This window comes from Eucalyptus grandis, chromosome 4 (genome assembly GCF_016545825.1).
Source record: "Eucalyptus grandis isolate ANBG69807.140 chromosome 4, ASM1654582v1, whole genome shotgun sequence".
In the NCBI taxonomy this organism is placed as follows: Eukaryota; Viridiplantae; Streptophyta; class Magnoliopsida; order Myrtales; family Myrtaceae; genus Eucalyptus; species Eucalyptus grandis.
Window position 1 is genome coordinate 35,699,646 of NC_052615.1, and position 60,948 is coordinate 35,760,593.

Sequence of the window (60,948 nt, forward strand, 5' to 3'; positions counted from 1 at the left end):
CGCCATGCCAGCCACCGGCCGAGGAAGAAAGAAAAAGAAAAAGAAAATAAAAAATTCAATTTTTTAAAATAACTATTTTCTAAGAACGAACATTTCATTAACTAAGGACCTAAGCCCGAATATCAAGGACCCGCATATTGCCTTTGTGGACCCGAATCTAAGTGCCAGGGACTAGAGCTCAGTGTCCGAAACTTGAACACGACCTTTATGGACTTAGGCTCAAGTGCCAGGGTATTGGGTACAAGCACTAGAACACCTGCGTGAAGCCTGATCTCATGGCCTAATCTTGAGAACCAAGGACTTGGTCTTGAACACTAGGGATTGGGGTTGGAATTCCCTTTTCTAAGCGGAGAGTTTCGAGTCCAAATGTAGATATCTAATCATATTTTGAGATATATTTTTTGGTTTTTTCAAAGAGAAAATCATTTTTCTAAATTTAAGCATAGATTTTCTATTAATTATTTTCCTAAACGAATCAAATGTCGAAAAATGAGGAAAATATTTTCCAAAAATATTTCTGCGAAACAAACGAAGCCCTAATCTAGAGTTGGGTTTCCTCTCATTAATTAGCCACCTTTTTTTAGCTCCATTAATTAGCCGCATTAATTACTTCCATTGATGCCTATGCTAATCAAGCCGATTGTTAATGAATTTAATTTTGAGGCATATGAATCTATCGTACTCGGGTTTATTCAATCTCATTAGATTAAGGGAAAATTCTAAATAAGAGCTTGAAATATCATCGTTATCTTAAATAAGAACCTAAAGTGAACCTTATTTTTTGAAATGCCATTATTTTCTGAAGTAAAGGCTAGAAATGAATTTTGTTTCAAATAAGAAATTAGAGCGTCATGCCAGTCTCAAAAGATTTATTTATCCTCTTCATAATCCACATAACCGGACGTACCTTGATGTATTCATAATCATGGTATGCGACTAAGCATATTTGTTTATGGCGAAGGGCCAAATTAGCCATAATTAGTATATTTCACAAAGCGTACAGATAAGGACATGTGGTAAGGTAATATCTTCTTATGCATACTGAGGCCTTTTGAAAATGTGGATTGATATGAAAATCGATGAAGGATGTGAGGGTTCCTTTTGTTGATTCTTGGACAGGAAATGCGAATTAACGAAAAAAATTAAAGATACGAAGATTGGAGACAATCATGGCCAACCATGTAAAATGTTATCAAAAAGTAAAGATTACAGCAAGATAAAATAAAACAACTGGTGTTCATTGATTTATTGGAGGTCCTTTACTTGAATCACAGTCCCAATGTTTTTATCTACGAGCGACAGTTAACGTTATTTATAAAGAAAGCAAATAATATCCCATGTGGTTCGTAGAATTCAACAATATATATTAATATACGCTTACCAAAAGACCCGCTACTCAATGGGTGTGGGGCTCTTCACTTCCCCCGCGTCAACGGTTTCTTCCACAGCCACTCGGATTCGCCCCAGTGGCCACCCTTCCAATGTTGGAAGGGGGAGGTGAGGTTCAAATCCCCACTTTCTCATGAGGGATGGGGTGAGGACACGTAAGTTTCAAGAAGTGGGTTTCGACTCCCACGCCCTGCAAGAGGCAGGATAAAAGTATGAGAGTGAGTGTAAAGTAAGAATAGAATAGGACTGACCAAAAAAAAAAAAAAAAAAAAAAAAACGATTTCTTCCACAGCTTGAAACCCCTCTTACTAATGGTTATAATAGACCATATCTCTCGGCCATTATCGTTAGTGGCTTTTGAGATTAAAGGTTCTATGAAGTGGTGATCGTGCAAGTCATGACTTGAACACTTATTCGCTCTTAATTCGTCGATCTTTGCTTCAACTTTAATACTGTGGTCAATTGAACCTAGTTTCACTTACCAATATTCTGTGGCTCAATACTTAATAATTTTATCTTAGATCTCCAATCAGGAACTCCTCATCACCATTGTCGATTTTCTATAGCTACCGACCAAGAGTACTGAGCAAATTTTACCTCAGCCATGTCTTGTTTGGTCTTATCCAGTCCAAATCAATTGTCAAGGAATTAGGCAATTTTTTGGTGTTTAACAATTTCCCTAGTGAAATTTAGTCCCTCAAGTTATTGGTTTTGAAAGTAGGAGAAAGAAGACCACCACATGATCTCCTGATTTGTTAGAATGTCCAGCACAAAAATTTGAAATGAACTTTGAAATGAACTTTGAAATGAACTTGAAGGACAAACGTGAGTCCAAACTTGCAAAATTTGGGATGGAATTGATTCTAATGTAAATATCGAACTCAAAAGCTTAAATTTATAGATATAGAAAGATCATATGTATATGAAGAGCACATAAAGCCCATTCATAAGCAATGTGTGTTTCTTTAACACAAGTATTATTTAACCACTAGGGTTTGCTCCAATGGCCACCCTTCCAACATGGAAGGGAGAAGTAGGGAGTTCGAATCTCCACCTTCTTAAGAGGGGTTGGGGTGTGGATGATTTAGTTTCAAGAATGGGTTTCAACTCCACTCCCTGTAAGAGGCAGAGCAAAAGTCTGAGAATGAGAGTTAGAGTAGGAATAGAATATGACTGATAAAACAAAAAAATATACAAGTATCATTTAATGAGAAACAAGGGTCCAAGCGAAGTCCTTGACCATGAAAAGCTTTCCATTGGAAGACAAAAGCATGGAGTTTCTCTTTGTGATGAGAACTCATAAAAAGAGATCACTTTTGGAGTGTTTAAGGTGCGAATGATAATCATTATGTTCCAGAAATCAATTCCTAGTTAGAAGTTAATTTTTTTTTTTTATTCCAAAATATGCATTTGATAACCTTATAAAATTTATGTTCTTGAAATAGAAATTCGTTTGATAACAATACAAAATTTATCCCTCTCCAATAGTGATGGGAGGCGTCCGGCAATCAACAGGCGATTGGTGGCAGGCGACTAACATCCAGCGTCTAGCATCTAACAATTGGCGAACAACAATCGGCAGTCAACCAACGACGAAGGGGCAGCTGACAACCAACAATCGACGGGAGGTAGCGGGAGGTGGGCGAGCGACGTCTCGCGACCGACAACCAGCGGCGGGTGGCGGTGGCCGCCAACGGCCAACAACCAACAATCGACAGCCAACAACCGGTGGTGAGCGTCCTGCATCTGGCAACCAACTGCATGCGACCAGCATCGAGTGGTCGATGACCAGTGGAGAGCGGTGGGCGACCAACAACTAACAGACAACACTAGGCAATCAGCAATGAGCATCCAATGTCCCACGAGCGATGGGTGGGCGGCAAGCAATAACGAGAATAAATAATTAAAAGAGTTTTCATTTCTCACTTTTGTTTCAAGAATAAAAAAGCGAAAAATTTTAACTTCTATTTTATGATCCAAATATATTTCTAAAATAGAAATCTATTCCAAATATAGAATAAGGAAATTGCGTTATTAAACAGATTTATGTTTCAAACCTATTTTGAGAAACAGAAAAATTTTAACTTCTATTTTATGATCATTCGCGTCCTTAAGATTTTAGCTTACTCTTAAGAAGGTGATGATATCAAATAAATGTAGTTCTTGATGCGGATATGAACAACGTGTGGGGCTCTCTCTAGCTCTCTAAGTTGTCATTTTTCGTTTAATTTAGGTATTTGTTTACCAAGTCAAAGGGGCATTTAACATGATGTTAGATGAGAGAGAGAGAGAGAGAGAGAGAGAGAGAGAGAGAGTATCTCGCAAAATTTTCAATTCCACTCGGTTCAAGCCAATCTGACAAATAAGAGGGCAAAGACGGGGTCCATTTCTTTCTCCATCCTTGAAAATTGAACTTGATTTCAGTTTAATTTTCAGTTTGATATAAATGGACACCGTGTGATTGACCCACCTACAATTCTTTAGTCTTACACATTATTGTCTTGTTTTAGTCACCAAATACATCATGAAGTTACACCTTTTATTTTGTAGTATATACATTATTCTAATCTTGGAGTCTGGCCGCATAAAAAAAGTAGCCATCCCTTGACATATATAATAAATACTTCGGTTACACCCATTTAAGCACGACAAACATGTTAATATGTAAAACAGAACGTGTGACTCAATTGAATTTTGACCAAAAGACATACCAAATCCATATCAATGTCCCCAAGACTTCGACCAACATAACATTCAAGAAATCCGATGCCATGAAACCACCTCGAACCATCGAGTGCAAATAGTCTTAGATTCGGACAATCCAAATATCATTGACAAGTCAACCTTTTGGTTAAACTTGAGAGCGTCTAGAGACGCGGTGGCAGCAAAAAATGAAAAGGAGTCGGTGGGCTTGGATCTTGATAAACTGCTTGTTCAGAGTTTGGGCCCGGCCGAATTACAAAAAGGAAAACGAAAAGTAGAAACTCAAATTTGGCCAAGTCCTACTCAACTCGAGTTTTTCACAATCGGCCCAACCCGATAATGGTCAAGCCTTGTCCATTAGGCCCTCGACCCGAACCGCCTTCCATTCAATTTACCGTATTAGATCCAAATCCAAACCCCAAAATGTTAAAAAAAAGAAAAAAAAAATTCTGAATACCAACGTTAATCGTCGTTGAGGCCAGCCACCAGCCAGGGAAGAAAAGGAAGGAAAAGGAAAAGAAAAGTTAAAAAAAAAAATTTCAAATTTGATTTTTTTAAATATTTTCATAAAAAACAAACATTTCATTAACTAAGGGCCCAACCTTAAGCATCGAGAACCATGCATTGCCTTTGTGGACCCAAACCTAAATATCGAGGACTACAGCTCAAGTGTCAAATCCCCAAGCATTGCCTTTATAAACCTTGACTTGGGTGTCAACGCATTGGGTACAGGCACAAGGACTTCGAGCCTAGCCTCATGGACCCGAGCCAAAAACCTTGTTTTGAATGTTGGAGCCCAATGTTGAGGTTTCCATATCCGAGAGTAAAGTTTCGGGTCCAAGTGCTAATATCTAGTCATATTTTGGGAAATTCTTTTCAGTTTTTTTCAAATTGAAAGTCATTCTCCTGAATTTAAGCATAGGTTTTCCATTAGTTATGAAAACATTTTCCGTTAACTCATTTTCTTAAACAAACCAAATGCCAGAAAATAGGAAAATGTTTTCTCAAAACAAACAAAACCCTAATCTAGAGTTGATTTTCCTCTCATTAATTAGCCATATTAATGACTTTCTTTGATGCCTATGCCAATCAAACCGATTGTTAATGAATTTAATTTTGAGGTATATGAATCTATCGTACTCAAGTTTATTTTATCTCATTAGATTAATAAAGAATGATGGTAATCACATGTTATAGAAGCAATGTTCAGGTAAATGACTACAATACCAATCAAGCCAAGAATTACTATTTAGTTGAATCACATTTGGTTAATACATAATAATGCTATTCAGATTTTCAATAAAAAGAGATTCGAGGGAATGCAAAATTAGGCGTGTTTGTCTAGTGGAAAAAGTTTTCCGCTAATTAGTTTCTGCACTTTTGCGCGTTAGGTATGCTGAAGATGATTAGTCAACAAAAAACTATTTATGATCAGAGACAATATGTATGTTTAAAGTTAGAAAAATAAATTCTCTAACTTAAAAAAGGGAAATTATTTTCCTTGAAAATAATTTTTCAAAAAACATTTTAATTTATCACAAAATTTTCCCGGAAACAAAAGCATTTTGTAAATTGTTACAATTTTACGTGTAGCATTCTCATCCAACTTTCCAACTATAGCTTTTGACTTAATCATAGTCGAGTTCTCTAAAATTAGTTTTGATTTGACTGATAGGTACTCAATATAAGATCCTAAACCACAACAGACACCACCATTAAGAACAAGACTATCTCTAAATATGGTAATTGTTTTTTAAAAGTAATGATATTTAGGTGGGCAATTATAAAGTTGTGACACTAAAGTGAATAACATATTAGAGTCATGATATTTATAATGTACTTCCTTATAAATCCGATGTTCCCTTGCAAAATCTTGCAACTCAAACTTGTTTGCACATGAATTTTGACTTATCTATATAAGGCAACAATACAATATCATCTTTCCAATTCATCCTTTAACCATTGATGCATATAGGGTCAATGGTAACTAGAATTGCCTTTGAGTCCTAATTACACATCAAGAAATAAGAGTCGACAATTGATTTTTTCATCCTCTGTTTCATCTTGCTTTCTTTCCTCTGAAAGGACAAATATATAAGCAAATTCTGGAAAGAACATTAAACTTGGAGACAAACTATTCTAAGCCCCAGGACATAAAACCGTGGGATTCTTATTTTAGACATGAACCGGATATAAGACAATTAGTGCACTATTATCAAGCGAATGTATTTCCCAAATATGAGACAATTTAGTACTTCTTCGGTAGATTTGTAGGTGCATGAGATGAGAATTTCTAGGAGGTTTTGTTCTTCATCAGCATGCTTTCCCACTCTCCAAGATAATTAAGTCGATACCTCCACGATTTTATTTAAACAAAATGGGCCACCATCTAAAAACAAGTTGCCGTACCAACGTCCGTTGGCAAGGAGTTTCGGTCGGGGCCAAAGGCTTTGGATACCAGGTGATCATGGACCCAAAAAAAAAAACAAACAAACAAACAAACTGCCGTGATAATTTTATCATTATAACCGGAAAACACCATTGAACATTTCAAAATTTTCGAAAGCCAAGAAAAATATCGTATGCTCTAGTTCTTGGGACCTGGGCTTAGGTGCAATGATGATGTTAGGTGTATCATACATAAACGTCGGTTGCATGCGCCTGCAATCGATGTTCGACTTGATGTCCATGTAAAACGCACGATCCGTCCGACCCGTAAATGATGACAAAGAGTACATTCGAGACGTCATTCCTAAAGCTCCTTCAATGAAAATTCCCTCTGGCCTCCATTGCTGTCCTTGTTTGGACTTTGACCCTCACTTTGCCGAAAAAGGACACAGAGAGTCGCATATAATAAGCCAAGCTCCTCACACACCGACGTACATCGTCACGTTCATCAGATGAAGATCACACAACTCAATCGAAAAAATCCATAAAAAGTTTCACAATGAAGACTAAGAAACGAGAGAGAGAGAGAGAGCAGCTAATTTTCAGGAGCAGTAATGTGGTTTTGGAGAGATGCGAAGATGACGTTCGGGTTTTCCGTCTCGTTCCTGGTGTTGGCGAAGAGTTCATGGTGTCTCATCATCCAAAACCTCTCGATCTCCTCGGGCTTCCTACCTGGAATCCGGCCGGCTATCAACCCCCACCTAAAATCATCATCAAAATACACGCGAAGTTGGCGCAAACGTTAGGTAAGGCTTAGAATGGATCTCTGTTAGAACATGTTTGTTTCGCGGTTTTCTGCTTTTCCCTTGTTCTCGTCTGCATGGAGACGGATGGACCGCCATCTCAGACATGTGAGAAAAGCTAATCTCTCTGCATAATTTGCAGTGAGCCACTGCCAGGTCCTACACAAAAGAAAAAGTGGATCCTTGCGTGGCATGCAGTCTCAGTCACTCTTGCACGCGTCGTGGAGCATTCGAGAAAAAGTTTCATCAAGTGGAGACCTATCTGACAATAGAACTGAGGTGCATGATGTATTGTTTTATGTTGTGCAGTGCACGAACTCGTTCCATCCAGTGTAGTGATGGTGTGGATCTATCATGTTTCGAAAATCACGTGGAATATGCGCCCGATTATGTGCGTATTTTGCTACGGTTTTTCCATCACCCCCTTTAACAAGAAAGAAAGGAGAGTCTTTTTGTGTTGTTGTTGTACCTGTCTCCGACGAGCTTGTACATTCTGTAAATGAGATCCTCTTCCTGTTCCGTCATGTTTATGAACTTCCACTCAACACTGCTCACCTCTGCTAAACAAATAATTTTAGTTAACTGAGATGAAGTTAGCTAGAAGGCGACAAGACAAGCTCAAAACGAGACGAATCATATAACCGACCAATCATGGGAGCCAAACAGAACTATAACAAAGGATAAAGAGACAGGGCAACAAAAGGAATGAAGGAAAAGAAAGATTGAGAGCGTTTGAGACATCCATGAAAGGTCGAGCAATAATGGACAAAAGCTACGCGGTCGAAAAGGTTGCAAAAAGAATATAGGATGAACATGAAAAGAACAATGAGTACTTTCAGCTTCAGCCATTATTGGCGTAAGGAAAAAAATGGCCCAGTAGGCAAAAGAACACCCACCTTCATGACTGCAACAGTTAGTCTTGGCTCGCTTCCGCCTCCGCTTATCCATACCTGATCATTCCAATGTGCAAGAGAACAAGGAATTTTTCCTGGGGGCGATTTGGTTGTGCCGCTGTGGCTGGAGCAAGAGAATTTCTGTACCACGTTTGTTTAATTAGTTCCTGGAAAAGGAACAAAAGAACAATGCGAATAAAGAATATGGTGGCGTCCGGGCAACGTCTCTTTCGATGACCTGGGTAGGAGGAACATGGGAACGGCTGGTCCAACCAAACATACAAAAGAACAAGAGTTTGACTTCTGGTTGACCCATCATGACCCATGAATCATCACTTCAGGTCGCCCTTTTGACTGACCGAGAAAATAAAAATAAAAAAGAGACCCCTTTTGGCTTGCTACAAGCTGGGGTCTGCGAGTGGATGGTACGGTTTTCTTCCTTCACGGATGAGAGCATACTAAGGAGTCAGAGTGCGACTCATCGGGTTGAAAATGCGATTATATATCGGCTTTGCAGCTCATAAATGTTGAATTAAACACACATAACCCCTCCAAAGGCAGGAGATTGAAATGAAGGCTGTGATGGTTCATTCTTGTGGGTTCAATCTTCCAATTCACTAATGCTACCTTCTTCTATATGATCTTATGTATGTATTTTCATGCCGACTTTGTAATCTTATTATCTATACATCAGGATAAGATAGTGGAAAAGAGGAAGTCCACGCTATGTATAAAACACCACGTATGAACATGTGCGCAAAGCAAGCGAACTTTATCTAATCAACTTTATTTGACACCAAACATGTCACGTCGGTAACAATTACAAATGAGATGGCTGACCATAGTAAATATGGTCGGTTGAAAATTAGTCCGGTGGTTCTTACATTTACCATATTAGAGTCTATCCTTGACGGTGGGGCTATAAAGCCCTGCTACAGCTTCGAGTGCTCTCTCTGAATAAGACAACATTGGACTTGACTGTTCGCACTAGAGAAGAGAGAGAGCTTGGATAGCTAGTCTGAACTGTCATTCCTAGGGTACTTGGGAAAAGTTAGGTTTGAGGGGCGATCTGAGCTTTGGACGAGGTCTCTCCACGCTCTAAAAACAGCCCCCCAAACGAACCCGTGAACCCTGTTGCTGCAATAAACGACATCTGATGTGGCCTCCGCGGGCCTCGCTTCCCATACCTGTACTTTAGAGAACCAAAAGGATGAGGCTTTCAGGCATTATTTGTAGACCCATATTAATCAAATCCTTGTTGAACGCATGGATTCAAGTGCCACTGCGTCTTCATCCTCTTTGTTTTTCTTTTCTTTTCCAAAAGGATGCAAAACAACAAAGGGAATTCCCCTGGTCAAACATGGCGATGGCGGAGAAAGCTAGTGGTTGTCGATAGTTCAAAAGGTAGGAACCATAGACTTCCTTTCCTCTTACCGCTTCGCCTGTTGCTACATTTGATGGAACCTAGGTTGACGGGCTAAACTTGACAGGACAAACCTACTCATTAGAGAGATTTTTTGCTCGACAGAGTTAAGGAAACCTCAACAGGGCGCGAAGCGTTTTCACTTTTAGGGCCATTGCCCCAAGTTTGAAAAAAAAAAAAATCCCCGTCGTCACATCCCACCGAGGAATCTTTTCCTCTATTGTTTCTACAGCACAAATTACTTTCCTGGATCCACAAGATCATTGAGGATTCACAGGACAGTAGGACAGTATAAACAGGATCGCTTCGTATACAATGCTGCTGATCTTCGCTATATGCAATCGCTCACCAAGGCTGCCTCTTACCCTCAAGTAGTCGAGCCAATTCAAGATCCTCCCTCACTGGGTGTGCTTCTATCAGAAATTACTTCATGCTTCACTGGTAATGACTGATTGTGCTTCTCAGTAGGATTCTCATTAAGGTCGATGATGATGTAACCAAGACTGAAATATGAAAGGAAAACGTCTCAGCACTTCGCAAACCTTATTCTAAGATGTATTCTAGTCACACATGATCTGAATGTAATTATAGATATGACATTACAAGTTGTTAGTCCATGGAAAGTGGCTAAGCACAATCAGACTGTCGAGGAAACAGTATTCTCTCTCCCATAGAGAATTTGATGTGGATTTAATCCTACTCCAAAGCTAGCCATGAATATGTCAAAGTTGAGTTACTAACTAATACATACTGAAAACAAAAGGACAAGGAACTTTACTTCTTGTCTACATTTTACCAGTTTAGCAATATCTCCTTCTCTGTTCATACTGGAAAAGTCATCCTTTTTCAACCCCTTAATTAAAGTCTAAGTAGTTTACAACCTGGAATAAGCTATGAGTATGAAACTCGTAGGGTAGCATACCTTCATTTTCTTAAGGTGTCATGCAGGAACTCTTCTATAACTTCTTATCTTTGTCATGTAACAAATTCTTCTAAAAAAATGCATCTCCTTTCTAAGTTCAATATCTTTACTACTTGCTTGATTCAAGGTTTCCTTCCTTTCCATTTTAAGATGTCCTTTCCTTTAAAACTTTCGACTTTAGGATATAGTCTGTGTTCAACATCTTTTTTCATATCCGCCTTTTTTGATGGACACTTGAGCATATGGAGCTGGTAAGGCATATGAAGCTGGTATTCCACACCTCCTTTGTCTTCAATCACATGGAGTAACAGAAGTCAATATATCACTCTCATTCAAATAAAAGACCTACTTGTCCAAGAGGAAAGTCAGCACAGAACATTATAGCAACATCAACATGTAAAATTAGACCAAAACCGATCTCAGCCAAAACAAATAACAGCTTAATCAAATTACAATGAAACTCTTCCAACAATTACAAAATCGAATCAATGGAAAACACCACCAATTATGCAATCATTAATCAAGTAAACCCACAAGTAACTTGGCTCAAGCTCGAGGACAACACAGGTGGAACTCAGAAATGGCAGATATCGGAGCTAAATCAATGAAGAAAAGCTAGAATTACCTTACCTTCAATAGTATACAAATAAAGTTCGCATCTTCACATATTGCTTTTGTCTTGCAAAACAAAGTACTGACTTCAATTTTCTAGTCACTTAGAGCAATAAATGAGTAATTCCACCTACCAGAGTGAACTATTCAAAATTAACCTAAAATCATACTTGACCAATTTTGTCAAACTCATCATTGCTAAGCAGGATAATAGGATACTAAATCTTCTAGGGCTCTTCAATAACTGTGCTTCAACATGGCAGGACATAATCAACAAATGCATATCTCCTCTTAATGAAAGGCATGACAAGAAAGATGACTCAAAAATCATTGCTCCCAAACCAAAGGTATTGTCCAAGTCAATGAGCAGGTTGGCAAGCACAAGTTTCTGCAAAAAAAGCTATAGTAGTTTCATGACAATGGAAGGAGGACTATGATGATGAAGAAGGCAGACACGTGGCATCATTGGCAGCTCACTTGATTCGATGACATATGCAAAAATTCTCAATGCTTATCCCTGTAAAGTCGCATCAAAAATCAATTAAAGATCGAAGAAGCATGAGAAATAAACACCATCAATGGAATTGAAGAACTCACCAGATAGCCTCAGAATGCTGATTGAAAGATCTTTTGATCCACAATGTAGAGTCTTTTGAACAGTAAGATCATTCTAGTTATCTTTATAGTATTAAGGATGGTTGCTAGCAATATCTATTGACATTTTTTCTTCTCCCTTGAAAATCAAGAGACAACAGAGAAGACTTGACACCATAGACCGTGGCTCTTTGGAAGACCGGGCATTTCTGCAAAACTTTGAAACTCCAACTGTTCCTTTCATTAGGCATCAGATTCTGCACCTTACCAAAAACTTGATAAAGTACAGAGGTTTGACGCTATAATGTGTCTAAGCTTCTATGCCCTTAATGTACTTTCTACTGTATCCAAGTTTTCCAGTAAGGTGTCAACCAGGGCGTCGACCAGAGGCCTAATAGAAGCTGGTAGGATAAGCTCCCAAGACTTTTGGGATTGCAGAATCTCCCGAAGAGCTACTGTCCCTGGTCTAGAGCGTCAAGACTTCTTCTGCGCTGCTGACGCTGGAACTCGAAGGGAGAACGAAACAATATCAACCGATTTTGAAAGTGATCATTCGCGAAAAGGATCAATCAAAAGATTTTACTTCAAAAGACTCCTGCCATGAAGCCGCCCTGCCGCTTATCACCCTAATGAACATAACAAGATTGGCGGATGAAAACACACATAAATTGAACATGCCAATAATACGAGAGACACATGTGCAAATTAAAACAAAAAACAAAACAAAATCAAAACATTACAGTATAGGCCTAATTGTTGGCCTTCTACTGTTGAAAGTCTTCTGGTCTCTGTGGCATTGTAATATAGGAGCAATTCCAAACAAGGCACACGCCCAAAACCAAAACAAAAGGTAACATAAGTCAGTTTCATCAGTCAGCTTAGAAAACTGTGCACAGCATAGAACCGTTCGCAAATTACATCCCCCACATCCTGAATCGAAACAGCCCACATGATATTTTCAGCTAAAAATCGAAGCTTTCGATGTCCGAGAAAGAAAAACCCATGGAAAAGAAAAGAACCGAGAACATATCTGCCTAAACGAACCAAAACCCGCTGGCAAGAACCCAAGATTGCCGCGATGTCAACATGAACATAAGATGGGTGCCGGCGGCCACGAGGCGGATCACGCATTGGCGACTTCGGCGCCAGATTTCGAAACGATGGACGCGCTTCGCATGCACGAGAGAGAGAGAGAGAGAGAGAGAGAGGCGAACCGCGGTGGACAGTCTGGTTTCGCGCGAGCTGCGTAGGCCTGCGTGGCCGGTTCTCGCCATGGAAGTTGCAGAGTCGAGCTCATGGAATCAAAGAGTCAAAGGGGCCGTGGCTGCGCATGGTGAGCCGGTCGGACCGGATTGTATGTACAGATGAATGTAGGTATAATCCTTCGTCTTTGAATTGAAAAGCAATAGACCTCGACCGTTAAAACCTATTAGGGATGAGCATATCGGACCGTCTAAACCAGGAATCGCCCAGACTAGGCCAGATGGAACAGTTTGGTCTGATCCCAAGAGAGATCGGTCCAATTCCTGGTTCCATAAAAATGAAACCAGTGATTGTTGGTCCGGCTGTCAATTTCGGGGGAATCGGACCAAATCGGGAGCCGGATCGAACTAGGACTAGATTAACTCTTTTTTTTTTTTAAATATATATATTTTTAAATTTCTTAAAAATAACAATAAAACTTTAAAATAGTAACAATTCTTGTGTTTTTCTTAATTTTTTTTTTTTAATTTTTGTTTAGAAATCAATTTCATAGGACTAGATCGGAGTGGACCAATTGGTCCCGTCTGCAGTTCTCAATCCTAGGTCATTTGGTCGATTCCTAGTTCTAAGTCAGTTCAGTTTGGTTCTCGATCCCAAAAAATGGGAAACTGGTTCTCCTAGTTCAATTCTCGATTTCTAGGTAGGATCGGATCAAATCGAGAACCAATCACCCTTAAAACATATTTCAACCTAAATTGTTGTGAGTTTTTGCTAATTCGACCTAACGGCAAAAGATAAAAAAGACACGGTAATTCCTGAGAAATCATAGACTCTCCCCCAAAATTACCATACCACTACTCAATAAGCATATATTAGACGGAAAATAGAGAAGGTAATGGAAGAAAAACCATAAAAAAAAAAAAAAAAAAAAAAGTTCAAAATGGTAAAAGGGATCAAAATTGGTTAATTATTTTTTTAGTCCTCTTTATTTTGATATTTATAATTTGATCTTATAATTTTTATTTTATTCAAACAAGTTCTCAAACTTTCTTGAAATTATATAATTTGGTCCTCTAAGTTTTATTTTGATTCAATTGAATCCATCGACTTTCATAATCTGTATAATTAGAAATCCTTTAATTAATCATTATTACCAAGTCAACAGATCAATAAATTGCCAGGTTATTATCATTGTAGCAAAAAATGTCGCATGATGCGAAGAAAAACAAATTGTTGGGAAAAGAAAAAGGAAACATTAATGCAACAATTCCAGTTAGAACGGGTAAAGGAAGCACATGATTGCACAAATAAATAAATAAATAAACTTCAGAGGACTTGAATGAACGAAATAAAATGGAAAGGGACTTGATTGCAGAAAATGAAACTTAGGAAGACAAACCACACATATACCAAAACTTAGAAGGCCCAAATCTATAAATAACCCAAAATATCTGGATGGAAGGGTTTTTCCATTTCCGTCCGGCTTGAGATAAACCTCTCTTCCTTCCTCCTCCCCCCAAAGCCCCAAGCCGAAGCGCCAGCCTCGCTCGCGCACGGCCGCCGTCCGCCGTCATCGGCTCGAGCAGCGCCGGGGGTGAGTCGTCTTCTTCGCTTCCCTCTGCGTTATTCGATTGCATACCCACTTCTGCTCTGTACTTTCCATGCGGTAGATGCTAGATTCGGTTGTTCATCAGCACCTTCCGCTCGTAGAACTCCCGTAACCATGGATCCCAAGCTGTTGTTTTGCTCGCCTAAATGCTCAGCAACTGCTTCTCCCTTCTTGTATTCTCACTTTCTTGATAAGCCCAGAATTCCTTTGAGACCCCATTTGCGGGTCTATCCTCTGGTTGCGCAGAAAACTCCATTCTTGGGGGGTGGTTTGATTTTTCCGGGAAAAGATGGAGCCTTTATGGATAATTCAAGAAAGGGTCGCGTGCCCTTCTTTCCCGTGAGAGCTGCGGTGAAGAGGAGGAAGGAGCCTCCCTTCGACAGTGTGATCCAGAGGGACAAGAAATTGAAGCTGGTGTTGAAGATCAGGAAGATCCTGGTGAGCCAGCCCAATCATACCATGTCGCTTAAGGAGTTGGGGAAGCACAGGCGGGACCTCGGGTTGACGAAGCAGAGGCGGTTCATCGCTTTGCTGAGGCAATTCCCGGCCGTGTTTGAGATTATCGAGGAAGGAGTTTACTCGCTGAAATTCAAGCTGACCGCAGAAGCCGAGAGGCTGTACTTGGAGGAGTTGAGGGTGAGGAATGAGATGGAGGATATGCTTGTCTTGAAGCTTAGGAAGCTGTTGATGATGTCTCTTGAGAAGCGTATACTGCTCGAGAAGATTGCTCATCTGAAGACTGATTTTGGGCTTCCTCTTGAATTTCGCGATACAATCTGTCACCGGTATCCACAATATTTCAGAGTTGTGGCAACAGGACGAGGCCCTGCCTTGGAACTAACTCACTGGGACCCCGAGCTTGCGGTGTCGGCAGCTGAGCTCTCAGAAGAGGAAACTAGGGCCAGAGAGTTAGAGGAGAAAGATCTGATTATTGACCGGCCTGTCAAGTTCAATAGAGTGAAGCTACCCAAGGGTCTCAATCTGGCCAAGGGTGAGATGAGGAGGATTTGCAAGTTCCGGGACATGCCTTATATATCTCCCTATTCTGATTTTTCAGCAATTAGGCCAGGTACGCCGGAGAAAGAGAAGCATGCTTGTGGGGTTGTGCACGAGATCCTGAGCCTCACTGTAGAGAAGAGAACTCTGGTCGATCATCTCACTCATTTTAGAGAGGAATTCAGATTCTCTCAGCAATTGAGAGGAATGCTGATCAGGCATCCTGATATGTTCTATGTGTCTCTGAAGGGGGATAGGGATTCGGTTTTCCTCCGGGAAGCATATCGCGATTCTCACTTGATAGAGAAAGATCGGCTGTTGCTCATCAAAGAAAAGCTCCGTTCACTTGTTGCTGTTCCTAGGTTCCGGAGGAGGAATGCTTCTAGAAGAGGTGATGAGGGAGCAGAGGGAACCACCGATCAAGAAGGTGGAAGTGGTCTAGAGGATGAGGAAGACTGGTCTGATGTTGAGAATGCAATTGATGAGGCTGATGGATCTTATGATGACGATGATGAGGACGATGACGGGGATTTTGATGATGATTGGACTGATGAAGATGATAATGCACCACCAGATTTTACTGATGATGCTGGAAGTGTGAAACCTATTAAGCAGGCTGATCCTTTGAGAAACAAGGATCAGAAAGAGCTTGTTCCTGTGTTTCCTGATGGTCGTCCAAGACAACGTTGGTGAAATTATTGTTGAACTACGTATTCTGCAAGCAAGCTGAGACATTTATCAAGATCTCTTACGACCAATTGTGAGGGCCTCGGATTGTAAATTGAAGGTCCACCATAGTAACTTGTTTTGATGTTACTTCTTCCTCTGGGTTGCTGTGAGTGAAGTGCTTCATAAAGAGTTGGGTATGAATGTACACAGTTTATGGTTTTGGAATGATCTTTGAATCAGATCTGAACGTACTTCTAGTCAGTAGTGTTGACTTAGATCATGGAAGAAGATGCTAATCTTTTTGTTTTCACAATGCAGGGGGGGCCTTCCATGTCACAGTTTGATGAGATACAGAATATTTCATTTCTTGTGCCTAAGGATAGTGTGGAATGTATATGTTTTGTAGAACATGTTTCTTTTCTGGTCTGCGTTGTTTAATGTCATTCTCCCATGTTTTCATGGATACAATTCAACCCAAGTTTTTGGGTGGGAAGTCGATGGAATTCGCTCTTTCCTCTTCCTCTTCCAAAGCAGATTTTTATCCTTAAGCACATAGAGAAAATAGTAGTAATATTTCGAATGCTAGATGAATCATCCTGAAGGAATTATCTTAAGTATTGGAAGAACGAGATGAAAAATCTCTCATGCAGTACAACGGATGCATATTCCCCAGTTCTCAACTCCTTAAGCTTCTCTGCGCGCGTTTGGGAGCGAGACAGAGAGAGTTTCTGCGATTGTGAACTCCCGTTTATTATGGTAAGGTTCTCGAGGACTGGAAACCTCCTACGTTGTGATCGGCCGACAAACAGGTCAATCTCAACTATTTCATGGGGACCAATACATCAATTTGATACCAGAAGTATTAAAAGCAGAAGTTCCAACTTTTACATCCAAATAGGAATTGGTAAAGATCAAGCAATTTCTTCATCTTAGCCAGCCAAGAAATCAAAGACATCCCACGACAGCCGCCCACCCGCCAACGGCTGCCATAAGCCAAACGCTTGTTGCCCACCGCCGGAAGCTGGACGCTGAACACCCGCCGCTAAACGGTTGCCATGGCAGTCATTCCCTAGAAATAAAATTTTTATTATATTATCAAACGAATTTCTATTCAGAAACAAAAATTTTGAATTATTATCAAATATATTTCTTTGTTAAAAAAACTTTTACAATTAATAGAAACTGAGAAATCAATTTTTAGCTAAAAATTGATTTTGTTCCAGAAATTTTGTCATGTATGCCCTAAAAAAACTTCACACTGAGTCCACCTTCATGTGTTACTAGGATAAGCAGTTTTAAGTTTCGTATAAGTTTCATATTCATTATAACAAGTTCCTCAATTTTTTAGAACTTAGTACCTATCTTATATACTCTAGAATCTCAAATCCATCCTAACACAGGTTCTAGGGTCATTGAATTATTACCTTTAATGATTATCACTTGTTACTCCAATTCACTAACCATAATTTATATTTGACATGTAAATAATATGAAACATTAACAAAGTAAAAGTTTCAATCATAAAATGAAAGTTTAGTCTAGCAAGTTCAGATTATGCACTAATCACTAGACATTATAGAATACCGTAGGCGCAAAGACATAGATCAAGAAAAACTCAAAAACGGGTTTCAAGCTCCACCTATCCAGAACTTGAAACCTACCCATTAAAATAGACTTTTTTGGAACTTGGAACCTAAATTAGAACCTAAAATCTGAAAGTTCCTATTATTAGTCCAATTCTCTAATTTCAAATTCTATACCGAAACCATGCTATCTCTATCTACTAGGACCATCACACTCATTTGGTATTGAATTCATTTCATCGGTCCATCAGGCCAAAATTGGCGGCGGTCGCCGACGGCGAGGCCGCCGTCGCCACATCTAGCGACGTGGAGGGCGGCTGGCGAACGATTTTAATAATTTTTTTAATTTTTCTTCTTCTTTTTCCTATCTTCTTCAAGGAAAGCACTCGCACTGGTGGCCAAACTTTCCATCTTTTAGCTTGACTTTTCATAAATTTTGTAGTTTTCCCATTTCGACTTTCCTTTGACAAAAAAAAAGAAAAAAATTCTAAAATTCTAAAAAAAAAAATAAAAAACGAAAAAAATGTTAACATTTTAAAATCTACCTGTGTCTAACTAGTAGGAAGTAAGCTTCTGACAAGAGCTTCCAATGATAGTCCATTTGGTATTGAATTCATTTCATCAACCAAGGGAAAGCAGCACTGGTGGCCAACCTAGTTAGACTTTTCGTGTTTTCCCATTTCGACTTTCCTAGACACTAGTAGTAACGACAAGAGCTTCCAATGATAGCGTGTCTAATCAAGAGGAGCAAGCTTCTGAGAGGGCTTCAAGCGGTAGTATGATAATCTGGCGGCCAGCCTAAATATATTCATTATATTAACATACTTATGCCATCATGCTTTATCCCCCAAATCAAAGAGAAAGTTTTTCTTTTCTCGCTACCCAAATTTTACGTCATAGAGTTCAAACGAAACAGTTTTAGAATATGTTTGGGTTCATATATTTGAAAATTTTCAAATTATTCAAACATTGACCTGCAGAATCGCATATAATTATTATTCTCATAATTTTCCGAAATTCGAAGCAGTATCTTAAAATTTTCCAAATTTTGGAGGGCATTTTTTACTTTTTCCGGTACTCTCAAGCAGGCTCATGGCACGAAACAAAGAAATATCCGCCTTCTGGGATTGCACCAACCTTATCTGCTTATCCACAAAAGGTGAAGAAGTACAGTTTGCATCCTTTGTCGGCTCCTGTCGCAGTTTCAACTCCAGATCAAGCCAGCCTCCTCGCTGGCGGTTGGCGCTGCTCTCTTAACTGCCATCATCTTCCGAGACCAACTGATAACAACCAACGTAACCGCCATGGACGGACTCCCTCCGCTTCACCAAACCAACGCACTCTTCCTTAAAAAACCTCGGACCCAGAACCCCAAGCTGAGAAGCCATTCTCTCTCGTGCCCTGCTCTTGGCGATCCCACCCCTTCTACGGCAACTCCAGCATATGCTCTGCGGCTTTCGCCTTCGAGTGTGCCGGCGGTGGCGGGCGGCTTTGATGGAGTCGACTCTTTGGCGTCTGTGAAGATGGTTCATGCCCAGATGATGAAACTGCCTGGCAAGTGGAGTGATGATGATTACTTGGTGAAGAGCCTGGTCAGGCATTACGTGAAGTTTGGTGATCCTAGATCAGCCGCGTCAGTTCTCTTGCTGGGCCTCGCCAGGAGCGACGTTGGATGGAGCTCTTTCTCGGAGGAGTTGAAGGAATTCAGGGAACTGCCTGTCCAAATTCTTGAGGTATTCGATGAATTGCACTGTAAAGGAATGGTCTTTGATGCTAGGATCTTCGCTGTCGCGTTGAGAGTTTGCACTTATGTATTGGACTTGTGGTTGGGTGTAGTGATCCATGCTTGTGTGATCAAGAGGGCCCTTGATTCCGATGCTCGTGTCCAGCGTGCCCTGATGAACTTCTATGAGAGATGTTGGGGCATAGAGTGTGCCAATCGAGTGTTCAACGAAATGCCGAAGCGAGAAGATGTCGTGTGGAATGAAGCAGTTAAGTTGAACATGAAGCATGAGCAGTGGATTATAGCTTTAGAGTTATTTCAAGATATGCAGTATTCCTGCGTGAAGGCGAAAGGCACAACGACTGTCAGAGTGCTGCAAGCGTGCGGCAAATTGAAAACCCTTGCACTAGGAAAGCAAATTCATGCCCATGTTTTGAGGTCTGGAATGGAATCAAGCGTGCCAATATGCAACATTCTCATCAGTATGTACGCCAAAAATGGAGAGCTTGAACTTGCTGGAGCAGTTTTTAATTTGATGGAAGATCGTAACTTAATTTCATGGAATTCTATTATCTCTGCTTATGCGTCATTTGGCTTTCTAGATGATGCGTGGAATCAGTTCCATAAGCTGGAATCTTCCACTACCGAGCCGGACATTATAACCTGGAACTGCCTTTTGTCAGGGCATACTCTTAATGGCTCATACGAGGACGTACTGGCCATCCTGCGCATGATGCAAACTTCTGGAATCCAACCCAATTCAAGCTCCATAAGCTGTGGTCTCCAGTCAGTCATCGAACTGGGATTATTGCCTCATGGGAAAGAAATACATGGTTATGTGATGAGGCATGATCTTGACTATGACGTATATGTGGGAACTTCAATAGTGGACATGTACGTGAAAAGTGACTGCCTGGACATTGCTCAAGCAGTTTTCAATAACTTGAAGAGCAAAAACATATGTACGTGGAATTCATTGATATCTGGGTACTCATTTAAGGGCCACCTTCAAGTTGCTGAAAATTTGGTTGGTCAAATGGAAGATGCAGGAATTAAGCCTGATATAGTGACATGGAATAGTATGGTCTCTGGCTATTCAAGGTGGGGCCACACTGAAAAGGCTTTGGACATGATTCATCAGATGAAGCTCTCTGGATTGACTCCTAATGTGATTTCCTGGACTGCCCTCATATCAGGATGTTCACAGAATGAGAAATACAGGGAATCCCTTCAATTTTTCATCCAAATGCAAGAAAAAGGTATTGAGCCTAATGCTGCCACCGTGTCCTCTGTACTTCAAAGCTGTGGAGGCCTCTCTCTACTGCAAAAGGGAAAAGAGATACACTGCCTCACTGTAAAAAATGGTATGACCCGAGATGTTCATGTAGCAACAGCAATCATCGACATGTACAATAAGTCGGGCGACTGGAGAACTGCCCACAAAGTTTTCAAGAGGATTCATAAAAATTCATTGGCATCCTATAATTGCATGATCATGGGGTTTGCCATGTATGGCCTTGGAAAAGAGGCTATTTCTCTCTTTCATGAGATGTGCAGCAATGGTACAACCCCAGATGCTATAACCTTCACAGCGATCCTCTCTGCTTGTAAGAACTCAGGCTTAGTTAATGAAGGTTGGGAGTTTTTTGATAAAATGAGCGGAGATTATAATGTAACCCCAAAAATAGAGCACTACTCCTGCATGGTCGATCTTCTTGGGAGAGCTGGCTACCTTGACGAGACTTGGGATTTCATTCAAAAGATGCCCCTAAAGCCAGATGCTACCATTTGGGGTGCTCTTCTTTGCTCCAGTCGAATTCATGAGAACATTGAGTACGCAGAGATTGCAGCAGAGAATCTTTTTGAACTGGAGCCTCATAATTCTGCTAACTATGTTTTAATGATGAACCTTTATGCCATGTCAAACCGATGGAAGGATCTTGATCATGTCAAAGAGTTGATGAATAGCAGGGGGGTGAAACATGGACAAGCTTGGAGCTGGACACAAATTGATCACACTGTACATCATTTTTCTGCAGAGCAGAGTACTCATCCTGATTGTGGAGAGATTTATTTTGAGTTGTATCAGTCAATTTCCCAAATTAAGAAAATGGGGTATGTGCCTGATGTCAGTTGTGTATATCAGAATATTGACGATGTTGAGAAAGAAAAGGTGCTGCTAAGTCACACAGAAAAGCTGGCAATCACTTACGGACTAATGAAAAGACAAGGCAGTGCTCCTATCAGGGTGATTAAGAACTCCAGGGTCTGTTCTGACTGTCACACTGTGGCAAAGTATATCTCCATGTTGCGAAACTGTGAGATCATTATCAAGGATGGTGTCCGCTTTCATCATTTGAGCAAAGGAAACTGCTCCTGTAAGGATTGCTGGTAACAGAGGGTTTCACTCACCTTGATGAACTCTCTTGAAGCTTTGCTGACATGATCGTGCGTCAACTTTCATCAGTATTGGCTATTAGCTAGAGCATTAGATTGAAAAAGGGGAGAGCTGAGTAGCTAAGCTGCAGTTGGTGGCCAATATGTGAGAACTCAAGCAATTTCCCACCTCTTCATAAATGAAAAGGCTTGCATATAGAGCTTCTGAGACTGAACTATGAAGAATGGACTTCATGCTGCCAGTTCATTTGTACAGGGGCATCAGTCAAGCTTTGAATATATGGCCTCAGTCATCATCAAAGAAGATCGTTAAATGGGAAGATGTGTTGAATGGTATCCAGAATCCCTGATGTTGATGAGTTTTACTAACTATAGTCTTGCAATGGGGAAAGAGATTTGAAACCCCACAAGATAAATAGTGGGTAAACGACAAGGTATGAGAGGGAAACTATGGTACTATTATGTTTGCTCTTCCTTCTGCAAGTCAATTGCTCCCTTCCCGAGATTTTCTCCACTAACGTGGTTAATCTACCAATAGCAGGCAAAACTTTGTTGAGACAGCTTCACACTTCCTCAAGGCCAACAACACTGGAGAAGGCGTGTACAAACCTTTGGAACATTTCCAACTCAAATTGGCAGATTATTGCAGATTATTTGGAACATAGTCTCCATTCAGATTTCCATTTGACGTCGACTGAGGTATAATCCTAGTTGATGCCGTTGTTTACTGTATGCACAATCATTCTTAGCCTATTAGTGTCCACTTCCAGACGCACAACCATATTTGTTATCATGATTATCATGTAGGCTTAAGAAATCCAAAATATCTACTAAGAGTCCCTATTGATGAACCGCAAGCTCCAATATGTACAAAAGGTTGTCAGATTGCAAACGGAAACAACTATTTACTTATAAGGAAGCAAATTTTCTCGAAAATTTACTCTTACAGCCTATCTACTAAATTAAAGCTGCGCGTATGCACACCAGCAAATGCACATAGAGCGCAACACTTCCATGTCAATATTTACAAACACCGAACCAGCATCGACACCATTTCCATGGACAAAAACCCTTATACCCAGCCATTCAAAAGAGTGCTCTTGATGTCTCCCTTAGAACATGACCAAGCGAGGAAACACATTTTCCAAGGGAGGAAAACAAGCAAGTGGAAGCAAATGCTTTCTAGAAGTGACAACAGAGCTCCTATGCATCCACAGTCGTAAAGACATCAAAGCACTGCTCATGACTCTATAAAGCTTTTAGAAGCTGTTTACAGCTTCAGTTCGGTCCTGAATAGCCATTCTCTCCGAAATTTCAGCCAAAGATTTGAGATTGTATCTGATATAGGCCTCGACAAAGTAGCACGTGTCATCCTTCGTGTTCCCATCAGGCACGTCTACTACAAATGACTCGATCACCAGTGTTCCTGGCCTTCCTTCAACCATGTCAGGATGGACCGTCATAATTGAAGAATAGTTCTGCATAATTGCAGAAATGACAAGCGTTAGATCACAATAGGGTAGAGACAGTAATATATATATAAACATATATTTATCAATAGACAAGGGCATGCTCTCTTACACTAAACGGCAGAAAGAAGCTAGAAGTCCCAAAAGTCTGTAAATCTCAACTGAGAAACAAGGAATTTGTCTATTTGCAGAAAATTTCCTTTTGTAGAAAATCAATAGGATCTAGATAAAAACCAAAAAGCGAATGCATCTAACGATGAGGCAATTAGAAGGGTTACCTTGAGTCTGTGATCACCGCCAACGATTCGAATACCAAGTATGTGTTCCTCGTCATCAAGAAGTTCCAATCTCTCAGTGCTGGTTGTAGCTGGAAGCCCGGACTTGACATTCACTTCTCTTACGCTCCCTATGCCCAAATCACCCTTCATGATACACCGGCTGACAAAGGGCTTGTACTTTTGAGGCTGATCAAATCTCCTCACCAGAGACCACACCTGTCAAAAGGGTAAAGTATTTGGTTCGTAAGCATGAAGAGGAAAAGCACAAGAACAGACTTCGTAAGGAAAACTATTCTTGAACAAAGTTAAAGACAAAATCCATGGGTTCTTGTCCTGCATTGTCCATCATTTTTAACTATAGTATATATCTACAACCATCAAATGGCCGAAAGAGAAGGAAGAAACGATTGAGAACATAGAGAAATTTATCTTTTTCACTGAATAAGCACAAGAACCAATACAACTGATTCAAAGAAACTCACATGATTACTCATCTTGAATTATTTGAACCCAGATAACCAATGCAGAGGAGGAGTTTCTTAAAGTATGATTAGTTTACACCTGTGACTTTGTATGATTTGACCCTGTAGTGGGTGGTAATTTTTCACTTTCATTTGAGCTTTTGAGTAAATAAAGATCAATTTAATTATCATAAAGAAAAAGGCGATGGCTCATCTTCGAGTTGAGTGAAATCAAAGCAGAGCCAAATCTCCAATTCGAACAGGGGAATTAGTCTGGCTGAAAAGCTTAAGCTGATATCTAAGCTAGCAGTAAGACTATGTATATAAATCATTGGGGAACTCTACACAAGCGATGCAGAATGCTCGGAAAAGGAAGATCCTTATAACCATGAACTATAAATTCTTACTCAATTCACAAAAAAAAAAAACTTAGCCTTTGAGAACAACCTATGACAAAACTTTTCCTTGTGACAATCGAAACTCAAAGAAGCCAATTCGATTAATCGAATTCTTTTGAGAAACCATCAAAGAGATTGAAAAGGCGGATAAAAACAGAGCAAAAGAGAGAGACGAAGCAGAAGCTGACGGTCCACACAAGGACCTTCCTAAAGAGGCAAGCAAGCTGACGATTAACAACAAGGGTCGATGCCGAGCATACCAGGTGAACAGGAGCTTTGATGCGCTTGATGACAGCCGAAGTGCACTGCCGCTCTCCGGCCTCATGCTTGTGATGCCTCCTGATGTACTCGGCCTCCATGATCCCCGACACCGCGTCGCCACCGTTCATATCCGAGGTTTATCGATCGAACCCAAAAGAGGAGAGGTGTCCACTTTCTTCTGTGCAGAGAAGGAAGAGGAAGCGAGCTGCAGAAGCTGAGAGGTGGATGACGCAGAAGGAGGAGAAGGAACATAAGAAGAAGGCATTAAAAAGTGACCTGGTTGGTTAGCTTAGCTTGGGAGGATATCAAGAACCGTCCAATGGGGAACCTCCTAACCACCCACTTTGTTTTCTTGTAGTGTTACCTTTAAAGCATCACAAAAAACCTGGTCTCCCCCACTCAGGCCCCACCACCTCATGCATTATCTAAAATTTGTGCCATTAGACCTTTGTACCATTTGAAATTAAAGTTTGCTTTTGGGCAATTAACATTAGGGCATCAGTATCACTGAGTGGACGCAGAATGAACATGCGACACTGATGTGGCGCATAAATGTCGATCAACAAAAAAAAAAAACAACAACAACAAAAAGCAAAGTATAAGGATCGTTGCCCTAGAGGAAATACAAGAGAGGATGGAGATGGGACAAGGAGCAAGAAAGGCGGTGGTTGGGAGGCCGCTGCAACCGGCCATCGACCCTCACTATGTACGAGTGCAAGTCAGGCAACTCTCAAGGTGCTCGAGCAAGGGTCATCAAACTCAGACACGTGTCGCGTGTTTGATAGATTGTTGATCACAGAATAGCCTGTGTGACAGCTCTTTAGCCGAGAATATCAAGCTAGCTTTCCTTCTAAATATTGTTCCTAAGAATGCTATATGAATCACATCCTCACAACTCGTATCATGCCAATTTTGGTTCGGGCATCTAGTCCCTCGAGAAAGACAAACATAACACTTTAGGACAACAACTAGTCTCGGCTTGCCACGACCTCATCAAGAGAGTTGCATCAGTTCACAACTAACTTGTGCATGGAGCCCAATCTCACCTTTAGAACATTTCAGTGTCATGACCATTCTATCCTAAACTCCCCAATGCCACTCCTACAAACCAATTATATCATACCTTTTGCATCACTCCCTCTTCTCCACTCACAAGGATGCTTGAATATGGGAGAATTCAGTCCCATGACATTCTCCCTACCCAATTCCATAATGCCTCTCTTGCCACTATTCAATCATTTCTTTGCATTTCTCAACCATTAACGGTACTACCTCAAGACTTCCATGAATGACGACATTCACCCACTAGAGCAGGCCACTCCAATAGCTTCCCTCGATCAAAGTTGGTCGCACATCTCTAGTCATTTATGCTTTACCTGAAAAGTGTGTCATCATGAGCCAACTACAGTCCCTTGGAAACACACGTTGTTTCACCTACTAGGCTTCTCTTGATCTCAACAAACCAATGTAGGTTACTCTCTTGTTGAAAACATGGTAACAGACATCCTCATGAGATTTGCCCATTGATCTAGGTAAGTTTTCCCTATTCAATGAATAATTTGGTTCATTCCCATCCCCTATTGTCATCTTAAAAGCTTGACGAGAGCCACATCTTATGATGATCATTTTTGCCTTCATAGAACTGGGTAGACCACTAGCTCTTCTCAAATCACCTACCTACTACTTTGATACCATTTGTCACGGGCCAATAGATTATTGATCACATAATAGCCCTGGTGTATGCAGTTGAGGCTCCAGCCTCACCTACTTAACAATAAAAATAACTGTAATGCTAAAAAATCGACGTATCGAATCAATCTACAAAGAATCATAAAAGTGAGTGAAATCCACGTAAGTTCTGTAATGAATCCGTAAACAAATTTGGTGCGCCCCCCAATGCATCGAGTGCCCGTCTTTTCTATTGACAGGGGCGCACTAGCCAATGAGGTTGCGAGGGAAGGCAAAAACAATTGAAAAGCGAAGAATGCACTTTTCTGGGGTGCCAATGTGCCATTCTAAAGTGGTATATTCTTGGGTAACCCGGGTTCTTTTCTCGGTTCGCGGGGGAAATGGCGGAACGCAATTGGCGATGAATAAATTCTTGGGAGGGACAACGTGATCATCATGATCCACAGAGCTTCTTCACTCACCCCCGACTCCCATCGACAAATTACCTCGCATGGGACGGTTGAGATGCTCCCAGCTCGATCTTCCTCCACTGTATGAGTGTCACGTGTTCATCCTATCTATGATCACTCGTTTTCCATTCGAGTCCTGTCGTGGAGCTCACATGATCGACAAGAGAGATGGGCTTGATCTGCATAATTGTTTTCCCTTCGAGTCTTGTCGTGGAGCTCACGTGATCAATGAGAGAGATGGGCTTGATCTGCATAACCTGTAGAATATTAGTTGTTATTGCCTTTTTTTTTTATCTTTGATGCATGTCTCTTGATAGAGGCGACAAGTGATTCTTCCAATTAGATTTTCCTCCAATAGCTGAGAGCCATGTGTATGCATTCTAATCAAACATGGGCACTTTTTTAAGTTCATTGGTTATGTTTAACTTGGGCATTTACGAAAAGGGTGTCTTTTTGACTCTCGAGCTGTTCTTTTCACCGGACTCAAAAACTAATATAATTGAAAAGGAGCCTTTGAGGTGCCCGACCGAAGCGCTTTATTGTTGGCTTGTGGAGATAAGATTGGGCCCCAAAAAAGAAAAAAAGCAACGCATATGCGTGCTAAAATGCCTATACTCTTAACTCTAAACATTCCGAATCCACCACACTGCGTCCCGTGCCATTAGGCTGAATGCCTAGGAATTAAGAACCCACCGGGATGTTACTAACATTATGTCGGTTGTTTGTCTTTAGCAGAATTACCCTTTTTTAATGTCAGCAATGTCATCTTCGCACGAGCCAAATAGAACGTTTTCACCTGAATTTCAGCTTTCAAGTCCGTTAATGTCTTGTCCTATGAAACTCTACAACTTGCAAAAAGAAAGTTATTTTAAGATCCAAAAGCTCCAGAGGTTGCAAAAATTGATAGTGGTTTGCATGCTAGCCATGATTATCTTACGACTTTGCAGATCTTGCTTGCCTTGCACTGCCTTGTCATCCCTGACTTGTCCCCCATTAGTTGCAGTTAGATAAAACATGTACGTCCGCACGTCTCGCCTTCACGCCTGCTCATTTGAGGAAAGACAGAGAACCACTCAACCACTTCTTCAGCACTAATCTCTCTAGGCCAATGAAACCCGTAGTCATGCTAAAATACACCAATTACTGTCCTTGCCTCTTGGCTAGACGACAATGGACAAAGAAAAGGACCACGCCCCACTAGCTCAGGACGTTAATGGAGTGGAGCCAACGAGGCAGGAACGAAAGCGGGTGAATAGGGCGGGCGAAAGCGAGGATGTTCATGCCAAGCATCAGTCGTTGGACCACCTCCGCTGCGCAACTAGCGGACGACCGATGATATTGGCTGAATTTTCAACAGTTGAAAGGTGCAAAGCATCAAAAGGGAGAGAGAGTAACGTGTCGTCCTCTCCCACACTCGGGTCGCAAAGATCCAGCAAGTCGACATCACGAGCGAACCTCAAAAGATCATTATTGTGCAGTTCGGAGAGAGGAATTTTTTTCAACTGATCTAGAGAAAAGTAGGGTTCGGTTGGAGGAGGCGACGAGAAGTCCTGTGCTTGTCCTTTTGTGTTCCTTTGTTGGACCTTTTGGCGGATTCCTTCTCGGCTTGTGGGTGCAAATTGGAGAGGACATCGTGCTTGTCGTTTTACCCGGATTAAGAAAAGGGGGAGAGACCCAATAATGGAGTGCAGTGTTTTGGAGATTTGATGTGGATGTGGATAAGGTTTAGGATCTTTTCCCGCGTGGCGATTGTCTTTGGAATTTTGGCTCATTTCATCTAGTGCTTTAGGAGACATTAGTAGAAACGTTGCCGCCAGTGTTTCGCAAAATTACAAGGTTATGTCATAGGATGGATGGTCAACTCCAAGAATGATGATAATGACTCATAAGTCGTTTCCGATGAGTTCATATTGGTAAGGGTCTAAAAGGCAGGCTTATAATAGTTAAACTCGACAAATGGGTGGATCGGAGAGTCAGGTTTTGATCAAGTTGAAATATTACGGCCTAAATTGACCCATTTAATTCATATTAATCCATTTTTATGTAATGCAATTTCAGCAATACAGAATCGGTTCGGATATATCTAGAGCTCAAATTTTTAGCAATTTTTCTCCTTAAATTTTTGCCTCTAAAGAAAGAGCAGCTCCATGGAATAGCTCGCTAAGTCGGTGAGGGAGCTCAAGTTTCTTTGCACACCACATGAGCAATGTGAAGATCTGGATGAGCATCCTACTAATGGACAAGAACAAAGAGGCTTTGGAATCGGGAGCTGATTGGTTCCATTCAACCAGAGAACAAGCTCACTTTATGATTTTGGGTGAAAAATCAAATTCTTATAATACAATAGACAGCTTACACCATTTCACTACAAGCAACATATATTGGTCAAGCGATCATCATGTTGTTTGTTTGTATTGAAGACCATGCTTCAATTCTTGATGATGCAAAAGTTTTTTATTTTTTCCTAAAAAAATGCTTTAGAACCTACGTCAAGGGACTTGAATATGGACAGAGGTCCCAGCTTAGCCTCAAGGGACCCAAGCAAAACCTCCCTAGACCTAGGATAGGCACTATCTCGAGCCCAATCTCAACGAACTCGAGACTGATGTCTGTGGAACTAGACACAAGCACTGCGGTCTCAAGCTCAACTTGGAGGGACTTGAGCCCAACCTTTTTGGAACTAGGCCTCACCTTGATTGATTTGGGCAAGGTACCAATGACTTAGGCAAGGAAGCCAAATACCGAGCATGGGCACTAGGGATGCAAATTCGACCTCCATGGAATCAAGTACATGCACTAGGTCTCAAGCCCAACCTTAATAGACCTAGGCACTCCCTCTGTGGACTCAAGCCCAGTCATTGAGGAAACAAGCCCAACCATGATGGAACCAAGCTAGTTGCCAATGACATTGGTGCAAAGCCAAGTACGTAGGCATGGTTGCTGATGACCTAGGCTTGACTTTTGTGAGCTTGATGTTGATGAACCAAGTCCATCCCTAATGGACCAAGGTCTACCTCAATGGACTTGGGCTAGGTGCTAGTGACTTGGGCGCAAGAGTCAAGTCACTAGGCATGGCCGTCAAGGACTCGAGCTTAGCCCCCATGGATCTAGGTGCAAGCCCTAAGGTCTTGACCTTGGCCTTAAGGGACCTGGCCTAGCCACTATGGATGTGGGCTCGATTCTACCCATGATGGACTCAAGTTGGACACCAATAACTTGGGTGCAGGAATCAAGTATCCAAGCATGTACACTAGGGGACCAAGGCACAATGTCCCAAGCCCAAGAACTAGGGCTAGCCTTTGTGGAGTTGGGTATAGGCATCAAGGTCTTGAACCCAGCCTGAGGGACTTTGGACTCACCTCTATGGACTTGAGCCCAATTGTCAAGGAACTTGACCCGACCTTGATGTACTCAAGCTAACACTGGTGAAATGGGGACAAAAGTGGGTACCTAGGCAGAGCCATCAGGGATCCAAGTAGGGCCTTTGAGATCTTAGCCAACATCTATGGATCCAGGCACAGGCCCTAAGGTCTCGAGCCCAACCTCAAGGGATCTATGACCCAAGCACAAGCACTTAGAGGTCATTGCTCTTGAATGAAATGCAATGAGGTTAGGTTCTTTGCAAACCCATTAGAACCCATCATTCATTGGGCTTTACCTTTTTAGACCAATTTTTACTCATAATTTAAATTCTACACAACTCATATTGCACCCTAATTAATAAATATGAGTTAAAATATGGGTCCATATTGCACCCTCATTTGCGAATAATTAATGATGATGACATGCAACAATGGATACTTACTGGAAATTTTATTTGGAGATCTTTCTCCTCTCGACTTCAATTATCTCACACTTATGCTATTTTCTAGGGCCTTAGCTTGTGCTATTTCATCCTTTGTGAACTATTCCTTTTACATTTATGGTGCCGTTTATTTCACGAAATATGAATAATTTTAAAAATATACATATTTTAAAAATCATTCAAATAACTTGAGATAGTTAATCAATGAAAAAATTTCATTTCAACAATAATTCATATCTAAAAATTTCTATGAACAATGAATGCATTTTTTGTTAATTCATTTTTGTAAATAATACAATTAATCATATTTAGGAAAATATTTTTAAAATTATTCATTTTTCTGGAAAAAAATGCATCTTAAGCCCATACTAAATTTTTGGAATAGGAGGTAGTTTTTAGTTAGACAAAACCATGGGTACTAGAAATAAGGGCTTTTTTCGTCTTTTTTTTTTTTTGGTGTCGCTGGTTTTTATTTTTTGGTCGAAGGGGTGTCCCTGGTTCACAACCCAATATGTGATCGGTCATATCAACTATCAAGGGTCCAATTCGGCCCATTCGGTACTATAAATAAGGGCTTTCTCCCTGAAAGTTCGAGGCCAGGACCGTTCGAGTCAAAATGGGAAAGCGAAGCCAACTTAGCAGTCTATGATTCCTAATTCGAACATAAATGAGCTCTCCTTCTATAGTTAGCTTTCGCCAGTGGCAACGGCGGCGGAGGAAAAGCCACCGCGGTGGCATGGTGGTCGAGAAATATGGCCGCCCGATGGATTACCCGTCACCATGGAAAAGTTATTCATGACAACATATACACGACTAAATCATGTTGTCGGGATTTTTCCTTGTTAATGAAGTATGTATTGTATATATAACTTTTCAGCATGTAATAGTTTTTCATCCGTGATAATAAAAAATAAATTATTTTAATTAAAAATCCCAAATCAATACATCTGAGATAAAATTTACCCAAATACTAATTTTTTAACCATGAAAAGCCCTAAATTAGGTATATTTACGACAAATTTACTCAAAACTCACTAAAAAGCCCAAAACTAATACTTTTATAACAAATTTATCCTCCGTTAATTTTCGTTGAATTAGATTAAATATTAAGAAAAACCATAAACCGGTACACTTGTAATAAACGGAAAACAAACTAAGGATAGATTCCACCTAAAGTATACTCATTGAAACAAGTTCCTTATTATTATTATTATTATTATTATTATTATTATTATTATTATTATTATTATTATTATTTAACTTAGAACATACCCTACCAAACCTAGTAATTGGAACTAGGAGTCAGTGGAGGTTCCACTTGGAACCTATTCCTAAAACTTGAGACTTACCCATTAGAACATATTCCTCATTTTCTAGAACTTAAAACCTTCCTTGTCAGTTTAAGGGTTTACTTAGGTTCCAACTTTATTATTAACCAAAAAATTATAATGAATTATCACAGTGAATAATCATCATTTGCTACTATAATTCATGACCATAATTTATATTTAAACGCACAAAATATATAAAACGTTAATAAAATAAAAGTCTTAGTCATAAAATGAAAGCTCGGACTAGTAGTTTTTGACTATACACTCGCCATTGAATGTTATGGAATATCGCAAAATCATCCAAACACATAAAACAAGAAAAACACAAAAACTAATTTCAAGTTATAGTTTCCAAATTCCAAGTTCCACCAACTTAGACTTAGACTATACCCGTTGAAACAAGTTCTCAAATTTTTGGAGCCTAAAACATACTCTGCATACCTTGAAACTTAGAAACGGAAGTTTCCCACCTATCCCTTTCTCGGGTTCTATATTCTATTTGGGAATCGTGCTTACCCCTACTTGGAACCTACTATGTCATAGATTTAAAGGTCGATTCCAAATTCTATCTAGATTCCATCTATATTATTAATTGAATGATGATGATGAATCACCACCTTTAATGATCACAACTTGCTACTACAAATCATTCACCACATTTTATATATAGACATGCAAAAATATGAAACATTAATAATGTAAAAATCTTAGTAATAAAATGAAAATTCAAACTAGTAATTCTAAATTATATATTCATCATTAAAATAATGCAAGATCAAATGAAGACATATAAACAAAGATAAAATACAAAAATTAGTTTCAAGTTTCAAGTTCCACCTACTTAAACCTTAGAATATACTCATCAAAATAGATTCCTCAATTTTAGAAACTTGGAACAATTTTCGGAACCATGCTTACCCCTAGGTAAAACCTTAAACCCATATACTCATCAACTGTTACGTATCTTTTAACTCAGTAATTTGACGGTCAAATTTAATAGAAATTAATTAAAAGTAAATTTATCATAAATGTATCAATTTGATGCTTTTAGCATTCAAAAATTAATTTGAAGTAAATTTTTCATAGGTATATTAGATTAGAGTTTTTCATAATATTAACCTTAAAGAAATACTAAAACATTTGAGCAATATGCTTCTGCCGCTTCATGTAAGTCCCCGGACACACGGATGATCCCGCAATCTAGGCTGTCGAGCACGTTCGATTCTCGGGACGAAACGGATGGCGGCTCGCGCCGCTGAAGCTCACTAAGGTTCATCAGTCAGAGGCTGACGGCAGAAATCTAGAGCGCCCACGACGGGCAGACGAAGACGCGGGAGCATCGAAAACCTAGAACGACAGGACCAGCCATTTTCTGCAGTAACTCAAGGCCGATAGCTTTTTCGCCGCTGGATTTACGCGAGGAAACAGGCGGCGGAGGAGCGAGCGAAATTGAAAGAGGCGGAGGCCGAGTGCGTCGCCACCGCGCCCACCAGCTGGGTGGCCAAACCTGGCCTCCACCCTGCCATGCAACCCCACATTTGGCCTGTTTCTCTCTCTCTCTCTCTCTCTCTCTCTCTCTCTGTGGGCTGCATATGGCTTCAGAACTTTTTCGTATTTTTCCTCTGAATCTCCCCTTCGACCGAGGAGAAGAGCAGTGGCCATCTTTCCTCGAACTTGCCCACGCTGCCCTCGCTCTTTCTGCCCGGTTTCAGCGAGCTTAGGAGGGCAAGCAGGTCAAGCGGGATTCGCTGCGCTCATTCGATGAATTTGTTCTTCCAGATGGCTGGCCAGGCTCGAAAAGTCCACGTGAATAGATTCTCCACGACAGGACCCTCCCCGCGATGCTTTTGATCGTCCCCCCCTCCATGTGTACGTGTTTACAACTTTCCACTGAACTCCATCGCTGGCTACAGAAATACAACCCAGACCGATCTCAGTATATAATATTTTATATATATAGATAAATACGTGAGGAGAGAGAGATTCAGGTGCATGATGAACAAAATAATGAGCTCCACTCCAGCTCCTACTCGTTAATGTAAATGCCATTGACGAATCTTGCGTCCCACCATCATTTTTTATCGTACTTCCCCATCGTTCTGATGCACCAGATGTGAAGAGAGAGATGTCTGGGTTGCACGTTCGAAGAAAATGACCTGCAGTGGAGCTTCTGTACAGGGGCTGCTTTTCTTTTTTCCCTTTTGTGCTTCAAGCAACACGCATATACGAGGAGGGTTTCTGCCATTTTTGCCTGTTAAGGTAATATTACAAATCAACCTTCTCGCTTAATGTTCGTGGATATTCTCGTGCTATGTTTTCTCTTCTTGTTTTTGCACTGCCCCTCCTAGATTGCCCAGAATATATGATCTCCCCATTGCTCTCTCGAAGAAACCGAGTCTCGCTCGAAGCCAGAAGACATTGGATTTCTAAAGAAATGGGTTCTTCTTTTCCAATGAGAAATGGCCGACTGATCGACTTAATACTTTCCAACAATGTTTTGTTCATCGTCATGTTTCGTTTTCTCGAATGTCGTTCTCATCGGCTATCACGAGAATGCTTAACGAGGTTCCGGAGCTGCAACACCATGTGCTTTTAATACGTAGTGGGTTGTTAACTAAGTTGATTAAAGAGTCGGGTAGCTGCACGACTGCGTCCTGTTTTGAGAGTCGTTACGACATAGATGTTGTTTTGTATTCAGGGACGTCAGCCGCGAGTAGGACGCAAAGGAGCCTCACAATTTCAACCCGATTGAACAACGTCGGCTCGGAGCATCCCATGACGGCCATTACAAGACGCAGAACCCCTGGGAGAACCGTATGTTGTTGATTTCTTTTGACTGACATGGCTTTGGATCGAACTCTAGTACTTCGTAAGGATCCGATAATTCTATCGTATGTGCGATATTCTTTTTCTAATCCATGATCCCGCAGGTGATGTTGTCATTTGTCCTCGATTTGGGAGCAATTATCACGGACGGATTTCACAAGCCGGAGAGAGATGCGTAGATTGAAGCAGTAAGCCCCAAGCCTAAAACGTTGGGAGCAACAAACCCTCCTTTGGATTACAGGTAGACGACATAACTTATGCCATCTTTCTGCTTAATTCACAGCTTAAAAAGTTAAAAAAAAAAACCACTTACCGAACCAAATACGACGGATGGATTTCGTTGGGCGAGTTACTGGGCAAAAGTTTGTCTTTAGCATTCAATCCTAGAATCCCACGGCTCAGCACTACATTGTACGAAACAAAAGGTGATTTGAATGCTTACTAGTACTTATTCTTGCTGTGTATTTTAAGGGTGATCTCTGTTTTGCAACAAAAGAAAGGACCTTCACGATGGAAAAAAAAAACAGAACACAGAACAACTTAGTCTGTTTTGAGGGGAATGACAACCTTCACTACCATGACCGAGAAACTCGGCTAGGCCAAGCCACGAAATTTCATATCGCAAGAGCGGATGGTTAATGCCCATGAAGAGATAAGATAAAGCACTTAATGACTCATCTATTAAATCAGCATAGGGCCATGAAGGAAAAAAGACAACTTAAGATTGCAATAGTAGAAAAAAATTCCAATTCTATGGTCCAAAAATTCCCTAGGTTGGTCCTCTATCCTTCAATGCAAGGCCCTCCGGTCATCCCTAAAAATGACAGAATCAGGCTTAGGACTTTCACTCATGTAAGGAACCCCCTCGATACACACAATGTTTTTGTTTAGTGAATAACACAGAGACATGTAGTAACAAAATGAAAGAGTTGAACAGTTTTGGCGATTTTGACTTTTCCTCAGAAAATCGTTGCTAACGAAGAGCACCTAGTTCCCTCTGTTGTCTTTATAACGTTCATTGCCGCAAGTTATTTTGATTTCAGGAACTCCACCAGCCACCCTAGTTCAAGGAGGGTGAGGGGAATAGAGAGAGTTCTACAGATATCTGATTTAGCTTACCCCAAAGCACAATACAGGCCATGACATACTCCATAGCAAGCGGCAGCATGACGATGATCTCCACCCCAGTTGCAGCAGGAATGAGAGATATGCACCAAGAGCAAAACGGCCTTCAGAGATCACAGTCAGGCAAAGACCTTTCAAAAGGAGCCGCCTTCCGTCGGTCTTATTCCGACAATCACTTGTGTTGCTCAATAAATAGCGTTCGAGCCTCATCGGCGCATTCCAAACTCAAGCACAGTCGGTCTACCAGCATCATTCCTTTCCAACTCTCCAGTTCTATCATATCAAACTCACTCCGATCATTCCTCTTTGACTCGGAGAATAGCAAGGAATTGAATATAGCGGAGCCAGACATGAAATTGGAGGATACTGCAGATGAAGTTGATGGAGGAGAGATTGAGATAAAGAGATCGAATTGGGTGGAGAGGCTGTTGGAGATTAATAGCCACTGGAGAAATAAACAGCAAATTGACGGTCTGGATGGAGATAATTCTTCCGAAATGGTTGAGGACGGTGACACCAGCTGCACAGATCACGATGGTGTTTGTGAAGCAGGTTATAGTTCAGAAGAAGAAGAAAAAGATGGCGACGAGATGAAATATGATCAAGAATCTTTCTCAGAGTTATTGATTCGAGTACCCACATCTGATGTTAAGCTATTTTCCCAGCTAGCATTCTTATGCAACATGGCCTATGCGATACCAACTATAACGGTATGGTAATTTCCTCCTTGCTGCACATGCCTTCTCTTGGAATTCTTTAATGTCCATTCATAGGTCCAAGTCTTTTGTCTCTACATTGCATTCCTAAGGCAGAATATAACCACCGGTATTGATCAATTAGTTTTCCATCTTCCCTCCAGTTTCTTCCACTTTTCTACATCCATGGACTTGCACATCTGATCATATCAGGCTTTTTACTTTGTTGAAATTTAACTACTTCTATACCAGCTATTTTTTTCGTAGCAAAAATGTCAAAGATTACTAGGAGTATGTGGTGAAGAAACTTTCTCAGGCCGATCCTTTAAGGTCCTCTGCAATTATTATGCTTACATGATATGAACTTTCAAATAAATTGCAGGCTGAGGACTTAAGGAAACAATATGGACTTCATTTTGTAACATCCTCCATTGAACGGAAAGCTGAGATATCAGCAGTTAAGGCAAAGTTTGATGAGGACTCAATCCGTGTACCTGTAGTTTCAGTCGCAACTACTGATAGCTGCCAATCCGAAAAAGACATTAAGTGTCCAATCCGTCCATCAGTTGCTTATGACATTGCTGCTTCAGCTGCATCTTATGTCCAATCTCGAGCTAAGGAACTTTCGCCTGTTGGTTCTGAGGCACAAGAGGAGGAAAATGATATGAATCCAATTGGACACAGAGAGGGAACACACGAAGAGGCTGATAATTCCCCCCGATTCTATAAATCAGAAGTTGCAGTATATATGGCAGCATCAGCAATGACCTCAGTGGTTGCAGCAGGAGAGAGAGAAAAACAAGAGGCAGCAATGGACCTGCAATCACTACACTCATCACCTTGCGAGTGGTTCATTTGTGATGATTTAAGCAAATATACACGCTGTTTTGTCATTCAGGTAATCTTCTTCTTTCCAGTTGATCCAGTTCTATGCTATCTACAGAGAAAACCTAGTTCAGTTTCTACAGTAAACTGGGCCTCAAATGACTTATGATCAATGCTATGCTATTATAAAGTGTCTGGTAATTAACTATCTATATCACGAATTTGGTAATCACCACCTGAAATTAAATCAAGGATCGACATAACTTCAACCTCCATCCTCTACCTGACACTGCGCAACTCACCATTAAAATGTCATCACTGTTTACTCTCAAATCTACTGCAACGTGTGCATTTCTCAAGTATCAATGGGTCATGTCTAATGCAAAAGTTGTAGAGCACATAGAATGTCCGCCTGATCAAGCGTTTCATTATTCTGACGTGCAGGGATCAGACTCTCTGGCATCTTGGCAGGCAAACCTTTTCTTTGATCCAACTAAATTCGAGGTAAGCCATTGTTATAGCTTTGGATGGATTTATAATTAGAGTAGCAGGAGGGTAGCAAATCACTGTGTAGTTGTAGGGACACTATCTCTTTTCTGCGTTTCAAAAGGGATCAGTCTGGGAGGAAGCGCTAACTGTTGAAGAACTTATCATCCTTGTCCAGGAAACTGAGGGCATAGTTCACAGAGGTATCTATGAAGCTGCAAAAGGAATGTACCAACAGTTCATGCCTGAGATAATTGACCACCTCAATAAGTTTGGGGATCGTGCAAAGTTTCAGTTTACAGGCCATTCTCTTGGAGGAAGTCTCGCCCTTCTAGTACATTTGATGCTCATTTCCAAGAAGATCCTCAAGCCATCCAATCTTCGCCCTGCTGTCACCTTTGGCTCACCATTTGTCTTCTGTGGAGGCAAAAAGATCCTGAATCAGCTGGGGTTGGATGAAAATATCGTGCAGTGTGTAATGATGCACAGAGATATAGTCCCAAGAGCATTCTCCTGTAGCTACCCCAACCAAGTAGCTGTGATTCTCAGGCGTTTACCTGGATCATTCCGATCTCATCCTTGTCTAATAAGAAATGTAAGTATCTAGTATCCTGTCAACTCCTTTTTTTGTCACAATTGACTCACGCGACCCTAGGGAAGCCTTTTCGAACTACTTTTTGCTAATGGCAACAGTTCGCTGAGAAGAATAAGACACAGCTTCAAGAATCTTCGACACAATGACAATTTCCCCGGTCCTCCTTTTTCTGTAGTCCAATCGAACTTTGAAAGAACCCATATTTGACTAATTCATGCATTCCTCTTGCAGCAACTGCTGTACTCTCCACTAGGCAAAATGTTCATCCTCCAACCAGATGAGAAATCGTCACCTCCGCATCCCCTACTCCCTCCAGAAAGTGCCCTCTTTTTTTTGGACAAGGACAGATGCGGGTATTCTAAAAATGCTGTCAGGGCCTTCCTCAATTGTCCCCATCCTCTAGATACCTTAAGCGATCCTACCGCCTATGGCTCAAAGGGTACTATTCTCAGAGACCATGACTCAAGCAACTACTTGAAGGCAATAAACGGGGTACTAAGACAGCAGACAAGGATGACAGATAAGAGAGTAAGGATACTCACACCAAGAAATCAAATGTGGCCACTGCTTACTTCACCCTCCCCACACTTGTGGAGCCATCAAAGCTATTTTGAAAGCAACAGGTATCCAAGCAGAGAGGTCCTGACCGGCGTTTAAAAAAAGCTTAAAGCCCAGGACATTCTGAAGGAACTAGGAAGATGTTCGTTCAAATCGCAGAACTAGGATTTTAATTTTTTTTCATGTATAAATTCGTGCATGCCAGCTTCTTGTATATTTATCAAATACGCATCCCTGTGCTTCGTGGCCCAACATTGTTAATGAAAATGGCGCGCTTTGTGTACATGCCCAAGTTTAAGCTCAAAACATGCTTTCATTCTCCTGAAAGCTTTGTCCCATACTCTGCTATTCAAGTTCAAGATTTTTGTGCACTTTTGGTCCTTAAAAACCGATAAAACAGAGTCCATAGAAGCCACAAATTGGAGCATATACTAAGGATACAACCCTATAGCTGCTAAGAAGTTCAGTTCCTCAGTATATGTGAGCTTATATGTCACACTCACTGCCCAAATGGAGGAAAACATGCTACAACATCCACAAACATTCAGTTTCTCTCTATTCTCTCCTAGCAGATCAGAAGAAGGTAATGAGAGGAACCGAGGAGCATTAAAAGTTTAAAAAGCTGAGAGCTTGTGCAACTATGCATGATTCAAGAGCATAAAGAAACCTATAGCAAGTGCTCGCGTGCACAAATCGGCAATTTACATGTGGTCAAAGGGAGCAGAAAGAAATCTACATTCATTACTCCCCAACGTGCGAATACTAGTAAATACAGTTTGACATCCGGTCAAGGAGCGCAAAATAATATCAACATTCATTACTTCCCGACATGCCGATACTTGTAAATATCCTAGCTCTGTTAATTTCACGGAAAATGAATGATTCAAAAAATATTTTTCTAAAAATGATCGCTTATATCTCTTAAAACCTCTACTATTTTTACGAAAAAGTCCTATAAATCATTCATGTTGCGAAACAAAAGAGACACAAAACTTCCCCGCCTCATGATAAGCCTGTTCAATCTGCCCAAGCTGCTCTCAACCGAAGGGCCAATACAGGATCCTGAAAACCCGCCAGATAATCCCATCATCGCTCTCATCCCACGTTTTCGTTCTTCGCATGGGAATTTTAACGAGCACCTGCCCTGCGCTCTGACTCTTCAACCCGTGGCGCACGAACGACCCATCCAGAGACCGCGAACCAAACCCACTCCCGACGGGCGAGGTACAATTCGATACCCACGTCGCGACGCAAAACCGAGACGAACGCGAGGTTACCACCAACCAAAACAACTCGCGCGCGCTCACCGGGCATGCCCGGAACGCAGAGAGACAGAGAGACGGAGAGGGCGGGAGCGAGAGAGAGAGAGAGTCTCCAACGGGCCGAACCTCGCCGGGCCCGCAGAGGTTACGGTCTCCAGGAGGGGGGCCCATGGGCCTTGTCCCAGGCCCACTCATATTGGTTCCGGCCCAAAAATCAGACGCGGCCCAAATATATATGCATATCTCTCTCTCCCTCTCTCTGAGTTTTCCAACCAGTTTCTTCTTCCTCCCTCCATCCCTTCCATCCCTCCCCTTCTCTCTCCCTCTCTCTCTCCCCTTCTCCAGATTCTATCATCTCTCTTTCTCCCAAGCAAAAAGGAAAAAAAAAATTTAAAAATTTTCAAAGAAGGTTTGCATAAGAAGGGAAAAAGCAAAGAAAAAGAAAAAAAAAACTCAAAATTTCTGCAACAACGTCAAAAAGCCTACTCCTCTCTCTCTCTCTGGATTTTCCTCCATCCCCAGGATTTTCCCATTTGATCCGCCACGCTTTCCTCCCTTCTCTCTCTCGATTTTCTCTTTTGGATTCTCTTCTTTTTCTCCGCCATTGAATGCCCCCCGTCCCCACCTTCATCTCTTGCTCTCTGCGCATTTCGCCCGTCTCGCCACCTCCTCCGCCGCCGTCCTCCGCCGTCCCGCGGCCTCTCCGGCGCGCCCCCCGGCTTTCCGGCTCTTCTGGGGTTCTTGCCGGCATAAGATTCGAGCATTCGCGAGTTCCTGCCCCTCTCTCGCGGTTAGGGTTTCGATCGGCCGGCCTCCCAATTCGACGCCCCGGCGGTCCCTCCCGCTCGGCTCCTCCGTCTCCTAGGTTTCGCGCTCGTCTAGGGTTTCCTCTTCGGCTTGTCGCGCGGATTTAGGAGGAAGGAGGGACTCTTGGTGTTGCCCCTCCTTTTCTTGTGCTTTCTTCCTTCGATTTCACGGATTCATTTTGGGTTGTTGTCTGTCGGCGATCTTTCTTCGGGAGCGGGTGCCGATAATTTTCGCGACTTCGGCTGCGACTGGCTTGTTGTTGGTCGCCATTGGGATTCAGATGCCTCGGGGATTTTTCTCGCGGGATAGCGGAATCTCCTGCTGCTGATACTTCCGGGCGAAATTGCTTCTCTTGAGTTTTCTATTGAACTCGTTGGGAATAGTGCTTTGTTCCTGCTTCCTTTCCCGTTTTCCTGACTTTTTCCAGGAGATTGGGGATTTGCTGATTAGAGTTCGGCCGTAAAGGGGAAGTCTTTGTGCGTGTATGGGCAAGCATGAGGAGTGGACGCAGCCACCGAATGGGCCCTTGCCCAACGGATTGTTGCCCGGTGAAGCGGCATCCGTGATACGGGTGCTCGACTCGGAGCGGTGGTTGAAGGCTGAAGGGCGAACCGCGGAGCTCATCACGTGCATTCAGCCCAACCCACCCTCCGAGCAGCGCCGAAATGCTGTTGCCACGTACGTGAGATGTCTCATCACACAGTGCTTTCCTTGTAAGGTGGGATCTCATTGCATCGATATTCTACATAATCCTCGTGATTACTTATTTTGTCAGTTCGACGCATGTCATCTATTTAGTAAGTTATGCTTTATGAGCATTTGAGAGAGTTGTTGAACACTACGGGTAATGATGCTTTTGGAGCTATCAGTCAGATTCTGTGCTTTGCAGATGTTTGATGGTTTTCTATATAAACTTGACAGGGCACTTTGCCTCTGCATGCTATTTTACAAGTATATGGTCAGTTTGCCTTTGTTATGGAACCACTGGGTTTGAATGATTTTGGGACCAAAAATTTAGAGATTTGTGGCCAGATAACTTGGTGCTTGGCATTTTCACAGCAGTAATTAACCTTCTTATCCCTACTTGTGTTCCAATAGGACAGTTAAGCTTTTCAACTCTCTGCCATACAGAAGTTTTAGCTAATATTCATGTGTTTCAACCTCACTAGTTTTCACCTTAGAATTTCTCGCAACAGATGTACGGATTTATGTTTGTCAGCTACTTATTGGTGTCACTTGCGTGTGCCATCTTTTACAAGGTTTTCACTTTTGGCTCTGTACCACTGAAGACTTATTTGCCTGATGGAGACATAGACTTATCCGCATTTAGTACAAGTCAGGAATCAAAGGATACATGGGCTCATCAGGTTCGTGACATGTTGGAGAGCGAGGAAAAAAATGAAAATGCCGAGTTTCGTGTTAAGGAGGTTCAGTACATCCAGGCAGAAGTATGTACCTTTCCATTTTATCGTAATAATTTTGTGGTGATTGATTTGTCTTTTACGTATTGTCCAGATGTGTTTTTTTCCCCCCTTTTGTAACAAATATATTGGCTATAACACACTTTGTATTTCTGATTGGAAAAGGTAGTGGACATGGACATGCACTAAACTGAAGTTATGATACTTTGAAATTTGATTATCTATATCGTGTGTGACTTAGCAATCCTTGCAAGTATCTATCTTCACTTCTCTCGCCATGCAAGATTAATTTCTTACTTTTCGTGCTTTCTACGGATTTGCATCTCTTTCTTCTAAGTAAGATGACATGGTTCTTTTACATGTTGAAATTGATACCTGACCAAGATGGCTTTTGAGAATTGGGACATATGGTTGGCTTCTGGTCATTATATCCTTTCAACTGAAAAGTACATATATTACTGTGTCATTGATGAGCATATTATACTATGAAGGAGCTCAAGTTGCATTGAAGTAATGTCAGATCTCATATTTTGAAGTCAAACCATCCTGCTTTAAGATATGGAAAGTACATTTGTTTTTATCTTTTTTATTATAAGCTGAAAGTAAAACTTTGATTTTATTAGTTTTTCAACTCGCCTTTGGCTTTGTGCATTAAAATAAGTTGATGCAAAATCATTAATGATTAGTTTCTTTAAATCATAAATATGTGCTGATAAATTGAAGTCAGGTGATGAAAATGAGTAGTTAATGGTATCTGCCAAGGCAGATGGAGAGAAACAAAAAACTAATCTTTATGAAAAACCAAGGAGACTAACAGAGACTGATTCTGGTGAACATTTTTTGTGTGCTCATACATGGTCCTTACAGTAGAGCTGAGAATGAATGGTGTCATGCATGAAATCCCCATCTAACTTGGCTTGGTATGTTCAATCCTTGGGCTATGCCTTTCCTTTTAACACTGAGTCAATTTATCTCACTTGCTAACTAGAATTGGAATTTCTGTTATTGGGCTGATAAGTCATTGCTCCTCTAGGGGACTTCTTGATAAGAAATGTACCACAATTTAACCTTCTTGCGACAAAAATTACTCGAGTAGGTTCCTCTTAGCCTGCTGGTATTGTATTGCAAATGAGATGTTAGGTGACCTGTTTTGGTATTTCAGTTATTTCGTTTAAATCCCTCTTTGATAAGAAATTGCATTTTCTTCCTTTCATATCTGTGCAGGTGAAGATAATAAAGTGTCTTGTAGAGAATATTGTGGTAGACATATCATTTAACCAGCTTGGTGGGCTATGTACTCTTTGTTTTCTTGAAGAGGTAATTTCCACATGCTTTGAACAAAATAAATTGATCATAGACATGACCTTATTTACTAAATATGTGTTGCCTCTGCAGGTTGATCATTTGATAAACCAAGATCACTTGTTCAAACGTAGCATTATCCTGATAAAGGCTTGGTGCTACTACGAGAGCCGTATACTTGGTGCTCACCATGGGCTTATTTCGACTTATGCTCTGGAAACCTTGGTTCTCTACATATTTCATGTTTTCAACAATAACTTTGCTGGACCTCTTGAGGTGATGTTCGGTTTAATGTTGGCAATGCGTGCCTTACTGTGTCTCTTTGCACATTGATCTAATATTTTTGTCTGGCAGGTGCTTTATCGTTTTCTTGAGTTCTTTAGCAAGTTTGACTGGGACAATTTTTGTGTGAGCCTGTGGGGTCCTGTACATATTAGTTTACTTCCAGATGTAAAAGGTATTCCTTTCCCTCAAAGTTTCTGATATTTTTAATTATTGACATGTCTCTAAAATCGGAAGAGAAAACAAGTTTGATTCAGACATGTTTTCCTAGTTCCATGTCCTGATTTTGCTTTCTTTAAACTATCTTTTTTTCAGCTGAACTGCCAAGGAAAGACGGTGGAAATTTATTACTGAGCAAAGTGTTTCTTGATGCTTGTAACCACGTCTATAGTGCTTACCCCAGTGGTCAAGAAAATCAGGGTCAACCTTTCATTTCTAAACATTTTAATGTTATCGACCCTTTGCGGGTGAACAACAACCTTGGGCGCAGTGTTAGCAGAGGTACTTCATTTTTCAGCAATTGAAATGTGAGATATATGTCATATCTGTATTAGACATAAGTGGCCACAATCTTTGCTATATATTGCTGGTCTTTTGGCTGTGATGCTCGTAACTTCATCTTTTTGTTCAAGGGATGGGAAGTTTTCTTCATCTCAAGTAATATTATGAACATGATAAATTAATTGATGTTAAAATTGAGTTTGGTTGATTTTAAGCACATTTTGAGAATATTTAATCCGATTCAAATAAATTTGAAGTTAGATGAGATATTGTATGAGTTATTTTACCACTACTGGACATTCTTACGGCTACTAGCTGATCCCCGCTTGAACTAGGCATTTTGCATAATAGTGTTCTCGATCTGCTTGCACAGCAATGAGCATTTAGCTCCTGCTGATTGTAGGGCGGCCAAATTTTGTATGTGTGCTTTACTTATCTTCTCCTTAAACGTTTTTATTATTCTTGTCCTCAGAGAGACAGAGATAGAGGGGAGAAAGTTTCAGGTATTTATAATAAATGTATTTTTCACTGTTTTTGCCAGCAATGGCATAATTATAGGGGTAAACAAGTTAAAGCAAAGTGAACTGAGCATTCACAACTAGGACAACTGAAGGAATGTTGAGTGAGATATTTAAGATATATATATCTATAGGTGAAAGAGCAGGCTGACGTGTCCACGACACCAGGATTAAATGGTTATAATATGGTCTCGTAGTATGGGCATTAGTTGCATTAGATAGGGCTCACCTTTCATTCTTCCTAGTGTATCTGAGCGACCTTTGGTTTGTCCCATTCGTTGGTCGATATTTAAAGTAGTTCCGTAGAAAGGCTGTGGATTTAGGAGCAAAATAAGCCAGCTATTCCCTTCTTACAAGATGCTGGTCCTGGTCCTGGCCCTGGCCCTGGCCCCTGCTCAGGCTAAATCAAAGTAGCAGCAATCATGAGACAGGCTCAAGGTTAGATAGAAAATAGGCTATTCGTTATATCGAGTCCCAAAGTCTGGCATCCTAATGAAAGAATAGCGTAATCTTTGCAAGGCCAGCAATAGTTCTTTATTCATGGAAGAGTTTGTTCGCATTATGTTCCAAGCGAGTTTTGTCCATCAGAAGATTTGTGGAGATTCTCCTATTTAGCTGTACACCACTTGATTTTGCGAGTTAATAGATTTTCCTTTTGAGATTTTTTTGTGCTTTATTCACAAATCTTATTTTAATAGACCGAGTTCGTCAGTTTTATTATGTTTAATTTTTCAGGTAATTTCTTTAGAATACGCAGTGCATTTGCATTTGGAGCTAAGAAGCTTGCAAGACTGCTTGATTGTCCCAAAGAAGACATAATCTTTGAAATAAATGAGTTTTTCATGAATACTTGGGAGAGACATGGCAGTGGCCAACGCCCTGATGCACCGATAAAGGACTTGCGGCGATTAAGATTGTCAAATGCTGAAAGCTTACACCGGTCCGAAAATCTACTAAGCAATTCAACTGGCAAAAGGAGTGAGAGTGTCTCAGTTCATGAAACTCATTTTGACAGTGCTCATGGTCCTCGTGGTGTCTCTTCTCAACATTTAAATCATATCTCAGATAGTGCGTCTAAAAGAAGTGACGCTTCGACCATATCTCGTACCCAAAGTCAGAAGAATCATGTAAGAGTAGACAACTTAAGGGTAGCAGATAACAACCGACGGGAAACAAATTTGAAGCAAGCATCAAGCATTGATAAGGATCAGAGAAGTTCTAGAGCAGATGGCTTGGTGAATGATATTCAAGGAAGATACCTTTTTGCGAGAACGCATTCTAGTCCTGAGCTGACTGACTCATACAATGAAGGGTCTTCCCAAGGAAGGTTAAACAGGGGGCCTGATGGTGGAAAAAACCAGACTACATCCGCAAGATTGGATAATAGCAGGAGGAAGATTTTGGAAACCGATGGTACAAGCCTAGACATTTCGTCTTCAGCTGATGATTCAGCATTCGTCGGGCATTCCTCAATTCAGCAAGACGTGACTACTGACTCGGACAGTTTGAATAGTTACCATGATGACAGTATTCGGTTTGGTGTCAGGGGTGAAAGTTTTGTTTCTGTCTCGGGATCACAAGGGTTGCATCATGACGAACAAGATCTTGTTAACATGATGTCATCTTCTCAAGCACATGCTTATAATGGACAGGTTCACATGCCTCTAAATATATCTTCAGGGCACTTGCCGCTGAATTTAATTCCAATGGGGCATGCCCAGAGAAATATCCCTGGAATGATTCCTTCGAACATTCCATTTGAGAGTCCCTGGTTAACAAATATACCATTTCCTCATGGATTCCCTCCTTCGCAAATAGCTCACTATTTCCCCAATATTAGCTTCGGCATAAATCCGGAAGATTTTATTGAACCTAGTGAACAAAATCTCAGTTCCAAAAATGCAAATCTTTGTGAAGTTAATGGTGAAGTCTGGCATGAGCAAGAGAGGGAGTCAACTGGAGGTTTTGATGTAGGTGATGGAGATGTTCAAACTCGCCAATCGGATGATCAGCAACAGTCAACTTCAACATCGTACGGCTTTGCTCCTTCATCTAAAGAAGGCAGAACTTTTTCTAGAGCACATCAGAAGTCTGCTCGGGAAAACCGAGGGTCTTCTAGGGAAGATAGACTAAATGCATTTCAACATCAAGGTGGTAGAGAAAATGAGGTTTGCATGGATGACAGATCTGGAAGTTTGAGGTCCTTACGAGCTACTCTGAGTAGTTCTAGAAGTAAGACTTCCTCGGAGAGCTCTTGGGAGGGAATTTCAACGAAGTCATCAAAGTCAACAAGAGAGAAAAGAGGTAGGAAAAATGGTTCTAATGCCTTTCCATCTAATGCATCTTGGAAAGGGAAAAGTTTATCAGATCATTCCTCTGCTCAGGCAGACGATGATTCTGTGGACATGAACCTTCCTTCAAGTATTGGACATGAACCAACAGAGAGAAGCACAGGACCTCAACCTGTTGTTTCAGGGCATGTTCCGACACATCAATTCCCTGGGTTTGAGCCAGCTCAAACTGGTGGAACAGATTCCATGATACCATTTCTCTTGGGCCCAGGTTCTCACGAAAGGCCCAGGGACAATTCTCAGGTTTATCCATTTTACGTTACGGGGCCCCCAGTTCTGATTTATTTTATTCCTCATATGCCAGGCGACAGTGCCAGTTCAGATGCATCAAGGAGCCATTTTAGTGTGGAAGAAGTGCTAGATGATAACGAGACTGACCAGAATTTTGATTCATCTGAGGGACTGGATCATCCGGAGGAATTGAATACTTCTGTCACTGTTGGACCGTCAGTCCCTGTTGAGCCATCTGAGCACAAGTCTGACATACTTAACAGTGACTTTGCTAGCCATTGGGAAAATCTGCAGTATGGACGATTTTGTCAGAACCCTCACTACCCTCCTCCTATGCTCTATCCACCACCCAATTTGTTATCCCCAATCTATTTGCCAGGCCGTATTGCATGGGATGGAGCTGGAAGACCAGTCTCGGGAAATACTAATGCCTATAGTTTTGGGCATCGTATTGTTCCGGTTTCCCCGGTTCAACCTATTTCTAATGGACCTGCCAGTATTTACCATGTTGACGAAATGCCAAGATATCGTAGTGGAACAGGGACTTACCTGCCAAATCCTGTAAGATTTCTTTAAGCATAAACATTATTTACTCTTCTTTCTAAAAGATACATATATATTGGCACTCCATTCCATTTTTATTATCATGTCATGTATCCTTCTTCTTTGTTTTGCACCTTCCATGCTATGTTTTGGCAATTACCGATTAGTCCATCTTTTAGCCATCTGCTTTGTGGATTCGTTTTCTATCAATACTTTTCTACTTGTCTTCTCTCTGTTACCTCTTTCAATTAGAGAGAAATGTATCACTGAAGGGGATAGAGGAGTATTACAGTATAAATAATCCTGTTCTGGTTCCAGTTAGTGCACTGTTGAGGAAAGAGGATGCTGTATTCTTTTATAGAATGTGTTTAATGCTGATCTGGTTCTCTTCATGCTCTCTTACTCATTAAGTTTAGCCAAGAGTTCACTCTCTGTTATGGTTTAGATGCCTGATGTGTAGTTTTATTCTTTCTTCAGAAGGTTTCAGCAAGGGAGCGGCACTCGACCAACACGAGAAAGGGGAATTACAGCTATGACAGAGGGGATCACCATGCTGACAGAGAGGGGAACTGGAATGTTGCCTCTAAATCCAGACCTTCACGCAACCATAATCGCAATCAGTCCGAGAAATCTAACTCTAGGCCAGATAGAGTGGCAGCAGGTGACAGCCAGTCTGAAAGACCATGGGGCCGCATAGACATGGATCATTTCCTTCGTTCCATTCTCAGAATAGTACCATCCGCACAACTACAGCACAAGGTGGTCCGGCCAATGTTGCATATGGCATGTATCCTCTTCCAGCCGTGAATCCAAGTATCGTATCATCAAATGGACCTACACTCCCACCTGTCGTGATGGTTTACCCTTACGATCATAATGCTGGATATGCTTCTTCATCAGAGCAGCTTGAGTTTGGGTCTATTGGAACAGTGGGTTTCTCAGGCATGAGCGATGCGTCTCAACTGAATGAAGGACATTCAAGCAATATAATGGAGGAACAAAGATTTCATGGAGCTCCTGCTTCACGATCTTCACCAGATAAGCCGTCTTCACCCCACCTCCAGAGGTGATCAATTTTCTTATCAATGGAACAGGCACTATGTTTCAAGATATGGAAATTGAGGAACTGCAGCTGGGATTTTACTCGACAGTCCAGCTCGTGTCGGTATCCTTGCTTGCATAGAGACCATTCATTTGTCGGTGGTCACAAATCTCCCTTTTTGCAGAGGTTGGACGACCACTCTTCAACACCTCTTTTAACTGTTCCATGATGCCATCATCTGTATCATCTCCACAGCCAGCCTCATTAATTTGCTCGATCCAATATGAGCGAAAATGGTCTCTTGGTCTCTGCATGTTTTCACATGAAGGTAGGTTCTAAACGGAGAAAATTCAATGAGGAATTTTTACCTAATGAAGTTTCTCCTCCTCCCCCCTTGTCGTGACTGATTGATATCTTCCACCTCAGCAATGACCTTCTGAAAGTGAGAACCAAGGAGGTTTGGAAGAAGTCGGATTCCACACAGCTTCTGTTTCAGGGACATTTCAGACTGTTCGGGGAGAGAGACCGCAGTCACGTAGATTTCCAGTTTAGGTCTACACATTTTACAGCTTAGTTGAGTAGTATCACAAACTTTGTTTTGAAAGAGTATTTTGCTATTACAGGAATGTACAAGGTTCTTGATCGGTAGGCAACAGACTTAGGTTTTTCTCTTGCAGATGTCTTGTTGGACATGTTTGACACGGTATCATTCAATACCATTCCTGAAGGTGAAAGTTACACAAGATTTCTCCCACGGGTATGGTTTGTTTTGTTACTCAGATGATTTTGAGCAGGCAAGATGTTAATAGGTTAAACATCGGTTCTACTAATGGGTTTGCACCATTAACCCAATTTTTCATTGTAAAAGGTTACTGTCTATGAAACGTTACTGATTGCGTGAAGAAGTTCTAAATTACTAGTAATTTGAGATCCTAAGTTTACTTAAAAGACTTAGAGACTCTTGATAGTAATACCGATAGATACAATCAGAAACTCTTGAATAGCAGAGGAGTGCTCCGTCTTGCAAGGTACGGCAGCTTTGATGGCAGCTGTTGGCAAAGCAACCCCGACCAGTGCGAAACCAGGGAGCTACAGGCTCTTCCAGCATTCGTGCTTGTCGGGGGTCAGTTCTCTTCTGTGAGATTAACAAGAACAAGAGTTATGGCAGTCGAATTATGTCCTTGTCTTTGCGGTCTGGCTGGGCACATCTCATCGGAATCTGAAGATTCGACTGATTATATGTATTCCTTAACGGATCAAAATAAGCCTGTGGCAAGTTGCTCTCTTGCTCATTAAGTTTGAGATAATATTATGGCCGGAGTTTGTCTCCATCCAAACTTGGACGATGCAATACTCTGCCGTGCAGAGGGGAGCTAAAACTGGAGAATTGAGCCACACAACCACGGCCGTGAGTTGGAGCTCCTGGAGCCAGAGATTGAGCACGGCTGGGTCCTTTACCGAGAAACTGGTCTGGAGGATGGCAGTTGCTGGAGCCTAGAATCAGAACCATTGAAGTTTGAGGGAAGTGTTCATAATGTGAGTGACGGCGCAGTTAGTTTGAGCTCTGGCGACATTGTGGTAAATGAGAGGGCGGTTTGTTTATGAGGAATCATAGGGGTCCGGTGAAGAATGGGAGCATTCAGGGTTAGCGATAGTGGATCCCGACTTGGAGGAAGAGCAGTCTAGGTCCGATGATCAGTAGCAGGAAGATGAGGTGACTGCCCATGGCCAATCCAACTTCACCATAGTTATATGCTTCAGGTTCTGCTGCCTTCCTATCCCTTGTTTCGTTCGTTCTTTTGAACTGTATATTCTACCAAGATAGAACTCTGAACGTCTAAACACTATATTCACCACAGATGCCTCGGAAATCATAAATAGGCTCGAGAAGCCTAGGCCTAGCGGTGCCTTCCATCTGAACACCACTCCTGTGGATAGCGTCTGCTTGAAGGACAGCCCCGCAAATTTCAAAGCATATGCCACGCATGATTTCTCCGGCCACAGCACCCACCTTTTGATGTAGTCTGGAAACCAGGGACAATGTAGTTTTTTTATCTCATTCGGGTGTGGAACTCTTTTGCCCATGCCCACAGCTATGTCAGGACCAATTTGAACAGGGCTGAAACACCATATTTTTGCCGTCTCCAAACCAGACCTTCTGCTCAATATCCTCGCACGGATCTTCATATTATCGCTTGGACCTATATCGTCTATATCAATTGATCAGCAAGTCCGCCCTCCATAGGCCGAGCCTCCATGAATGATTGCACTCAGTTGCATGACCACCGGGGACACATGGGAAGATCTCCCTACTACGGTCTCAAGGATGTTTGCAGTGGGTTCTGAAGACGCGATTGAGCACTGGCTACAAATGTTTCCTTTAGATCTTTCATGCGCTTTTTTTAGTGTACTTATCCGGCGCCAACAATGACAAGCTCGTTCCGGACTTCACCAAATGCCTTAATGCCTTCAAGTAGCTTAAGAAGGTCAGATTGCCCTGCACTCTACAGCTACACTCGTCACTGGGGAGACAGAATCTCGAGGCAAGGATTGGGTGCGTGTCGACTTCTTTTTCATTTGTTAATGTAGGCGTTCTTGAAAATGAACAGATAAGGATCAACTAGGGCCATAATATTGCCACAAGGCACGTCCTCCACTCTCAGGTGCTTCTTTCTGATCCAAATAACAGTCCTCTGAACACTCATAATATAAAGATCCATCCTCCCACCAGTGAAAATCTTACCTTAGAAGATCCAGCCAAATGCAAAAAAGCTGCCTTTGTCAGAAGCCGGAATCATCCTCGATCCATAGAACATGAACGGCCCAGGATCAATCTCCGATTGCAGTAGCATGTAGGTCATCTAGCGGATCATCATACAAGTTCTCAACGCGGTACTCCTGTGCCTTAGCTGGGGAAGGAAGGCTGAATGAAATCGTCTGCAAGATTGCGCTACTCGCCGGAAGCCAAGTCTGCATCACTTCCTTCAACAGGGCCTTCCCCGCTGGATCCTTTCCACTCACCCTTCATATCAACTTTGAGTTTTCCCTGCATGCCCGGCACTCCATATTTCTCGTCATTCATACGGGCCCCGATAAACTGTTTGATAAGCTCGTAACACGCCTGCAGGTAGGGGAATTAGTGAACTTGCCGATCCATTTCTTTGCTAAAGGCGTGCGTTCATGAGGCCATGCTTGGCAGCAGGGTCAATGAAGTTCTCACCCCGCAGCCTTTCCATCATCCTTTCTTCATTCACACCAAACTTTTGAAGCACAAAACACAGCAAACTGAGACTGTAAAGGCCCAGCCATGCACGGGCCATTACAGTAGTTGATGTTATTCTTCATGTGGCACTTCCCTTGGTTAAGTACACACCAATTACCAAAGGTTATAGAGATGGCGTTCACAACTAAAACATTTCTGTAGTTTCTTATAACACGTATTTTTCCCAAGGGCTAGATGAATTTGCTAGATAGACGATAACATGATGTATAGCATGTGCACGAGTACCAATCGTAGGCAAGGCGGTTAAGAAGACCAGTTGAAGCCCAAAAAAGCAGGCTAAGCACGAGAGAGTCAGAGCGTGTACAGAGAGGTGGGCCAGGGTCTATGGAAGAGTGAACAGAGGAGGGGGGAGAGCAAAATTTTGAATTGCTGAACGTGGGACCCGAATTACACGTGTCGACTTTTGTATGGTTTCCCATTTCGCCTACGTGAAGTGATTCACCTACCAAATATTTTCTCGGCTAAGCACATCTTTCCTAAGAGAACGGTATGTGTTGCTCTCATGTCTAAAAGGACCAAAAAGTTACTAGTTCCCAAACTCTTTGACTTTGCTGATCATACAAGATTCACTCATATAGCGGAATCTTCTCAATTGGTAAGTAGTGTAGCGAGGTCTCTTTTGCTCCACTACGTTACATTTCTCATGGGGTGGCTAGCTACCAAGTATAAATTACAAATCCAAGAACATCCTTGGCTGAAGGCAAATTTGCCAAACGAAAACATTGGCAAATTCACGTTGCTTCTATATGGATCGGAACCAACCGAGTGGTTTGCAGGCTTGTGGTGGCCTTCAGGTATCGAGTCGGTTAACTCGAAGAAGCGCTTCTTTTCCACTTGGCGAGGTTTGTCAAGAAAGAATGGACCTCATTGGGGTCTCGCAAAGAGTACGAGGCCACGGTCTCCCTTGGGACAGAAGAAACGATAATGGAGAAACCGTGTTTAGTTCTTTTAATAACCTGCAACCATTCATGTCGAAGTTATTACAGTTAGTTAGCAAAGAGCGTTCTACTCAAATAGCTTTTCTTAACCCTCCAATCGTTCTGTGTCTAGATTGGGTTTTTAAATTATTGCTGGACTTTGGAAAAGGAGCATTAGGTAAACTCGAATGTAATGTTATCCTGTTTCTAAATAAAAACAAGATCAAGTCCGCCTTTTGTACGTAGATTGGACCTACTAATAGCTCTAAAAGAAGAGAGACGACAGAACTACACAAGATTTTTTATGAATGTCGAGTATCAGATATGCGATCCAACACCTTGAAAGCATCTTCGTCGGTATCATCGTCCCCTATATACAAGGGAAGGACGTTACAGTGGCCATTTGCGTTGAGACTTTCTAGTAGAAATTCGATGGCTCGGCCTTTGTCCCATTCGACCGGAGGACGTATCTCCATAACCTGTTCGAGCAAATTATAAACGCATCATCCGGAATGAGCTCGATGTGCTTCTTTAGTAAAACCAAGAATGAAAGAGGTTCCTTGCGCTAAGGAATATAATTTTAGTGAACACGCTTGCCTGCCTCCAATTATGCATGTACCTTTTTGCCACAGGTAATTCTATATGTTGGATATGCTTCCATTGTGGATTCTACTATCTGCTTGAGTTTCCCAACATCCTGCAGAGATTTAACATCCAGTTACTGCGTATATAAGAAAAAGGGCCCGAGATTCTGGGACTGAGTTAAAACATATTTGTTAGATATATGAGGGCATATGTACTAGCATAGAGAAACTGTGGAATGATTATTCCTCTAACGACAGTACAAGGAGGTTGTAAGGATCACCTTCTCATCCACACAACGGTAGTGCACCGATATGCAAAACTTATTGTCTTCGACCATGGCACTGTCTATTCTTGTAGTTCTTTCCTTCAACAGTCTCATTATCTGCTAGCACCAACAACCAAAAAGATGTACAAAGACTATGATAGAAGGAATCACATTCTCAAAACTGCAAGACATTTAACTTCATTGACATCCATATGTTACCGGTGCATGGGAAGTCCTTACCTCCTGAACTGTATCTAGGAAATCTTGAGCTGGTTGGAACCAAACGATTTCATCCCCCTAAAACAAGCAGCAGTAATTTATCTCTTGATTCAAGTGCCGAAGTGTTCTCACTTGTTCAGCATAATAGGAATGTCTTGCAGATGGAGTGCCAAGCATCGAATTATGTTATTTAGAGACGAACCTTTTCATCCAAAGCTCTGGTTTGATGCCTATTGTCCTGGCTCTTCGAGGAGGCTAATGGGATGGATATATCCATTCCATGACTTCCAGCATAACAGACATTGTTCAGTTGCACAAATTCATATACCTAAACGAAGTGTGAAAATTTTTCTTGTTTAGCTAAAGAAAAGCGGGATTAGTCTACAGAAATCCTCGTGTGGTTCCTAAACTGTACTTGATTGAAAAAGCAGCAGAATGGAAGTATAATTAGTACGCAGAAATGAGCATACCTTTTCGCGACACCTTCCACTAACAATTGCAGTGGGAAAGCAGTCTGCAACTTCGCGTACGGCGCAGCGCATCTGCATTTTAATTCAGTCATACACACACACCCTAAATATTTGTCATGTTTGTCTGTCAGCAGTTTGCGCTGGATGAGAAATTGTTTTAGTACATATGCCCTAAAGCAACCAAGTGATTTTGCCAGTTTGATGTGAGAAAACTGACAATCGATAGTCAATCGCTTTGCTTTCACTTGGTTTGCTGTGTTTTATATTGCATCAATCAACACTAGGCAGCTCTCCATCCTAAGGACTATAATTCGGAAATTCGATCCTCTGTAGGAGAGCAGATGCACCTTTTCTGTCATGTACGCCTGATCAGGATTGTCTACAATCTGAGAGAGGGTACCATCATAGTCCAAGAACACCGCAATCTCTTTACCTTCGGCTTTCTTCATGATTCCTTCAAATGTGCACAAGGCAGACGGGTGCTCTCTCTGCATAATGCATTAAAAACCTCACCCATTGATTAACACGAACGCATGGTCAATTAAAAATGGAAGTACGGTGAAAGAACGCGACAATCACAAGAAGTTTACGAATGAAAAGACAAGATGATACTGCAGTTCAATGCAGCACGTAGGTTTCATCGTCGCAATGTGCTTACTAGCCATGAAGAGTAAGAGCCCAAGATAGAATCTCCATTGTCTTCCAGCCTCGCTCTTGAGAAAGATTCCATCTTCTGTTCTTGCGTGGGTGACTGCGGAAATCCCATCTTAGATTCAATTATAGCGCTTCTCTAGATCTACTTTTCCTGCAAGATTTAAGAAGATCCTTCTTTAGAGTATATGTTAAAAAAGATACAATTTAATATAGAGAACATGCACATAAATAGTCTATTTCCTATTGCACGATTAATATAAAGAACGTGCACATAAATAGTCTAATTCCTATTGCATGTCATCTTTCGAGTACGTCACTGGATCAACATCAAAGCCATGGATGACTCCATAAAGGAACGCTAGTTCCAGGGCTTTTAACAAGATGCTAATCTTCAGGTGAAAGCTTTTTAAACAAATGATGCTCCATTTAAGTAAAGCCGGTTCGTCAGGTGGTGTGAATCAAGGCGCTATACTCAAATCCTTGACGACATTGATATCGAGGTACCCACGATCTTAATCCTCAAGATCCGTGTAGGTTTTGCACAAAGCTACAAACCTTGAGCAATAAATAAAGGATTATATAATGGACATTCAGATCTAGGTCAATGAACAACGTGAGAAACAAGATTAGTTTTCTGTTCATGCAGAAGTCTGGTCATATGGCAATAAGACTACGAATCACAGCAACGTAAGACCCCACGAACGTGTGATTCATGACTCTCTTAGCGAGCCGGAAGCGAGAACAGACAGCATTTTCGTCCATTCAAGAGATAGCAGACAAATCCAAAAAGCCAAGGTTAACTCGAAGCGCCAAGCTCGGAGAAATCCTATGTGCGCAAAAACCACCGTGACTATTCACATGATGAGCTCGCGACAAGAGAATACAGTAAGAGAAAACAGGTGGCATGCGCAATTCAAATGGCACACTCTCCTTTCACTAGGCCTGAGTTTCAAGAAAGTTTCGAGGGTAGGTACGGAGTTCGGTTGTCTTGCGCCGTGACTCGGTCACATCCCTTTTCGGCTAATTCGTTTTCGTTTTTGCCGCACTAGCCCTTCGATATGGGTAGAGATCCTCTCGGTTCAAAGAGGCGAATTAGCGCAGCTCAACCTTCCACAATCATGGCGTCGCCACCGACGACTTGAGTGTTGAGATCGGTTTCCCAACGAGAAAGCTAGAGTAATGGGTTAGCAATCTAAGTTAACCGAGTCCATTTACTTAATCGGTTACTAAGAGGAGCAGTATCGATTATCTTTGTTAAAGTCAACCATGGAGGACTGAAAAAGCAGCTTCATTTAGAAGGCAGTCGCTTGTCGCGGGGCTGTCAATTCAGCAAAACCAAAAGGTACTCACCGACTCCCCGCAAAGGACAGATCACTGCCCACTCGAGTAACTTTTAACGTCGAATCCACGTACTTTCCAACCCACCAACCGATTGTAAAATTAGATGGACTGAAGTGGGATGGTCATGCAAGTTCCATTCTTCAATGTGAACGCTAAGTGTCCTAGCTACATACATATCATACGACACATCGCGTTGTAAATTACGTGAGTAGAAAAGTTGAGTACATATAGAGGCGTCTCCATGGTTTATCACGTGATCGATCTTGCTTTCACCCCAAGAAATTTGCTAACCACAGAGAGAGAGAGAGAGAGAGAGAGAGAGAGAGAGAGAGCATGACATGGGACAGTAAAAGACAAACTCTCCCGGTGCCAAGCTGTTGTCTGCGAGGTTACGGGATCGACTTGACCATTGTGAGGATCCACGACGTGCGTGGTATCCAAGCATGGAAAGAGAGATGCACGGAACAAACATGTTCGGCCCGTATATTGTGCGCCGGGTACGTATATACCTGTATAGTATAGCCGGATGCATGCACTAAAGGGTAACCCATTAGAAGACGCAGAAAGGTCGAGGAAGTATGCACTAAAGGGTAACCCATTAGAAGACGCAGAAAGGTCGAGGAAGTTGGAGCGTGAAAGGAAAGCATGTAACACAGCGAGAAAGCCTGATTCGTAGACGAAAGAAACCGAACTTTGCATGCAAAATGCGAATGGCGAACTTAAAACACTAGAGAGAGAGAGAGAGAGAGACTGACCTTGTGCCAGATCGAGTTGCATGGAAAAGTGCAGGAGGGGAGGGGGAAGAACGGTGGGAGGCGAGGACGCTTTATTTATAGAGTGAAAGCCAAAAGTTTTCTTGGCCATGGAAGTCACGGGACACTCGCTCGAAGCTACAACACCTTTCTCTTGCTTCTTCCTATAATCCCACCTCTCATTGGACCGACTTCGCACCAACTTGAATTGACCTTAGTAGCCCTGATTAACCAGCCTAATGTGCTCTTAATTTCGTCCCGTAGCAAGAGGTGAACCCGTAATTAATCGGCTTTCGCGCGCCGGAATAAGTTGGGGCCTAATAAAACACGGGTCGTCTTCACACAGGCGATGCTAGGTCGCAACATGACTCGAGAAAGGGCATGTTCGGTTTCGCGTGACGCCGGGATCATCTTAATGACTCAATCGACCCTTTGAGCTTCCTTACACGCTTTGCATAGTTTTGTACGCAATTGGCTTGGCTGAATCTCATTTCATAGGTTTATAAGACCTCCAATTGATCTCCCAAGAAAAAGAAAATTTCATCGGACGCTTACATATGACATCCGAACATTGTGCCTGATTTTTTATCCGAGATGTTTATAATATTTCCTCTTTCAACCCAAAAGAAGAAGAAGAAGAAGAAGAAAGAAGAAGAAGAAGAAGAAGAAGTAAAATCGAGACGGTCCATGAAATTTTTCGTCATGTTCACACTTAGTACGTAGTTACAAGCTTGCATTAGAATTTGGCGCATATAAATTTACTCTCTCCGGTTCATGCTATGTTCTCTGATGCCACCTTAAAGGTCTCTGCGAAAGGCTTGCTTTGATTCCATAATGTCGGCAATTACGGATCTAGACTTTGGAAATAAATTTAGAAAATACTTGAGAAATTCGACAAAGATTTTAAGTTAATCAATTCTCATTTTTGATTCAATTAAAATTAGAGGAAGCTACATTGGTCGTTCTCTCTCACACGTTTTTTCCTTGTTAATGAAAAGAACAAAAAGAACGAAATGGGGTCCTTACACGAAAAGGAGCAATCACGGAACACCATAAAAGTGCTGACAAGTTATTGAATTGAGGTAATCATGTCAATCAAATGTCGAGAACTAATTAAAAAGATGTTAAATATCGCACGCATTTTGCATTGTGATTGACTTTATCGGCCGTATATCATCTACTGAATAAGTCTGCACAATATTCGTTTCATATATTATTACTGAGAGCAATTGGTTCATTCACTGCATAAGATTGCCTGAAAAGCTCCATTCCTTTCATTTCCTTTCCTTTCTCATTCATCTAGTTGAGGTCATATGCACGGATCTAATGTGTTAAGTTTCCAAACAAAACGAATAGATACACAAGACTGCTTGTGTTGAGCTACGTTTATCTAACGGAAAGTATTTAATATTAAGTGCACGGACGCAATAGATAATTTTTTGAATATTTCAATTATCAAAGACACATGACTTTGGTACAAAAAAGAAAAAAGTTTAGTTTCTCAAAAGTTAAGGATAAACCCTTCGCATCAATCCTAACACTGTTTTGCTTATCCTTTTGGTTATGCATGATTGGAGATTAAATAAAGAGATGACTGGACTGCAGACCTAACCGAGGTCCCAGGACCTACGGGGAAACTGAAAAGGCTTGAGATAAAAAGGAAATATCATTAGTTAGCAATCATTGCAGCAAGTTCACAAACTCATCTGCTCGAAAACGTACCCATCGCTACTGGAGTTTATCTTATGTAGGAAGACGACCGAGACTCACAAAGCGCGAATCTCGTTTCGTTCTTAATCACTCGACAGCCGAACACGTCGTGAAGTCAAGGTCAGAAGGAAGTTATGCTTCATGAATCTTCAAACCCGAACGCGAAGTGCAACCGCCCTTTAAACGACCAAGACATCAGAGAGAAGAACTTGTTCTCGACGTTCCATTCAAGACAAGTTGGACTGGCATACACGATTTGCAGGGTCTTTGTATCTTTCACGACGACAATCAGTGAATGGCGGCACTAAATGAAATGTAAAGGCGTTTCCATCCGATCGAAAACCATCATGAAGATCGAGTCGGAGGTTCTTTCCTCGGGGTTACATTTTTTAAATATCTAACACATTATTACTTTGCTTTTGATCTACCCTTTACATACCTAATTTCAAGGGCTTGAACTCCTTTCCCTTTTTTCGCCTAGTCAACATCCTGAAGCTCGTGAACATGAGGAGGTGGGGCAAGGCAATCGAGGCCCATCCCTGGCTTTTGTCCTCGTGGCTCCCCCACCATGTACCATCGCAACTCCACTAACCCTGAAAAGAAAATGATGGGTCGAGTGGGAACGACTGCTAAAGTGGGAAAAAGCAAGCGTGTTAGTCAGTTTCATCAAAAGCATGACCCCCTCATTTCTATTGCTAAGTTAGTCATCATGAGCCAGAAGAGGGAGAGATCTCCAGAGCATTTTGCAATCTGGGTTTTTAGTAAAAACGTGGGAGACGATATTTTCTGGGCCATGGAAGATCTTCACAAGCCAATCGACGTAGCTTTCCGACATAGCCCTCCTGAGAAGACATTAATGGGGAGATCGAAGATCGCAAAGATCCACTTATGAACCATCGAAGAAGCTAGGAACATCTATGTCCATTCATTGCGAATATTTTCCATGCAAATCATTTTTGAGGAAAATAGCCGGTTTTCATTTGTTTTGTCGTTTAAAGAAATAAGAAAAGTAATTTTCTTCTTGTCAAAAGGAAAGCTACGAATGATGGCATCTCATCATGAATATTTTCTATGCAAATTATTTTTTTAAGAAACATGGTCAGTTTTCATTTGTTTTGTAGTTTAAAGAAAATGATTTCCTACTTATCAAAAGGGGAAGCTACAAACATCTATATCGACTCATCATAAATATGTTCCATGCAAATCATTTTCAAGGAAAATTGTCAGTTTTCATTTGTTTTGCAATTTAAAGAAAGTGATTTTCTTCTTATCAAAAGGGGAAGTTAGGAACATTTATGTTGACTCATCATGAATATTTTCCATGCAAATCATTT

General features: G+C 41.4%; 7 protein-coding genes and 1 long non-coding RNA gene across 11 annotated transcripts; 4 read left to right on the forward strand and 4 right to left on the reverse strand.

Moving 5' to 3' along the window:
- Nucleotides 1–6,606: 6,606 nt before the first annotated feature.
- On the reverse strand, nt 6,607–8,363 carry LOC104442164 (transcription factor CPC). Its single transcript, XM_010055499.3, has 3 exons — nt 8,180–8,363; nt 7,753–7,840; nt 6,607–7,241 (listed from the first exon to the last, which is right to left on the reverse strand). Exons 1-3 carry the CDS (start codon nt 8,229–8,231, stop codon nt 7,076–7,078), a joined length of 306 nt encoding a protein of 101 aa, XP_010053801.1. The 5' UTR covers nt 8,232–8,363; the 3' UTR covers nt 6,607–7,075.
- A 1,409-nt stretch (nt 8,364–9,772) lies between these two features.
- LOC104442166 lies at nt 9,773–13,055 on the reverse strand. The gene is made up of 2 exons (XR_005550365.1): nt 12,942–13,055; nt 9,773–12,353 (listed from the first exon to the last, which is right to left on the reverse strand). It is a non-coding gene; the product is annotated as an uncharacterized LOC104442166 (long non-coding RNA).
- A 1,337-nt stretch (nt 13,056–14,392) lies between these two features.
- On the forward strand, nt 14,393–16,697 carry LOC104442167 (protein WHAT'S THIS FACTOR 1 homolog, chloroplastic). Its single transcript, XM_039311690.1, has 2 exons — nt 14,393–16,398; nt 16,523–16,697. Exon 1 carries the CDS (start codon nt 14,654–14,656, stop codon nt 16,226–16,228), a length of 1,575 nt encoding a protein of 524 aa, XP_039167624.1. The 5' UTR covers nt 14,393–14,653; the 3' UTR covers nt 16,229–16,398; nt 16,523–16,697.
- Nucleotides 16,698–18,922: 2,225 nt separating this feature from the next.
- Nucleotides 18,923–22,826, forward strand: LOC104442169 (pentatricopeptide repeat-containing protein At4g01030, mitochondrial). 4 transcript variants are annotated; one of them, XM_010055503.3, is made up of 2 exons: nt 18,923–22,360; nt 22,446–22,826. In XM_010055503.3, exon 1 carries the CDS (start codon nt 19,092–19,094, stop codon nt 21,903–21,905), a length of 2,814 nt encoding a protein of 937 aa, XP_010053805.2. In that variant the 5' UTR covers nt 18,923–19,091; the 3' UTR covers nt 21,906–22,360; nt 22,446–22,826. The 4 variants fall into 4 exon arrangements, with proteins under 4 accessions (XP_010053805.2, XP_010053806.2, XP_010053808.2 ...); XM_010055504.3 differs by having other exon boundaries at nt 22,449–22,826; XM_010055506.3 differs by having other exon boundaries at nt 18,923–22,341.
- On the reverse strand, nt 22,793–25,103 carry LOC104442168 (abscisic acid receptor PYL9). Its single transcript, XM_010055501.3, has 3 exons — nt 24,774–25,103; nt 23,655–23,870; nt 22,793–23,385 (listed from the first exon to the last, which is right to left on the reverse strand). The coding sequence occupies exons 1-3, from the start codon at nt 24,900–24,902 to the stop codon at nt 23,167–23,169; spliced, it is 564 nt and encodes a 187-aa protein (XP_010053803.1). The 5' UTR covers nt 24,903–25,103; the 3' UTR covers nt 22,793–23,166.
- Nucleotides 25,104–36,013: 10,910 nt separating this feature from the next.
- LOC104442170 (phospholipase A1 PLIP1, chloroplastic) lies at nt 36,014–39,257 on the forward strand. The gene is made up of 5 exons (XM_010055508.3): nt 36,014–36,709; nt 37,077–37,592; nt 37,964–38,023; nt 38,184–38,600; nt 38,832–39,257. The coding sequence occupies exons 1-5, from the start codon at nt 36,014–36,016 to the stop codon at nt 39,255–39,257; spliced, it is 2,115 nt and encodes a 704-aa protein (XP_010053810.2).
- Nucleotides 39,258–40,768: 1,511 nt separating this feature from the next.
- LOC104442171 lies at nt 40,769–50,172 on the forward strand. Its single transcript, XM_018872389.2, is given in 9 exon segments — nt 40,769–41,945; nt 42,487–42,675; nt 43,873–43,965; nt 44,044–44,226; nt 44,305–44,407; nt 44,548–44,733; nt 45,987–48,394; nt 48,854–49,064; nt 49,067–50,172. Coding segments are annotated over 9 exon segments (3,987 nt in total). The 5' UTR covers nt 40,769–41,711; the 3' UTR covers nt 49,447–50,172.
- Nucleotides 50,173–53,208: 3,036 nt separating this feature from the next.
- LOC104442173 (probable trehalose-phosphate phosphatase 2) lies at nt 53,209–58,022 on the reverse strand. Its single transcript, XM_010055512.3, has 10 exons — nt 57,908–58,022; nt 55,816–55,962; nt 55,505–55,645; nt 55,158–55,229; nt 54,890–55,015; nt 54,709–54,765; nt 54,484–54,585; nt 54,238–54,315; nt 53,957–54,097; nt 53,209–53,657 (listed from the first exon to the last, which is right to left on the reverse strand). The coding sequence occupies exons 2-10, from the start codon at nt 55,921–55,923 to the stop codon at nt 53,508–53,510; spliced, it is 975 nt and encodes a 324-aa protein (XP_010053814.2). The 5' UTR covers nt 55,924–55,962; nt 57,908–58,022; the 3' UTR covers nt 53,209–53,507.
- Between the last annotated feature and the right edge of the window lie 2,926 nt (nt 58,023–60,948).

Bases quoted from the DNA above. Each gene is read 5' to 3' on its own strand.
- LOC104442164 (XM_010055499.3), bottom strand. From the start codon at position 8,231: ATGGATAAGCGGAGGCGGAAGCGAGCCAAGACTAACTGTTGCAGTCAT. The intron at 7,841-8,179 runs GTGGGTGTTCTT...TTTGTTTAGCAG, and splicing joins TAACTGTTGCAGTCATGAAG to AGGTGAGCAGTGTTGAGTGG. The intron at 7,242-7,752 runs GTACAACAACAA...TGATGATTTTAG, and splicing joins TACAAGCTCGTCGGAGACAG to GTGGGGGTTGATAGCCGGCC.
- LOC104442167 (XM_039311690.1), top strand. From the start codon at position 14,654: ATGGATCCCAAGCTGTTGTTTTGCTCGCCTAAATGCTCAGCAACTGCT.
- LOC104442169 (XM_010055503.3), top strand. From the start codon at position 19,092: ATGGACGGACTCCCTCCGCTTCACCAAACCAACGCACTCTTCCTTAAA.
- LOC104442168 (XM_010055501.3), bottom strand. From the start codon at position 24,902: ATGAACGGTGGCGACGCGGTGTCGGGGATCATGGAGGCCGAGTACATC. The intron at 23,871-24,773 runs GTATGCTCGGCA...CCCTTTTGACAG, and splicing joins TCAAAGCTCCTGTTCACCTG to GTGTGGTCTCTGGTGAGGAG. The intron at 23,386-23,654 runs GTAACCCTTCTA...GCAATTATGCAG, and splicing joins GCGGTGATCACAGACTCAAG to AACTATTCTTCAATTATGAC.
- LOC104442170 (XM_010055508.3), top strand. From the start codon at position 36,014: ATGACATACTCCATAGCAAGCGGCAGCATGACGATGATCTCCACCCCA. The intron at 37,593-37,963 runs GTAATCTTCTTC...TCTGACGTGCAG, and splicing joins CACGCTGTTTTGTCATTCAG to GGATCAGACTCTCTGGCATC. The intron at 38,601-38,831 runs GTAAGTATCTAG...TTCCTCTTGCAG, and splicing joins ATCCTTGTCTAATAAGAAAT to CAACTGCTGTACTCTCCACT.
- LOC104442173 (XM_010055512.3), bottom strand. From the start codon at position 55,923: ATGGGATTTCCGCAGTCACCCACGCAAGAACAGAAGATGGAATCTTTC. The intron at 55,016-55,157 runs GTATGCTCATTT...CACTTCGTTTAG, and splicing joins GTGGAAGGTGTCGCGAAAAG to GTATATGAATTTGTGCAACT. The intron at 54,586-54,708 runs GTAAGGACTTCC...TGGTGCTAGCAG, and splicing joins TCCTAGATACAGTTCAGGAG to ATAATGAGACTGTTGAAGGA.